This window comes from Lotus japonicus, chromosome 1 (genome assembly GCF_012489685.1).
Source record: "Lotus japonicus ecotype B-129 chromosome 1, LjGifu_v1.2".
Taxonomy (NCBI): Eukaryota; Viridiplantae; Streptophyta; class Magnoliopsida; order Fabales; family Fabaceae; genus Lotus; species Lotus japonicus.
Window position 1 is genome coordinate 48,525,193 of NC_080041.1, and position 72,089 is coordinate 48,597,281.

The 72,089-nt window shown below is 36.8% G+C and overlaps 3 protein-coding genes, 3 long non-coding RNA genes and 1 pseudogene across 7 annotated transcripts; 4 read left to right on the top strand and 3 right to left on the bottom strand.

Annotated features, from left to right (window-relative positions):
* Positions 1-3,387: 3,387 nt before the first annotated feature.
* LOC130731881 (uncharacterized) lies at positions 3,388-5,504 on the top strand. The gene is made up of 2 exons (XR_009016871.1): positions 3,388-3,889; positions 5,288-5,504. It is a non-coding gene; the product is annotated as an uncharacterized LOC130731881 (long non-coding RNA).
* A 3,773-nt stretch (positions 5,505-9,277) lies between these two features.
* Positions 9,278-11,121, top strand: LOC130731882 (uncharacterized). Its single transcript, XR_009016872.1, has 2 exons — positions 9,278-9,506; positions 10,905-11,121. It is a non-coding gene; the product is annotated as an uncharacterized LOC130731882 (long non-coding RNA).
* Positions 11,122-15,810: 4,689 nt separating this feature from the next.
* Positions 15,811-20,379, top strand: LOC130737392 (uncharacterized; annotated as a pseudogene).
* A 3,508-nt stretch (positions 20,380-23,887) lies between these two features.
* Positions 23,888-28,731, bottom strand: LOC130741594 (probable methyltransferase PMT2). 2 transcript variants are annotated; one of them, XM_057594421.1, is made up of 7 exons: positions 28,436-28,731; positions 27,663-28,348; positions 27,150-27,360; positions 26,411-26,699; positions 25,630-25,995; positions 24,788-24,865; positions 23,888-24,615 (listed from the first exon to the last, which is right to left on the bottom strand). In XM_057594421.1, exons 2-7 carry the CDS (start codon positions 28,308-28,310, stop codon positions 24,384-24,386), a joined length of 1,824 nt encoding a protein of 607 aa, XP_057450404.1. In that variant the 5' UTR covers positions 28,311-28,348; positions 28,436-28,731; the 3' UTR covers positions 23,888-24,383. The 2 variants fall into 2 exon arrangements, with proteins under 2 accessions (XP_057450404.1, XP_057450399.1); XM_057594416.1 differs by having other exon boundaries at positions 27,663-28,362.
* Positions 28,732-30,210: 1,479 nt separating this feature from the next.
* On the bottom strand, positions 30,211-32,703 carry LOC130737397 (uncharacterized). The gene is made up of 3 exons (XM_057589155.1): positions 31,089-32,703; positions 30,890-31,008; positions 30,211-30,783 (listed from the first exon to the last, which is right to left on the bottom strand). Exons 1-3 carry the CDS (start codon positions 32,701-32,703, stop codon positions 30,211-30,213), a joined length of 2,307 nt encoding a protein of 768 aa, XP_057445138.1.
* An 11,497-nt stretch (positions 32,704-44,200) lies between these two features.
* Positions 44,201-52,830, top strand: LOC130741855 (T-complex protein 1 subunit theta). The gene is made up of 14 exons (XM_057594428.1): positions 44,201-44,434; positions 44,633-44,806; positions 45,031-45,293; positions 45,758-45,904; positions 45,996-46,157; positions 47,465-47,542; positions 47,858-47,991; positions 48,143-48,215; positions 48,293-48,370; positions 48,510-48,632; positions 48,808-48,902; positions 49,912-50,121; positions 50,380-50,437; positions 52,396-52,830. The coding sequence occupies exons 2-14, from the start codon at positions 44,659-44,661 to the stop codon at positions 52,462-52,464; spliced, it is 1,638 nt and encodes a 545-aa protein (XP_057450411.1). The 5' UTR covers positions 44,201-44,434; positions 44,633-44,658; the 3' UTR covers positions 52,465-52,830.
* A 7,699-nt stretch (positions 52,831-60,529) lies between these two features.
* LOC130742013 (uncharacterized) lies at positions 60,530-61,026 on the bottom strand. Its single transcript, XR_009020931.1, has 2 exons — positions 60,912-61,026; positions 60,530-60,780 (listed from the first exon to the last, which is right to left on the bottom strand). It is a non-coding gene; the product is annotated as an uncharacterized LOC130742013 (long non-coding RNA).
* Positions 61,027-72,089: the final 11,063 nt, after the last annotated feature.

Here is a 72,089-nt window from a genome sequence, read left to right on the forward strand (position 1 = left end):
CTCATCCACCAGAAGTTCTGAAGATCCAGAAGTTCTGACAACCAAGAAACTCTGAAGGTTCAGATGTTCTGATGGTGTAGAAGACTCTGAAGATCCAGAAGCTGAACAGTGGAAACTCTGATGTCCAGAAGCAAGAAACTCTGAAGACCATGTACTTCCCTCTGAGTTCAGAATCAGAAGATACAACGGTCAGAGGATCTGTGCTTTCCCTCTGACTCTGATCAACCGGCTTCACAAGTTCCAACATGAAGCATTCCCCTGATCAGAAGTCTCCTAGGTTTAAAGGTCAAGTCGCTATCCAAGTACAAAAGCGAATGTACTTTCCTGACGACCTACCTAACGTTCTCAGCCACAGCAGAAGCTGGAATTTCCAGAACTGCCCTCCAACGGTAGCATTTCCATGCAACGTTCAACCCTAATCCTTGGAGTATAAATAGTGACTGAAGATTGAAAGAAGCGGCTAGAAGCATTCACACACGCGCAAGAAATATTCAAATCCTTCTAAGCTTTCTTTCATCCTGAATTTCATTGTGTTTACTATAAGCTTTTTAGAAGCACTTTCCTTGTAAACAAGAACTTCATATACAGTTGTATAGTTTTCCTTTAGGAGATCAAGGTTGATCGGATCCTAGAGAAGACTAAGAGAGTGAATCTTAGTGTAAGCTAAGTCAGTGTATTGTTAGTCACTTGTAGGTTTCAAGTGCAGTTGTAACACATACCTGATTAGTGGATTGCCTTCATTCTAAGAAGGAAGAAATCACCTTAACGGGTGGACTGGAGTAGCTTGAGTGATTTATCAAGTGAACCAGGATAAAATCCTTGTGTGTTTTTCTATCTCTCATCTTTAGCACTTAGTTCTCGAAAAGATTTGTTAAAATCTTTAAGGTGGAAGTTTTATCTTGAAAACGTTATTCAAACCCCACCTTTCTACCGTTTTTCATACCTTCACTCTCCACAGTAGAACGTCCGCTCTTACCCAGGCTCTGATCCGAAAGAAACTGCCATATCGACTCGCCTCCGACTTGTCCCATCCAATAAAACCAGCAAAAGAGTCACCCAAAGTCTTAGCCAACACCTCTGTGCGTCCCGCACGCGGTAGCTTATGAACCTTGATCCAGAATGGAATCCTTGTCAAGGGCACCACTGCGGATCTTCCTTCGTATCATACGCACTCAAGTCAATCATGTGACGATCAAAAAAACAAGGCCCTGAGAGAAGCACCAGGTCCCTATCTTTGTGTGTTGTGAACTTGAATGTGAAGAGGTTTGACCCAGCGTGCCTAACCTCCACACAGTTTTGCGATCTCCAGAGTTCCTCCATCATAGACTTGAAAGTGATGATACTGAAAAAATGATGAGCCAAAACTTTGCCCACAACCCATATATCATCCCTTGCATCAAGGTCCTCAGGTAAAGGTCCTATATTTAAGACCTCAATCTCATTTCCTACCAGATCAAAATCCTGATCCATAGTCTTGACCAGAAAGCACTCCAAGAGCAGAAAATTCTTCGAGAAAGTAGGTAAAAGGAACCCTCAAAAATAGAAACCAAGACTGGAAACCAACCAACGAACATGTGAACATGTGCGTGCACAAGTTGTAATAGAACTCAAAAACGTGGCAAACATGCAGCAGCCACACGTAATTTGCACTGATTCACAGGTGTAGACCCTAGGTCAGACGAAAAAGTTGCTAAAGGTTGACTCAGACAGGCACCAGAAAACTAGGTGGCGGCGGCATGTCGACAAACCCTAGCAGAGACCCTCCTGCCTTTCATGTTTGAAATTAGTTTTAAATGATTTACTCGTTACGGGGTACATGAATATTACCCCTTATCCTTAATTTCTTAAATCCTAATGTAAAAATACCTTAAAATCCTCATCCCCCCTCATGCCACCTTCTAAATCAAAATATAGAAGTAAGTAATTGTTCCAATCCTCAACATCATTGACGTGTTCATCAAAGTCGATCAAAAGTTATTTTTGTTGCTGTGTTAATCGGACTCCTGAGTTCTTTTAGTTGTCTTAAACCCTAAACACTATGAAGTTGTGTTTTTAAGGTTATGGCGACCTTTAGTATGGGGATAAAAGAGTACAAAATTCAGATTTATTTTATGAGTTTTCTTGTTGTTCCTTTGTTCATGATTGTCTGCATTTTAGCTAAGATATTTTATCTGTCAAGATGTGCGACCAAATGTTCCAACATCTGGTGCAACATTTGTCCCTGCGTAGCTGCTATGTGTTGCACGATTTTGTAGAAGCTTTGGATTTTTCACGGGATCAACAAGCTAGGGTTGTTGAAGAAGCTTCCGTGTTTTATCTGGAAATATATCAAGTGTAATCAAATCTGCTGAAGAAGATTTGATTTGGTTTAAATTGTAGAAGATTAAATCTTCTTGTGTTCAAATCTTATTTGATAAGATTTGTTACTGGTTTAAAAGATTGACAACCATATTTTCTCCATATTAAATATGTGGTGATTGTTTTACTATGTGAACAAATCTGTGAAGGAAGATTTGCTTCGGATTTTAGTTTGTGGAGAAAATATGTATGTGTTCAAATCTTTGACAAAATATTTGTTCCACATCTGTTTTGTGGACTCTATTTTCGTGCAAGCACATTGAAGATTAGAGGCTGCTGAAGAATTGTTATTTAAGAAGACCTAACCCTAGCTTCTCAAGGGTGAATTGTGCATTGTCTTGCTTAAGCAAGAGCGTGTGTTTTAGGGTTTGTTTCTCTGTGAGTCCACTGTTATTTTGTACACCAGTCTACTGCCTCCATTGATGATCATATGGCATAAAGTTGGTTTGTTTTAGTTGAGTTGTAATCTCTTCAAACATGTGTTGCTTATTGTAAGTTCAATCACTGTGGCAGTGATTGTGAGAGAAAGTGAGATGGGGTTCATATACTTAGGGGGAGACCTAAGTAATAAGCCATTGATAGGAATATGTAGAAAGGCTGTGAACAGGGGATGTTCAATTAAGACCCTTTTGTACTTGATTCTCTATAATAGTGAATTATTTTTCTCGGTCTGAAACCTTCCAGATGTAGGTGATGTTGCACCGAAATGAGTTACCAATTCTCTGTGTTCTTCTTTATTGTTTTGTTGGTTTAATACTGTGTGGAATTTGTGATTTATCTGCTGTACGTTGTGGACGATGTAAGGCCCTAAGTTCAATTTGGAACAATTTTATGGAAGTTCGAATAAAATTGAAGTTTTAGTTAATGTTTGATAGCTGGCAGATTAGAACTGTCAACTTGTGCGAATTTTTGGAGGGTCTTAACGACTTCATTTGGGAAAACTTCCTTCATGAGAGTTGTATCCCTTTAAGTCTAGAAAATTCTCGAAGTGGAATCCGGTCATTCCGACCTCTGTAGCTCGAGATATCATCGGTTTAGTGACGATGGTCCTGGCTGTACAGTACCAGCGGATTTAATTGATGTGTTTCCTTTCAATTCCGAGTGTGATCGTGATATTACTAAAAAGGACTGAGGTTTTTGATTAGTTTCAGTTCTGAGTAAGTTCTTAAGTGATGGGGTCAAGGGTTTTGACTTGGGTTGGGCTTGAAAGAAAACAAACCCTAGCCCAAGAGAGGGGACGCAGGCTATGAAGGGTCTTGGGAGGGAAAGGGTTTCTTTTCACACTATTCTGAAGAAAGAAACCTTGAACACTTCTGAAACACGTAAAACAGAGGAGAAAGAGTGAGAGAAACTTTCCCCTTGCACCCTAGCCGTCACCGTCCCAAGCCCTACCACCGTCGACGTGTTCGCGCAAGAGAGAGGAGGAGTTTGCGAGCGAGAGGGAGAGAGGAAGGGTTACGCGTGGGAGAAGAGGAGAGAAACCAGAACCTTGCTCTTCAATTTCATCTTTTCTTCAAGCCTAAGGACAAAGGTAAGGGCTGGTTCTAGGAATGGGTAGGTTCTTTAGGGAATATGCCATGAATTGCCATGAGAAACAACTTGAGTTTTGGACTGTTTTTGCATGATTTCCTGTACATGCTTGCTTGCTGGAATTTTTCTCTTGAAAAGCCATGAATATGATCCTCAAACGTTGTTTATGATCTGAATCTATGATTTTATGCGAGTTGCCATGGTATTTGTTAAGTTTTGTGCTATTTTACACTTGTTATAACATGATCCTTGCTAAATGTTTGGTTCTGAAATTTTGAGTAGATATTTGGGTTGTTGGGGCTGTACCAAGATTGCCATGATCAAAGGGGAAGGAAGGAAAATTATTTTTGAAAACCATAGAGCCATGGGAGTTTCGCTGCCAGTTTCCTGTACTGGACAGCGGACTTCAGAGCCCCTTTTTACCTGTTTATGGTCATCAAATGAAAAAGTGATTAAAATGAAAGTTGTAGATTTTCGAAATATCTTTCCAGACATATAGAAATCATAATTTTTGGTTTAGTAATGTGATCTGGGGGTCGTGTTTAGTAACTGTCACACCTGCTGTCTTCCTGTTCCGGACAGTTAGCTTTAAGGCCTAATATCACCTAATTCTGGGACTCAAATGAACAAGTGTGTAACTAGAGAGTTGTAGATATTTAAAATAGCTTTCTAGAAAGGTATCATACGTGATTTTTGGTTGAAAGATGCATTCTGTGGCTCTATTTTTGTGAAAGTTGTTTCTGCTGTCAATATGTTGAAGTTGCGATGATATATTATGCATGAGTGAATGTTCTTGCGTTCCTTTACGTGGATTATATTTATTTTCTGAGTTAATGGTTCAAGGGTCGCTCACCTAGCCGTAATTCCCTTGTAACCCGTGAATGTTGTGTTGTGAAGGTTGTTGTATAAAGAGTATGATAAGACTCTAGGATTGATTTTAGAGACTTAACAAAGAGAAAAGTGTAATAAACTCGCTTGCAAGTAAATGTGAATAATTGGACATAGGTCTGGTGAGGACTATGGACCATGAGAGCGATGGTACCTTGCACGCGAGGGTGTTTTGTGGGTTGTACGGTGAGTCCCCACGTGATTGGCTGACTGCGGTCGCCTTGTGATTCTGTGGACGGACGGTGAGTCTGGCGGACGGTGAGTCCCCCCACATGATTGAGGGTTGTACGGTGAGTCCCCTCCGAGATTTGTTCATCTGCGGATGATCGTGATTATGGCTATGGAAGTTTTGGTGGGTTGTGTGAAGTGAGATTCCGTTAGTAACTGACTCTTTCCCATAAAAGACATATAATGTACTTATATTATATATGTTGTTGTTGATTTTGTCATTATCATTCTTTTGTTGGACCTGACCCTGCTTGTTTGCTATGTGTTTGTTTGGGGGGGGTAGATGGTCGTGAAGATAATGGCGATGACACATTCTTGGGAGTTGATGCTACGTGACGTGCCAATACCGGAGGACGACTACACTTTAGAGGAAGAGGAAGAGGCTAAGGAATAGGGTTTGGGTTGAGAGTCTTTTGTTTTCTGTTGGGGTTGAGAGTTTCCGAAGTGTTGGTATCGAACAATTTTATTGCTTAAATTCGAATGAACAAGTTTTGATGTAATCTTTATTTTCATTCAGGCCTTTGTTTCGTACTCTTTACAGTTGGTTATTTAAAAAGTTTTACGAAGTTGGTTACTTCCGCGTGTTTTTTGGAAAGGTTATGTTTCAAGAGTTTTTGTAAAATGAAAGGTTTGTCATTAATTGAAGATTAATAAGTGAATCGACGAAAACTCTTTACGAAAATTGGTTAATTAGTTACTGTGTAACACTCGAGAAATCGGGGCGTTACATTGTGGTATCAGAGCTCCGGTTGAGAAACCAGAGCACTAAGGGTTTTGGGCTTACGAGTTTCCGAACTCGTTGATGTTTTGTTTTTTTTTGATAAAGATGTTTTTGGAGCTTCATGGTGAGATTGGGTAGACTTGTTTGCTAAGATGTTTGCTTGGCTGTGAGATTGTCTGTAGTTAGTATCATTGCCGTGATACTTGAGACTAAGTGTTTGATTATATTAAGATGTTTGAACTCTGAGATCGATTGATGGAATGTCAATCGAAGGAAGAGTGGGCTTTGGAATCCCTTTTGCGCCCCAAGGTGTACGCCTGTGTGCGTTTGTGTGCACCAGTGCTGTTGGTGAAGCAGGAGGATGGAAGGTCCAGACTATGTGTGGACTACCGACAATTCAACAAAGTGATCGTGAAGAATCGTTATCCGATGCCTCGGATAGACGACTTAATGGATCAACTTAGAGGAGCGGTGATCTTCTCGAAGATAGATCTTAAGTCAGGATACCATCAGATCCGAGTCAAGGAATCGGACATCCAGAAGACCGCATTCAGGACCCGATAAGGGCATTATGAATATCTTGTGATGCCGTTTGGGGTTACTAATGCACCCGCAGTGTTTATGGACTACATGAACAGAGTGTTCAGGCCATTCCTGGACAAGTTCGTGGTGGTGTTTATTGATGATATTTTGATTTACTCGAAGAGTAAAGAAGAACACGAAGAGCATTTGCGTCAAGTGCTAGGAGTATTGCGGGAGAAAGAGCTATATGCTAATGGCTCGAAGTGTGAATTCTGGATGGAAGAGGTGAAGTTCCTAGGTCATGTCATATCAAGTCAGGGTGTGGCTGTTGACCCCAGCAAGATTGAATCGATCATGTCATGGGAACAACCTAAGACAGCAAGCGACATCAGAAGTTTTGTTGGACTTGCTGGCTACTATAGACGCTTCGTGAAGGATTATGCAAAGTTGACTTCACCGTTGACTCAGTTGACAAAGAAGAACCAACCTTTTGCATGGACGGAGAAATGTGAAGAGAGTTTCCAGGAAATGAAGAAGCGACTGACTACTGCACCGATACTAGCTTTACCCAAGGAAGGAGAACCATATGACGTTTATTGTGACGCTTCACACAATGGGTTGGGTTGTGTAATGATGCAGGAGAAGAAAGTGATTGCTTATGCCTCGCGACAGCTGAAGATTCATGAGAAGAATTATCCTACGCATGATTTGGAGTTGGCTGCTATAGTATACGCTCTCAAGATTTGGAGACATTACCTGTATGGCAGTACGTTCACGATCTACAGTGATCACAAGAGTCTGAAGTATTTGTTTGATCAGAAGGATCTGAACATGAGGCAACGAAGGTGGATGGAATTTCTTCAGGATTACGAGTTTGACCTACAGTATCATCCGGGGAAAACTAATGTGGTAGCAGACGCTCTTAGTCGAAAGGTTATACATGTATCCTCGTTGATGGTCAAGGAGTTAGAATTATTGGAGGCGTTCCGAGATCTGAGTTTGGATGTGAAGATAGCTCCCGGGAAACTTAGTTTCGGGATGGTGACGGTGTCGAGTGGGCTCTTGGATGAGATCAAATCGAAGCAAGAGACTGATGAAGGATTACTTGAGTGGCGCAAACTAGTTACTCAAGGGAAGGCACCGGAGTTCGCTATCGGAAACGATAACATACTGCGTTGCAAGGGACGGGTTTGTGTACCCAATGACGCAGCTATGCGAAGATTAATCTTGGATGAAGGTCACAAGAGCAGGTTGAGCATTCACCCGGGGATGAACAAGATGTATCAAGACCTGAAAGTTCATTTCTGGTGGCCTGGAATGAAGAAACAAGTAGCTGAGTATGTGTCGACATGCTTGACTTGTCAGAAGGCTAAGGTGGAACATCAGAAGCCAGCAGGAAAACTACAGTCGTTGGATGTTCCGGAGTGGAAATGGGATAGCATCTCTATGGACTTCGTGACGGCGTTACCCCTAACACGAAGAAGATTTGATGCAATTTGGGTAGTGGTTGATCGACTGACAAAGACCGCTCACTTCGTGCCGATCAATCTGAACTACAAGGTGGAGAGACTAGCAGAAATCTACATCGCGGAGATTGTTCGTCTGCATGGTGTACCGTCTAGCATTGTGTCGGACAGAGACCCGAGGTTTACCTCACGTTTCTGGGGGGCTTTGCAACAAGCTTTGGGAACCAAGCTGAGATTGAGTTCCGCTTATCACCCACAGACGGATGGGCAAACTGAAAGGACTATTCAATCCTTGGAGGATTTGCTAAGAGCTTGTGTGCTAGATAATAAAGGAAGCTGGGATGAGTTGTTGCCGCTGATTGAGTTCACCTACAACAACAGCTTTCATGCGAGCATCGGGATGGCACCTTATGAAGCTTTGTATGGTCGGAGGTGTCGGACGCCTTTGTGCTGGCATCAAGATGGGGAGAACTTAGTGATTGGACCCGAGCTGGTTCAGCAAACCACCAAAGAAGTAAAGCGAATTCAAGAAAAGATGAGGATCTCGCAGAGTCGTCAGAAGAGTTACGCTGACAATCGAAGGAAAGAGCTGGAATTCCAAGCTGGAGATCATGTCTTCTTACGGGTTACCCCGATGACAGGTGTCGGAAGGGCGATCAAGTCTAAGAAGCTTACTCCAAAATTCATTGGACCGTACCAGATAACAGAACGAGTTGGGTCAGTGGCGTATAGGATTGCGTTGCCGCCTTTTCTATCCAACATCCATGACGTTCTTCATGTGTCGCAGTTGCGGAAGTACATGGCAGATGATTCGCATGTGATTACGCCAGACGATATACAGCTGAAGGATGATCTAACGATGGTGATGCCACCCATCAAGATCGTCGATCGAAGTGTAAAGCGCTTAAGAAACAACGAGGTACCTTTAGTGAAGGTCGTGTGGAACCAAGAGACTGGCGACGCGACCTGGGAGTTAGAAGATAAGATGCGGGAGTCACACCCCGATTTATTTGTAAACCCTTAAGTTTCGAGGGCGAAACTATTTTAAGGGGGGTGGTATTGTAAGGCCCTAAGTTCAATTTGGAACAATTTTATGGAAGTTCGAATAAAATTGAAGTTTTAGTTAATGTTTGATAGCTGGCAGATTAGAACTGTCAACTTGTGCGAATTTTTAGAGGGTCTTAACGACTTCATTTGGGAAAACTTCCTTCATGAGAGTTGTAGCCCTTTAAGTCTAGAAAATTCTCGAAGTGGAATCAGGTCATTCCGACCTCTGTAGCTCGAGATATCATCGGTTTAGTGACGATGGTCCTGGCTGTACAGTACCAGCGGATTTAATTGATGTGTTTCCTTTCAATTCCGAGTGTGATCGTGATATTACTAAAAAGGACTGAGGTTTTTGATTAGTTTCAGTTCTGAGTAAGTTCTTAAGTGATGGGGTCAAGGGTTTTGACTTGGGTTGGGCTTGAAAGAAAACAAACCCTAGCCCAAGAGAGGGGACGCAGGCTATGAAGGGTCTTGGGAGGGAAAGGGTTTCTTTTCACACTATTCTGAAGAAAGAAATCTTGAACACTTCTGAAACACGTAAAACAGAGGAGAAAGAGTGAGAGAAACTTTCCCCTTGCACCCTAGCCGTCACCGTCCCAAGCCCTACCACCGTCGACGTGTTCGCGCAAGAGAGAGGAGGAGTTTGCGAGCGAGAGGGAGAGAGGAAGGGTTACGCGTGGGAGAAGAGGAGAGAAACCAGAACCTTGCTCTTCAATTTCATCTTTTCTTCAAGCCTAAGGACAAAGGTAAGGGCTGGTTCTAGGAATGGGTAGGTTCTTTAGGGAATATGCCATGAATTGCCATGAGAAACAACTTGAGTTTTGGACTGTTTTTGCATGATTTCCTGTACATGCTTGCTTGCTGGAATTTTTCTCTTGAAAAGCCATGAATATGATCCTCAAACGTTGTTTATGATCTGAATCTATGATTTTATGCGAGTTGCCATGGTATTTGTTAAGTTTTGTGCTATTTTACACTTGTTATAACATGATCCTTGCTAAATGTTTGGTTCTGAAATTTTGAGTAGATATTTGGGTTGTTGGGGCTGTACCAAGATTGTCATGATCAAAGGGGAAGGAAGGAAAATTATTTTTGAAAACCATAGAGCCATGGGAGTTTCGCTGCCAGTTTCCTGTACTGGACAGCGGACTTCAGAGCCCCTTTTTACCTGTTTATGGTCATCAAATGAAAAAGTGATTTAAATGAAAGTTGTAGATTTTCGAAATATCTTTCCAGACATATAAAAATCATAATTTTTGGTTTAGTAATGTGATCTGGGGGTCGTGTTTAGTAACTGTCACACCTGCTGTCTTCCTGTTCCGGACAGTTAGCTTTAAGGCCTAATATCACCTAATTCTGGGACTCAAATGAACAAGTGTGTAACTAGAGAGTTGTAGATATTTAAAATAGCTTTCTAGAAAGGTATCATACGTGATTTTTGGTTGAAAGATGCATTCTGTGGCTCTATTTTTGTGAAAGTTGTTTCTGCTGTCAATATGTTGAAGTTGCGATGATATATTATGCATGAGTGAATGTTCTTGCGTTCCTTTACGTGGATTATATTTATTTTCTGAGTTAATGGTTCAAGGGTCGCTCACCTAGCCGTAATTCCCTTGTAACCCGTGAATGTTGTGTTGTGAAGGTTGTTGTATAAAGAGTATGATAAGACTCTAGGATTGATTTTAGAGACTTAACAAAGAGAAAAGTGTAATAAACTCGCTTGCAAGTAAATGTGAATAATTGGACATAGGTCTGGTGAGGACTATGGACCATGAGAACGGTGGTACCTTGCACGCGAGGGTGTTTTGTGGGTTGTACGGTGAGTCCCCACGTGATTGGGCTGACTGCGGTCGCCTTGTGATTCTGTGGACGGACGGTGAGTCTGGCGGACGGTGAGTCCCCCCACATGATTGAGGGTTGTACGGTGAGTCCCCTCCGAGATTTGTTCATCTGCGGATGATCGTGATTATGGCCATGGAAGTTTTGGTGGGTTGTGTGAAGTGAGATTCCGTTAGTAACTGACTCTTTCCCATAAAAGACATATAATGTACTTATATTATATATGTTGTTGTTGATTTTGTCATTATCATTCTTTTGTTGGACCTGACCCTGCTTGTTTGCTATGTGTTTGTTTGGGGGGGTAGATGGTCGTGAAGATAATGGCGATGACACATTCTTGGGAGTTGATGCTACGTGACGTGTCAATACCGGAGGACGACTACACTTTAGAGGAAGAGGAAGAGGCTAAGGAATAGGGTTTGGGTTGAGAGTCTTTTGTTTTCTGTTGGGGTTGAGAGTTTCCGAAGTGTTGGTATCGAACAATTTTATTGCTTAAATTCGAATGAACAAGTTTTGATGTAATCTTTATTTTCATTCAGGCCTTTGTTTCGTACTCTTTACAGTTGGTTATTTAAAAAGTTTTACGAAGTTGGTTACTTCCGCGTGTTTTTTGGAAAGGTTATGTTTCAAGAGTTTTTGTAAAATGAAAGGTTTGTCATTAATTGAAGATTAATAAGTGAATCGACGAAAACTCTTTACGAAAATTGGTTAATTAGTTACTGTGTAACACTCGAGAAATCGGGGCGTTACAGACGATGTCCTAGACATTTGGTATAATATATGTCCTGCAGTTGCCAGCATTTCATTTCTAATTAAATAGTTAGTTTGTAAGAGAATAAAATTGTTATAAAATAAACTATTATAACTGAGATGGTAAAGTAACAATTTCACCCTGTACAAATGTAATTTACCTCTGATCAAATAGGAGAGTTTCCATTTCAATTCATGTCACTTAGTTTTAATTCCATATGGTATCAGTTGGTTCACATTTTCTTTTCGCGCTTTGAAAAGTATTCTCTTCTGCTTCTTCTTAAAGCTTCTTCAAGATCTTCCTCTGGAAGATCCTGCAAAACGTTTTATCCTTCATCATTCGAATCGTCCTGGACTTGTTCTTGTCTCTCAGCTTCTCACTGACGATAGTTACAATTCTTGGAATCGGGCTCTCACAATTTCTCTTAGTGTAAAGAACAAGCTTGGCTTCATCATTGACATTTTCCTCAATCCCGCATATGGTGATCCAAATCATCAAGCTTGGATCCGCAATGACGATGTGGGTATGTCATGGCATCTGAGTTATGTGTCCAATGACATTGTATCTAGCATCATATATTGTCAATCTGTGAGGGAAATTTGGTAAGATCTCCATGATCGGTTCCATCAACCAAATGACACTCAAATTTTTCAGCTAAAGAAGGAATTGGTGACACTCAACCACAGATTTCTTTCCATCAGTTAATTCTATATGAGACTCAAATCAATTTGGGATGAGATTTATGACTATCTCCCTCCACAAAATTGCACTTGTGGTGGAAACCAGGCTCTTCTTGATTATTTGCATCATGAACATGTGATGCAACTTCTCACGAGATTGAATGATTCTTATAAGCACTTTAAGAGTCATATTTCACTCGTGATTCTATTTCCCCCAATTATTAGGGTGATCTCTATATTATTGCAAAAGGAGAAACATAGGGAAATTATTACTCCATCTTCTTACTCTTAAATAACATTCGTTGCTCAAGCATTGAACAAGGCAAAACATGTAAAGAAAAATCGCAATGAGTCTATTTGCAGCCGGTGCATTCGACTTGGGTACAATGTAAATCGTTGCTTCAAAAAAACACAATTATCCACCTCGTCTTAATTCCAAACCGAAATCTCAATTGGTTCATCATGTGGCTTCTAATGAATCATCTTGAAATCTAGTGGATCCCCCAATTTATTCGAGCCCATACCAGCAATTATAAGCCTTGTTGACTTCTCAAGTTTCCAATGCATTTTTTTCTGCTTCAGACGATCAACTTATTACTACTGAATAGTACTGATGTTACATGTCTCGTTCTATGTTCCTCAAAATCTTTTCTTGTTGACTATTCTTTTTGGATTGTTGATTCTGAAGGTATGAAAAACGATAGAAAGGGGGGTTTGAATAGCGTTTTCAGAATAAAAACTTCCCACTAAAATTTTATCAAATCTTTCAAAACACAAGTAAGGTGCTTAAGATAAGAGATGAGAAAAGCACACCAGGATTTTATCCTGGTTCACTTGATGAATCACTCAAGCTAGTCCAGTCCACCCGTGAAGGTGATTTCTTCCTTCTTAGAATGAAGGCAATTCACTAATCAGATATTTGTTACAACTGCACTTGAAACCTACAAGTGACTAACAATACACTGACTTAGCTCACACTAAGATTCACTCTCTTAGTCTTCTCTAGGATCCGATCAACCTTGATCTCCTAAAGGTAAACTAAACAACTGTTTAAATGATATTGTTTACAAACAAATTGCTTCTTAAAAGGTTGTAGTAAACACAATGAATTCGATGAAGAAAGATTGCTTAGAAGATTTGAATATAGCTTGCGCGTCTTGGTTTCTTCCAACCGCATCTTTCAGTCTTCAGCCTCTATATATATTCCAAGGATTAGAGTTTAAACATTGCATGGGAATGCTACCGTTGGAGGGCAGATCTGGGATTTCCAGCTTCTGCTGTGGCTGAGAATGTTAGGTTAGGTCGTCAGGATAGTACACTTGCTTTTGTACTTTGGATAGTGACGTGACCTTTAACCTTGTTGACTTCTGATCAGAGGAATGCTTTGTGTTGAAACTTGTGAAGCTTGTTGATCAGAGTCAGAGGGAAGCATGGATCCTCTGACCGTTGTACTTTCTGATTCTGAACTCAGAGGAGAAGTACTTGGTCTTTAGAGCCGTTTTGCTTCTGGACTTCAGAGTCTCCACTTTTCAGCTTCTAGATCTTCAGAGTCTTCTACACCATCAGAACTTCTGAGCCTTCAGAGTGTCTGGGTTATCAGAACGTCTGGATCTTCAGAACTTCAAGTGAGCTGAGTCCATATCAGAGCTTGATTAACTTCAGATCTTCTGAAGCTTTTCTACTGTTCAGATTGAACATAGAGATTACGAAAGCGTTGCTAGGGTCACTCTTTAAGCAAAATGCTTCTGATTTGTGTGAGATTATATTAAGGTCAGAGCCTGTTAAGAGCACACTCAGAAAACACGGTAGAGTACCATAATTGTTCATACTAAAATGTTAACTTATAATCATCAAAACATAGAGTTGTACTACACGATCAAAACTTAATCTTACAGATTCAAGTTCTAGTTTTCATGTATGCTATGATATGATTATCCATGTTTCATACTTACTCACTTGTGAAATCCTTTTCAATGTCATTTCCAGATTCAACTAAATTGAATGTTCTTTTTGTTGGCACTGTTATTTTAGCGAAATCCCCCACACTTTGTATTGTTTTCTATGTGTCATCTTTCAAAGTCAATCTTCTTTATGCTAGTTCCCTTCTTCATGACACTAATCTTTTTGTTATTTTATTTCCTCAATCATTTAAGAAAGCAATTTTATGATGATGGGTAGGCGTAATTTCCATAATGGTCTCTATTTCTTGAAAGGGCTTTCAAATTCTACTTGTTGTAATCTTGTTTCTGCTTTGTATGTAAATAAATTTCTTTTTAATGCTTGCACTACCTCTCTTCGGCATGCTGGGCTTGTGTAAAATACTCAATTTGTAGAGCTTTGCACTTAATTGTAAATTTTTATTTCTTAGTTCTGTTGAACCTTTTTGCCCCTTGGCTAAGCAAAAAAAAACTATCTGTTGTTTCCTCTCATCATTTTGGTTTTCATTCTTTTGATTTAATTAATTGTGATGTATGGAGGAGACCCTTTCATGTCCCTTCAGGCCACAAACATTTCTTAAACATTGTTAATGATCATTCGAGGTTCACATGGACATATTTGATCAAAACTAAAGTTGATGTACTGTAGTTATGACATTTTCTACTAAGGTACAAGCACAATTTGGGAAGGTTATAAAGGTCTTCATAACAGATAATTCTAAGGAAATCAATTTGGTAGATTTTCTTACCAAACTTAGTGTTTTAGATCAATTCTCATGTGTTGAGAGACCTTAGCAGAACTCTGTCGTTAAGATACACCATCAACATCTCTCGAATGTGGCCGGACCCTATATTTTCAGCCCAAGGTCCCTCTTTGCTTTTTGGGGAGATTACATGTCCACTGCCACTCGTTTAATAAACCTCACTCTTACACCAAACTTGCAAAATCAAGCGCTTTACACCATGTTATACAACAAAGAGCCAATGTATGATCATTTAAAAGTTTTTGGTTGTCTTTGTTTTCCTTCCACTTTGCCTTTATACCAGACACAAATTATCCATTTGAGTTATTCCTTGTATCTTTGTGGGCTATAAACAAGGATATAAGGGCTACAAATTGTACAAGAGCTTGCAGAACATTTTTTACTTCTAGGGATTATATTACCTTCCATGAAACTATGTTTCCTTTTCACCATAAAAATTTAGAAACTATTATTCTTGATCCTTTTTCTTATACTCCATTACCACTTTATACTATCACTCTACCTTCTTATGAAACTCTACTTCCTAACCCAAATCTAGAAACACTATTTGTTCCCCACTTTAGTTAAATCTAGTGCCCATGAGATTTACTAGAATTAGAAGACCACCTAGGAACCTGGTTGATACATGCGCCATACAAGGATCTCCTTATCCCGTCACAGTTTTTTCTCATTCAATAGGTTGACACCCGAGTATAAGGCTTTTGCAGTACAGTTGGGAAGTACTTATAAACCTACATTTTACAGTATAGAGTAGTAGAATTCTATGAAGGAAGAATTATCAACTATGGAGTTAAACAATACCTGAGATGTTGCCTAACGAGAAATATAAGATTGGATATGAGTCGGTTTACAAATAGAAACTTAAAGTTGATGGCATTATAGATAAGTATACAGTTAGGTTGAATGAGATTGAATATCTTAATACCTTCTCTCTAGTTGCAAATTAAGATCACAACCGTGAGGTTGTTACTTGCAAGATGCTATGTCTAATTGGGAAATTTTCCAATTAGATGTCAACAATGATTTTCTTGATCGATCAATGTTAGGATTTTCTTAGGAGGTTTGCATGATGGTTCCACATGGGTATACAGTCCAAGGGGTGAATTTGACTTTCAAGCTTAATAGGTCAACTTATGTTATGAAGAAAGCTTAACACCAATGGTTTGCTAAATTCTCCACAGTATTGTTAATCCATGGTTTTAAGCAATCTTTACATGATTGTTCATTGTTTACTAAAGGCAAGGGTATTAGCTTTATTGCTTTGCTTGAATATGCCAATGACAAAATTGTGACTTTGATGTCAAGGACATTGAGTATGTTAACCCTTTCGAAATCAGTTTTTAAGCTCAAGGATCTAGGAAAATTAAAAAAACTTATAGGTTTAGAAATAGCACATTCAGCCTAAGGTATTTCTTTGTTACAAATAGCTTCTACGATGACTTTCTTGTCAAATACAGGTTTCATGGATTGCAAGCCTACCACCTTACATATGGATCTTGATTTGAAGTTATCTTCTATTTTGAAGTTTTATTAGAAGATGATTATGAGTATCTGATGGAAAAGTTACTATGCCTCACAATTTTCAAGCCTGATATTACGTATATTGTAAAAAAATTCAACCAATTTGTGTAAAGCCTACTATTTCTCATCTAGGTGCCTTGCATCATCTTTTTCAATATCGTAAGTCTACTTTAGGCCGATGTTTACTATTTTCCATATCCTCAACACCTTCAATGTCGGCTTATTGCGATTTCGATTACGGTAATTATATAGATACTAGGAATAAGCACATTGACATTGATTTTCATTTCGTGAAAGAATTGGTTCAATTTGGCACACTAAAATTGATCAATGTTTGTTCCAGGTAGCAACTGATTATTTTGTTGACTAAATTCCTTCATGTTTCCTTATTTCAACCACTCTTGTTGATGATGAGTATAATTAACATCTACAATCCATCTTGAGGGAGAGTTTGGGATAATATAGAAGGAAATTCATTAGGAGAGAAGGTTATTTCCACAAGAAGACAAAGTACTGGAACTTATTATCCTTTAGAAAAAGGCTCTAAAAGATAAAAGTTTTCTTTGGTACAAATAATAAAGAAGAAAGTAGTTCATGTGCCACTATTCAAATATTAACGAATAGAGCAATGTAGAGACAAGAGCTTTTCAACCCTTTCATACAAGTCTACATCAATTTATGAGGATTACCAAAAATGCCCAAGCCAACTGGTTCATATCAATGAGAAGGAGTTTTTCAATAAGAAGATTTGTGCGAGTAGCAAAATTTTATGGGTATTTAAACCAACCTTTGAAGAATGAATAAACACACACGAGACTAAGATTCTTTTATTCATTTTTTTGTTTTTTTTTTTTGAAAGCATATTCATTTTTTTGTTGTGTACATATTTTAAAAAGTCTTAAGCTCATTCTTTTATTTTGTTGTTGCTGAAAGTTTTCAAGTGCTTATCTTACACATTATGATTAAGGAAACTTCGTAAAATTGTTCAGTGCTAAGTTTCAAAAAGAATTCTCATTTTTTGAGTAGTAAGCTTGAGTTGGTTCAAAACTTGTAGAAGTTCGTAGCTACACCACTTTTGATAAAGCCTTGGAGAAGCTATTAAAAAAATCACTCAAGCTTTGAAATGTAGCTCAAGGACCACTTAGACGACTTACAATGGGCTTGTTGAAAAAAACATTAAATAGTTGAAGTGTTGCAATTGAGTGTTGAAGGGGGTGTTGAAAGTGAGGTGGATTGTTGGAGGTTAAAAAAATTAAACCCGTTGAATGAGGAGGGAGTGAGACCACTTAAAACACTTAGCAAAATCTTATTGGTTGTTGTGATTTTCATATTTTTATCTCATCCTAACTATTTGGGGCCAATTATTTCATAATAAATTTATTTTATTTCATTTTTTTCACCAAAATTTATCTTCTTTTTTTTTTGTCTATAAATAGAGACTTGGTTAATTTGATTTGGACACAGAAAAAAAAAACGAATTTTTTTCCCTCTAGTTTTTCTATTTAGCTTCCAATAAACTCTTGTTTGTATCTCTGAAAAATAACCATTTTAACACCCAAAATTCTACTAATTACCCTTTCAACTACCCAAATCCCACAACTATAGAATTCAAAATGAATCTTCCAACCAACGAGGTTCCCAAAATATACCAAATTATGGATTTCCTCTAAATTTTATCATGTCGTCATCTAATCCAAATTGCAGTTCATATTATGGTTCAATGATGTCTTATTCATCTCAAGCACCCCCTTATTATTCTTTTACTCCAACGGAAAATGAAAATGTTTTGAATGTTGGACTTGATGAATTTCCTGAATTTTCTACACAAATGGCTCTTGGTGGCATGAGCGGTCGTCATGAAGAGACTCCAAATGCAAGGGATTCAACTCCTACTCGCCGGAAAAGCCCCAATTGGACCACTTATCAAAATTTGGTTCTAATTAGTGGGTGGATTAAATATGGAACAGACAGTGTTGTTGGGAGAAACCAAAAAAGTGAGGCATATTGGGGTAAAATTGTTGATTACTGTAATGAGCATTGCTCATTTGATCCTCCTCGTGATGGAGTTGTGTGCAGAAATCATTACAACTACATGAACAAAATACTTAATAAATGGATTGACGCTTATGATAACGCTAAGCTTATGCAACAAAGCGGGTGGTCGGATAATGATGTATTGGCAAAAGCGCATGGATTATATTCAAGTCATAAGAGTGGACATTTCAATTTAATGTCAGAATGGCTCGCTGTCCGTGATCAACCATGTTATGGTAGTCAAGTAGGAGAAAATATTGGCTTTGGAAGTAGTGGATCTAAGAGAGCCCACGGGAATGATGCAAGTGATTCCAACTCTGTATTATCTAGTGCTCGCCTAATGGGGAGGGATGCAGCTAAGAAAAAGGGTAAAAAGAAAAGCAAGGGCGCAGCCTTGGAATCGGTCAATGAAGAGTGGAATGAATTTAAAAAATATAAGGAGAAAGAGTTGGAACGATTGGACAAAATAGCCATGAGGCAAGAGGAGGCTAACCAATTGTTGAAAGAAAGTACTAGGGCTAAGAAGATGAAGATGTTTATGAAGCTAAGTTCAAAGGAGCATCTCGATGATCGGAGAAAAGAGTTGTTGAAAAAGTCTGACTGCGAGCTGTTTGGAAATTAAATGTTGTCAAGTCATTGTTTGTATTTCGACACTTTGTGCCTTATCTACTATTTAACTACATTGCATTATTTGTTTGGAGTTCATCCATTTCAACCAACTCAATTTCTTATTTAAATGGGGGGGTTAATTTTTCTATTGTTGTACCAATACTAAAAATCTCATATTACTAACAAAATATCAATGGATCCTTCAGAATTTCCTTTTGATATCGAAGCATACAAAAAGCAGTATGAAATCGAAGAGAGGTATATCGTCAACCGGTTCAGGGAGTAACGAAACCAAATAGAGGAAGGATATACACCTCGTGTCAAGAGAAAATATCCCAATTGAGATCATGCAGTGGCAAACCAAAGACTGATTGACAACTACTTTGCAGATCAACCTACATATGACGATGCAATGTTTCATCGGCGATTCCGGATGCGGAGACATGTGTTCCTTCGAATCATTGGGAACCTCTAGCAGTGACAAATACTTCACCCAAAGAGTTGACGCAGCCAAAAAAGAAGGTATATCTCCATTAGCAAAATGTACCACGACCATGCGAATGTTAGCATATGGTGTGGCGGCTGATGTGGTCGATAAATACATCAAAATAGGAGGTACTACAGCATTGGAGTGCTTGCGTAGATTATGTAAAGGAATCATGCAATTGTATGAGCCAGTGTATCACAGAGCCCCAACTCAAGATAACCTGTAAAGAATACTGCATGTGAAATGCGGGGGTTCCCGAGGATGATTGGGGGTATTGATTGCATGCATTGGAAATGAAAAAATTGTCCTACAGCATGGGAAGGTCAATTCACTCGGGAAGATAAGGGAACCACCACTGTTATTCTTGAAGCAGTTGCAACTTATGATTTATAGATTTCGCATGTTTTTTTGGATGTCCGGGTACATTGAATGATATAATTGTTCTAGACTGTTCACCCGTGTTCGATGATGTTGAACAGGGAAATACTCCAAGAGTGAACTTCTTTGTGAATCAACGTTCGTATAATATGACATACTATATCTTGTTGACTGTATCTACCCTTCTCATCCGACTTTCGTCAAATCAATTAGACTTCCTCAAAGTGAACTAGATGAGTTATTTGCAAAATATCAGGAGGGATGTCGGAAGGACATCGAACGTGCATTTGGGGTGTTTCATGCTCGATTTAAAATCATTCGCGAACCATCCCGTTTGTGGGACATAGCCGATTTGGCTCTCATCATGAGGTCATGTTTCATATTGCATAATATGATTGTTGAGGATGAACGAGATACATATGCTCAACATTGGACATATTATGATCAATCTATGGCAAGTGAGTCTAGTACACCAGCGCCATTTTCGACTGAGGTGCTACCTGCATTTTCGAATCATGTGCGTGCTAGATTAGTGATACGTGATTCAAATGTACATCACGAATTGCAAGCAGATCTAGTCAAACACATATGGGCAAAGTTCGGAATGTTTCGTGATTAAATAGTTTGCTTAGTGTATTGTATTGCATTTTAAATTTTTTGTAATTTTACTTGTTTTAACAATGACTATCCCTATATCTCGTCTTTATTACTTGCAAGAAAAACTTTAATTAAGAATATAAAATTAAAAAAATAAATTTCAAATAAATCATTAAATTAGAACAAAAATATTTAACTCTTAATTATTTTAATTTAATTTTAATCGATAATTGTTATTAATATATAATCACAAAAACAAAAACATAAAAGAAAATATGAATATGAAATAAAAGTGGTGGGGTAGCGTGTTGAATTTTATTAAACAAAATCATTATAGTGAGTAAAAGTTGAATGAATGTTGAATTATTAGATGGAAGAAAGAGAAGATGATGTGGAGTGTAAAAAATGAAAAATAAGAGTGTTGAGAAAGAGAATCATTGTACAATCTTATTGGTAAGGTTGTAGTGACAGAGTCAATACTTATATCTTTGCAAAGATAATGGAAGATCTCTTAAGGTGTAATGGTATTGGATGTAGCTCAGAATTAGGGTGAATAAGTATAAAATGCAATACAATACAGTATATGCAGTAGTTTGGGTTAATTCCTTTTTGCTCTTGTTCTTGTTGTTCTATAAGCTTTGGGCACTTACAGTTTGGTGTTAATTCCCAGCCTCTATGTAGTGACTATTTTTGGTTGTCGGCTTATGTTTGAGTACTCTTTTTTCCCCTTAGGGTTTTTCCCACTAGGTTTTTCTTAAGGAGGTTTTAATGAAGTTTTTCATAAGTTATCTTAAGCACCAAAATAGTACAAGGATTGGTATGGCTTATAGTTACTTTGGCTTGGGGTGTATGATTTTTCTTGTCATGCATTTGATCACTCAATTTATATGAGAATATTGTTCTCATGATTTTTTTTTGGGTTAATGGTCAAATTGGTCCCTGTGTTTGTAGTGAATTTTGATTTTAGTCCCTCTCCGGAAAAAACTAGCCGATATCTCCCTGTAGTTGCAAGCATTTTGGTTCTAGTCCTAACCGGAGGTCGGAGCTCCGGTGAGAGTGCTGAGTGGCAGGCCAGAGATGACATGGCATTATCCACATCATTTTCAATTTATTTATATTTCCACGTAAATAATTAATAACTAAATTAAATAAAATTATTAATTCATTCAAAAATAAAATCTAGAAAATATTGGGAAAAATTAAAATCAAAATTTTATAAACCCTAATCCCCCTGCATCTTCTCAATCAAGCCTCTCTTTCTCTTCCCCAACCGGTTCCCAATCTGAGCAGCAAAAATCACCACCATTCCATTCCAGGAATCAAAACCAACTCAAACCTCAGAACGGTGGTTTGACCTTCTCGCCTCACAACTCTCTTTCTCACCTTTGACCTTCCATAATCTTTTACGCGCTGGTGGTTTCAATGGAGGTGCCACCTAGAACGGTGGTCGTGGCTTGGTGCGGTGGGTCGTTCATCGTTGGAATGAGAGCTTAGGTCGACGGAAATAAAGGTTGTGGCAGACTAGCGGTGAAGGAGCAGAACCAGATCGAGACCCCACTCACCCAGATCGCGAATCCGGTTTCTTGCGAACTCAAAAAGCGAATCGCCCCTGGAATCGCCTTCACCACCCCATGTCGCCGCCGTTGTCGTCCTAAACAACCGAAGAGCCTTGATGGGGATACGTTCCAGTTGCTCAGTCATGTCGGTTTTCTGGGTTTTGATATGTGTGGGTTATGAATCTGGATTTTGTGGATTACATGGATCTGGGTTGTGTCATTGTGTGGGTTTTGAATTTGGGTTTTGAAAACGATTCAATTGATCTGGGTTATGTGGATTCTACGGATTTGGCCATTGAGTTTCTAACTAGAATTTGTGTTGTTTTCTGGGTTTTCAATGTTTGGCCATTTTGGACTTTTTTCGTTTTCTGGGTTTGATGATGAGTTTGAAGATGGAGATGATTAAAGAAGGATGAAGGGGAAGGGGAAGAAGATGAAGATGATTAAGACATTTGAGCTTTTGTATTTTTCACTTTAGTCAGGTCTGAAGTGTGGGCGTGGATGGTATTATGTCATGAAATATATGATGAGGAAATAACTGATATGTTGGGTGCTGCAGAAATTTTGTTAGGCGCACATAAGGTGGTCATGGTTGCTGAAATCGTGGATGTGGTTCTAAATCTACCTTGTTAGGCGTGGATATGGTTCTTAGTACTTTGAACAATTTTTGAATTAATTAATAATTTTATTTCATTTAGTTATTAATTATTTACGTGGAAATATAAATAAATAAAAAATGACGTGGATAATGCCATGTCATCTCTGGCCTGCCACTCAGCACTGGTGAGGACTAGAACCAAAATGCTTGTAACTGCAGGGAGATATCGGCTAGTTTTTTTCGGGGAGGGACTAAAATCAAAATTCACTACAAACACAGGGACCAATTTGACCATTATCCCTTTTTTTTTTTGGTTAATATAATCATTTTATTCTCAAAAAAGGTATAAAATTTGTTTTTCTAATGAGTTTTATCTCTTATCTCAGTCATTTAAAGAGTTTAATTTCTATGCACTGACAGTGTAAAGTTTTTTTACACCGTCAATCAACTAGATTTCAAGAATGTGAGAAAATATCTCTTTTTATTTGATCTCATTAATTGATATGACACATCCTTAAAATCTTATTGGTTAATGGTGTAAAAAAAAATTACACCGTCGGTGCACCATCCTTTTTCTCTTATCTAAAATTTGATAAGCCAGTTGGATGATGTATAGCTAAATAGTAAATACATTTTTTTGGGTACATATATAGCTAAAGACATTGATAGTTAATAACATAAAGCGAAATAATTTTAAAAATAAAATAGTAATGAATGATACAAAATAAACATTAAATTGTATAAATATAAAAATTAAACCTGAAAAAATCCTAGAATCAATCAGTTTGGTTCAGATTTGACGTAAAGAGAACCAATTAAGAAGATAAATTCGAATTTATTATATTGGTTTGGTTTCAATCGTGGGATTTATCTGTAAAAATGTTTTAATGACACCTCACACACATCCATCTTTAGAGAGAGAAAGAAATAAAAGAGAAGTGAGAGATATAATTAATGATGTGATGAGAAAATAAGAGAGAGAGATAAAGAGAGGAAGAAGGTGGAAATGAGATGAGAGAAGAAGGGGTGTGAGCATATCACAACTCATTGATCCAAACCAAAATTAACACTTCAACTCCAGTTGCTCCTCACAAACATTTCAGCAATGGGATGCTTTTTTCATACCCAAAAATATTAGTTATACATCCGATCTGTTTTTTTTTTTTAAATTGCTCTTTAAATAATAAAAGTATACACCGTAAAAACACTATTTACACACTATACCGGCATTTTTTTTTCCTAATTTTATCTTTTCAGAAGTCAACTGTTGGTGTAAGTGTGGAACACATACATTTCCGGAATACCCTTGTTTGGAAATGGAGTCTTAATTTTAAACATTAGCATATTTTGGATAAAAAAAAATTAGGATGTTGTCCTTCATCCGGTAACCAACCACAACTTTACTTAAAAATTGCCAGGAACCAGAGCTATTGGAACTGATAAAAGTTATAGAGTTAATAACACCTAAAATTAATTCATATAGCAGGAGAAAGTTGCCAACAAAAATGAAGCTAAAAATGTAAAAGCCAAAACCCTGCTCTACCATAACCTAAGTTTTAAGATCATAACATCAACTCGATGATGATCTCAAGAGAGTCCCGTCTTTTTCAGGAGAAGTAAAAGTGTGACTCGGAGAAGCTAAGCCAAGACTAATAGACTATGACTTATGAACCATAAAATATGTGACATGACATCTACATTAACTCTACATGTAAACAAATAATCATATGCCTACTGAGACACAAGACAATCTCATGACCCAAGCTTCTTACTCAGCCGAAAATACCATGAATCCAAATCACAAGGAGAATCATTTTGTCAACGGTCATTTTGGAACTATTCTTCCATTCAAATATTGCTTTTGGGCCATCATCACTCTGAGCTTGTGGAGTTATCACCTGCAACCCAGTACTGCTTGACAGCAAACAACACCTTCTCTGTAATCAGTGGACCATCCTCATGGTCCACCATTTTTGTATTCCATCTCATACCTTTTACAATTCTTTTCACCTGCATTAGCACATCTGCTTGTTCCCGAAATATTACTGCTCCTTCAGGTCGTAGGATCCGGTCCATCTCCAATAAAATGTCTTCTGCACTACACCTGTATTCATAATTTGAGTTAGGAAAAACCTTAACTAGTTTGCTTTACCAATTTGTAATCATCTTTCAGCTACGGAACTTTCATTTAGTCTATCCAAGTTCTTATGAAAAACTACAGTTCATCTGGGGTATAGGTACAAAAAAACAAAGGAAATGAAAAAGAAATGACTCACTTATCCTTGTATAGGCTGAAAACACCATTTGCATGGATAAGGTCATAGGTCCTTGGATATGTGGAGAAGGCTTCACACCTGGTAGTAAATAGATAGTTATTAAACAGAAGGCTATCTTCTACCAATTCCTTTTCTGTGTTTAACAGTATGAGTATGAGAAGATAACTACTGATAAACTAAACTCAAACATTGACAATCTATATCTTACTAAACAATGCTGCACTATTTTCAGATAAAAATATTTGTGAAGTAGATAAATGGAAGTCTACTGAAAGCAAATTTCACAGAATTTATTTCTTAAAAGAAGAATTTCAGAATGTGATAGTAGTAAAGAAAGATCAGCAGTACATATAATCTAAGACGAACTCCCAAGACTGGTTTCAACATTTCATTATTTTGTTTTCTTGTTTTTTAAGATTCAGAGTCTAGTATGCTACACAGAGGTGTTGTTGTTTTCTATTTTGTAACACATCAATTACCACATATCAATCAATATTATATTCCAGAGTTTGTTCTCCATTTTCTCCTCTGCCTCAATTAACAATTATTTCAGCAAAATTTTTCCTCTTTATCAAAATGGATGGATGATTCAAAATCCTGAAAAAACCACCAAAACCTTCCTATTTGATTGGTTTTTAAAATTTCAAAACATAAAATGCTATGTTATTTACACTTTTCTTCATCAAGTGGAAGGTCTAGGCTACCCGAATCATAATTTGACATCTTAATTTGTATATATAAGGACAAATTCAGAAAAATAGTATGAACTCAGTGACAAATTATTTGCAGCGGATATACCAGAAGATAAAAGAAAAAAAGGGAAACCATGTTTTAGAAGTTACCAGTCGTGGTAAATGCCAATCAATCCTCGCTCAAATATAACACCCAGGCTAGCTTTCTCCGCAATTGTAGGCACAACATTCATAACCCATAATTTGGGAGAATCCAAGGCAGCAGCAAAACCTCCTAGGCCAGCATTCATGTCCATTATGTTGCGATATCTACCTGAGTCAATGATTTTGTTGATCCGTTTGTATGCATTCACATGCTTCTTCCATAATCGGCTGTCGTTCTCAAATACCTCAGCGGAAACACCAGGAACGGATCCACTGGTAATTCTGGAAGGAACAGCATAGAGTCTCTCTGGGAATGGCTTCCATGAACCACTATGTTTAGAAGGAGAAACACAATTTTCCATCTTCTTGTACCTAGAAATTGTCAGACCTTCCAGATAAGTATTGAAAACCAGCAGTCCATAATCCAAAGATTAGGGACAACTCTAGGAAGTTTGCATCATAAAGGATAGAAAAAATCTGACCCCTAGAAAAATCATGTTTCTTAAGTACGCAATATCAAGCAAGACACCATTTTACCAAAGCCCTGAGTAATACTTACATAATGCATATAGAATACAATTCAAAGTTCTCGTATCCTTACAATTACAAAGGTTAGGGAAGAGTTAAGGATAAACCACTAGGAGTAGCTACTAAAGGCAAAAGGATTCTCAGTTTGAAGAAATTAAAGCAGTTACTTGAATAATAGGTATCTAACTACCTGAAAATAAATTTTTATTTAATAATTTAAACATTGATGGAAAGGGGAAAAAGAAGTGAAGCAATTTACCAAACATCATCCGAATTTGCGGATTCACATATTGTAGGTTGAGTATCTTGTTCATTGCACTCATCATTATTTAAACTTTTTCTCCAGATTGCAGTTTCACCTTTCTCATGTTTCTTTTCCCAACAAAGAAGTTTAGCAGTATCTTCAATCTGCCTCTGCTCCTCCTCAAGCTCTTCTTCAGGACGTTGCCATGCTTGGTAGCTAGTCTTCCAGTTGATGGGGGGGCCAGAAAGTATCCAGTAACCACCAGGTCTAAGAACTCGGTCAACTTCCTTCATGTACATTCCACCTGACAAACAATTACAGTTTAAAAATATTTCTTACAACCTAAAACCCAAAGTTCTGCTTTTGTTAACAAATCATCAAACAGTAAATAAAAAACAAGAAACACACTGAATTAAGAAAAAAAATCAGGTATTTTACAAGCAAGTGAGACTTTGGAAATCATTATAAATCAAGAGGCCATAGTTTTAGTACTTGAAATGAATCCAGGTTCTACAGCCAGTGTGAACTGTGAACAGATATAAGTAGTTAACAAGCTAAGGTTTAAAACTTATATTCAATAGAAGCCTTCAAGCTTAATAAGGCTTGGAATCATTATAATGCACGAATATATCATGGTCCTTTCTTTTTCATACATAGAAGCCCTACTGACCTAAATAGTTACGAATAAATTTTGTAGTTGATCCAAAAGATGTTTTTCTAATTGTCCTAGGCCAGAAATATCAGTTATTCTCACCATTTACGCCCCATGGAATCAAGCAGCGAGAACAATGTGCCATGTCAAAAGATCCAGAAGGAAAAGGTAGCATTATTGTTCCAAGAACACCAATGATTGCTGGAACACCTCTTTCCAAAGCAAATTGAACTTGTGCTTCATGAGAGTCTCTTGGTGCAATTGACATGGTAACGACATTTTTCTTAAATAGGTATGCACCCCAACTGGCAACCTAGCACCATCAATAATCAGAAAATGAGCTAGAATATAGAATAAACAGAAGATACACACAAATACAGGCTCAAAGTTTGATTAAAAAAACAGGAAAGAAACAATTATATTTCAATAAATGTGAACTTTTTGCAAGGATGAAGCATTAAGAAGTGGAAGATCCACTAGTAAAGCTTACAATCATTAGCCAGGATTGGAGTGTGTTATAAAGGACAATAATTTCTTCATGCACATATTATGTAGATTACCAGCAAAATAGATTACACCAAAACAAGGATGTTATTCTCTTTGGATTTGACTTACCCCACAGCCAGTATCTAATGCGGTTCTAACCATCCCATTGTCAAAGGGAATAACAGCTGCAAGTCCATCAATGTAAGCATCAGCACCATGGGGAAACTGCGTTCCTCCACCGGGAAACCTGAAGACACTTCCTTCGTACTGTATCCAATTCTGCACAGCCTTCTCAACCGTCAAACTCTTGTAAGGCGCGTTTGCGAAAGGCACATAATCGCGACTCTTGGGCCAAGGAAACGGCGTCGAGTACCCTCTAGGCGCAGGTATGAGACATGACAACTTCTCCTCCTCAGGAGGACAATGCCTCTCTCTATAATTCATACTCTCTCTGGGAAACGTCATCGCCCTCACTTGATCATGACAAGGCGTGTAATCAATGTAGCGATCCTCACACGGCTTGAACTCCTTGACCGGTTCATCAGAATCATCCGGCGTCCCCGCATCGCCGTCGCGGTGAGTCTCGTAATTAAGATCAGAGAGAACACTGCAATCTGTCTGTTTAGTAATCTCAACAGCTATGCTATCACCTTTTCCAAAACCACTCCTTTGCCACAAACCCAATATGTAGAAGAAACCACAAAAACCAACCACAATGAAAACAGACATTGTACTCCTATTGTTTCTATTGTCTCCTGGGTTCCCTTTGGTGGCCATGATGATGAATCTAAATCTTTATACAATTTCTACAAACCCTATACAATCAATCCTACATGGTTGAAATTAAATTAATACAATAAAGCATAATTTAGGGATTTTGATTAAATAAAACAGTTGCTTACTTGGTATATATGATGAAAATGATGGAAATCTTGGGAACTGGTGCATAGAATGAAGAAGAGGTTTGAAATTGAAAGAAAAGAAAGGAGTGGAATTGTGTTTCGCGTGGCCGTGTCTCGCTGCGAAAACACCGAGGGAATGGAAATGTGTCACTGCGAGTGGTTTCTTTGTTTCTTTTCTTCACACTTTCTTTGATTGGTTGGTTGGTTAGTTAACAACAACGAACGAACTTTACACTTGAAATTCGATCTATGGAATCCACCGGTTATTCTGTTACGGAGAAACCAAATCCATATGCACAACGTTATTATTGTCATTATGCTTTTGTAGTTACCATCAATTCACATGATTAGGATTATAATTATAATTATGTACAAATTTGTCGTGCACGTCGGTTATTCCGAGGCGATAAACAACTTCATTTTGGAGCTATCATTTCATCATTTCATTAACACTAAAAATCTAAAATAGTCCTCAACTATCTAGTCCAATGTTTGATTTTTTGCGGTAGGTATATATAGAGTGTGATTTGTTGGGAAAACCAACTCACTTAACGTAATATGTACTTCAAGAGATTAATCTCATTGCTGCCGGCGATTAGAGTACATTTTAAGAGTTTTTTTTCCAAAAATATAAGTTATTTATAATACCAATGAAACATTTATTTTTTTTTTCAAACTTACCCTCATTATATAATATTTATATAATGAAAGAAATAGTGTAATTTTGAAAAATTCTTAAATTGGATAGAGAAATTCATAGGTAATTTAGGAAAATTATGAAAACTTTTTACAAATTTATTGCAAATAAATATATTTTTTAATCTTAGAAAATTATGTAAAAGTGACTTATAATATAGGTGACGAAGGGATTATAAGTCATTTTATCTAATTCTCTTATATTAAGAAAAGTAGTTACTATCAATAAATTTGTAAAAAAAAAAATTATTAACTTTCATAGTTTACCCTTATCTAATTTCCTATAAATTTCTCCTTCCAAGTTCATATTCCAAAATCTTGCAATCTCTTTCATATTAAACATCAAGATGAATTTGGGAAAAAATTATTTAATGTTTCCAATATTTTAGAAAGGGACTTATATTTACTAACTTTTTCACAAAAAGGGACTATATATAATAAAGAACGGGGGGTAGTACATACACCACATTTTTATTTGGGTAAGCTATGTTTTCGGTCCATGTAAAATAGAGATTTGATTTTAGTCTCTCACGACGTTAGTCTAGAAAGCATCCATTCATTTTAAGAAAGAACTCAGTTTTAATCCTTGTCAGAAAATAACCTCCGACGACATTGCCATGTATACGCGACACCAGTGTTATTAATGACGGATAGCGGTCCATGGCGGAAAGCCAAAAAACTGTCATATAATTATGGCGGATGCCATGGCGGTGCCATGGCGGCCTTAATAAAATTTTTTATAAATATATATATCTATAATATATATATACAATTATACATAAACACATTAAAAAACCTGCATAATGCAATTATACAATACAACAAATAGAAATTATGCTTACTAATAACAACTTATATCATCAAATAGCATAAATATAATAGCAAAATGCAAATATCATAACAAAGGTTCAATATATATTAGATACTAGATAGGTATTAAGTCTCACACTCTCATTGAGAGCATATTACATACCAAATTACCAATTACCAAAACATCATGACAAATTCAAGACTCCAAGTTTTAATTGACATGAAAAAATAAAGTCTAAAGAGTAGAATTTAATCTAACTAACTAGTAACTAATCATCCAATCCTAATGTAGTGTAGTGAACTTGAGTGTCAATGCCATCTAGTGCAGCATATCCCTCTTCCTCTTCTCCTTCTGAATCTGAATCCTCATCCTCAAATCCATCTTCTTCAGCTTGCTCTTCCGCCACTTCAGCAAGAATCTCTTGCCATTCATTTTCATCATCTTCTTGACCAACATGCCTCTTTCCTCTTGCGGTTGCAGCCCTTGCGGATTGAGATGATGAAGTTGAAGATGTGCCACCTTTTTTAGAAGCTTTTGCTGCACTTGAATCACTTTTCTTTTTTTGCATACTTGTTCTCCGCCTAGTATATGTCATAGGTTCTCCAAGCCCCGAAGCCTCATAGACAGTTTTCCAAGATAGAGTATCATCTCCATCATGAACCATATCATCATCCATCATGTCTCCCACAAGCCACTCATTACAGTCATCAATATTGTTGAGAGTGATGGGGTCAATCTCATCTCTATAGTTATGTCTTTGCTTGAGCTTTTGGTTATATTTAACATAAACCAAATCATGCATTTTCTTATGCTCAAGCCTATTTCTCTTCTTGAAATGAATCTACAACACAAAAAATTTCAATTACTAGCTTACTCCTTAGGGACTACTATTTCAATTACTAGCTTACCATTTAAAATGTAAAAAATGGTGATAGGTAGTTAGGTACCTGCTCAAACACACTCCAATTGCGCTCACACCCGGATGCACTACATGTCAAACTCAATACTTTCATGGCAAGGCGCTGCAAATTTGGTGCTGAATGACCAAAGCTTCTCCACCATGTAGCTACAAAACCAAAGATTTTACTAAGAAACTGTAAATTTGAATTTCAATGTTAATTAAAAGGATCTCTCACTTTTTCTTACCTGGAGTAATGGTCTTCCTTTGGTCTATTGCTAATTTATGTCCAAACATACCATCTGCAGTCTTATAAATATGCATCTCTTCAGTGATCTTGTTATGAAGACTTTCATCTTTCACCAACCTCCCAACAACTTGATACACTCCCAACATAACGTCTCTCTCGAACTCCATACCAGGATTGTCATAGTAATATTCTGGATTGAAGAAGCGTCCAGCAATATGCAATGGCCTATTGAGTTGGCAAGACCACCTCTCATCAATGATCTTCATCACATCTTCGTATTTGCTTTCATCTTTGTCGAAGCTGTTTGCAATGGTTTCTTTAGCCCTACACATTGCCTCATAAATATACCCCATGGCAGGTTTCTTCTCACCATCAACCAAACGCAGCACTTCAACAAGAGGAGACATCACCTTAATAGTGTAAATCACATGTTTCCAGAAAGAAGGCTTAACCACAGTTTTTGTTGCTGCCTTCCCTTTAGCACTCTTAGACAACTTGTTCTCGTACCACTCTTCGGAAGCAAACATGATCTTAAGTCTTGGTCTCTCTTGCAAAATCCTTTCTAATGATAGGAAGGATGTAGCTAATCTTGTTACCCCATGCCTTACCAACTCCCTTTTGTTGGTGCAATGCCTCAACAAGCTCAAAGTGCTTGAATGACTATAAATAAACCCAACAAGAGATATGGCACTCCGAATTGTCTTCTTAACCGAAGGAATCTTCCCAATGTCTTCAAGAATTAAGTCCACGCAATGAGCAGCACAAGGAGTCCAGTAAAGGTTCTTCCTCTTCTCTTCCAACAACTTACCAGCCAAGACATAGTTGCTTTCGTTATCGGTAACAACTTGAACAACATTTTCCTCTCCTATCTCCTCCACAAGAGTATCAAGCATCTCAAACAACTTCTGCCCAGTCTTCACAAAATCAGATCCATCAATGGATTTCACAAACATAGTCCCAGCAGGAGAGTTAACCAAGAAGTTGATCAAGCATCTTTGCTTCCGATCGGTCCATGCATTTGACATAATAGAGCACCCATTCATGGCCCATTCCTCCTTGTGACCTTTCATAAGATTTTCAGTATAATCCACTTCCTTTTGCAAGAGTGGAACTCTGATTTCATGATAGCTAGGAACTCGCAAGTTTTTACCAAAGCAACCAATTGCTTGAACCATTTCGTCAAAGCTGCTCAACTTGATAACATTGAAGGACAAACCAGCTTGATACCAAAAGCGAGCTATGTATTGATGGACCCTAGCAGTGGCTTCTTTATCACATGAAGCCCTGATATTTTCTTGCCTCAAATTCTCCTTTTTTCTTTTTTTGATTGCATCTTCAGGATTTCTCACAAACAAGTCCATTGGCCCCTTTTTAGACTTAGTAATATTCTTTGTTCCAATATTAGTCTTCCTCCTAGCTTGTGCGGTTGAGGCCACAAGTTCATCTTCACTTTCACTTTCACCATATCCTAGGCTTGCAAGATCAAGATCAGTAGGAACTCGGGTTCGATCAACTACCTTCTTTTCTTTCTGACGATTGAAGTATTCCCATAGCTCCTTACTAACAGCCTCAGAAACCAAGGGGCATTTTTTCACATTACCAGTCCTTCCCATTAGGTGTTCTTTTGCCCTAGTAATCCCTCCTTGCATTTCTTTGGAACAAAGAGACAAATTGTTGTATTTGTATCATGATCATGCTTGGGTACCACATACTTCCAACCAGGATCAGGTCTATTAGTAGGAGGAGCTATACCAACAAGAGGAGCAGGAGCAGTTGGACCAGGTGGAGGAGGTTGTTCACTTCCACTTGCCATTTCAAAACAGAGGAATACCCACCAGCACTAAAAAAGGGAAGAAAACAGAGACTTAAGCAAACAGTAACAGGAGAAAGGAGAAGGAAATGAACAGAAGGTTGTAACAGAGGAGAAGAAACAAGCCTTTGGGAGATGAGATGAGAGAAAGGGAAGCTAAGAAAAAAGACGCAGAAACAGAGCAGAAAAATGTAAAAGTTGCAGAGATAACTCACATGAGAGCTTGGACGGAGGGTGGCCGGAGACCGGAGACCGGAGTGGTCGCCGGTGGCCGCGAGAGTGGTCGCCGGTGGTCGCGGCCGCAGGTGGTCGGGAATGGGCAGAGCAGGGTCGGAGGTGATTGGGGGGCAACATCTATGGGAAAGGGGAATATAGGGTTTCTATTCTGAATTAGGGGGTTTAGAAGCTGAAATTAGGGTTTTTATTCTGAATATGGGACTTGGGCCATTAAAATCCATGGGCCCTTTGCAAAGTTTTTATTTTTCCCAAACAAATTTGGGAATTCCCGATATTTCCCGTTATGCCCGCCATAGCGCCATGGACGTCACGGTCGCCATGTTCCCGCCACACCAAACCGCAACGCCACACACTTTATGTGGCGGCTTGTTAAAATCCCGATATGTAAAGACGCCATGGTGCCGCCATGGCCGATATTTAATAACACTACGCGACACTAACATGGCACGCCAAGTGTTTTAACGAGGGACCAAATTCAAATATTTTTTTCCACATAAATTTTATTATTTCATTAACAAACTAATTAAAACCAAAGTTAAATTCTAATTAAACACCCTCAAATCAGATTCATTATGTTCTTCATGTTCTTGGTGCATTTCCATAAAATCAATTTCAGTTTCTTTTCTGTAAAAAAATGAAATTTCAATTTTGAATCAAGACATAATTTAACCATAAATTAAAATTTCTTGGATCCAGAAAGACAACAACTATGGCAACCTCAACCCCCACCATGATTGCTTGAACATTTGGTTCAATTGAACAAACATAAAGAAAGCTTGGACAAAGAATAAAAAATAGCCTTTGCAGAATCACGATCGGTAATTTTCTCATATTCTTCATATGAGATAGTATTGAGTAAAATGGTTCTTGCTCTGTGATGATCTTTGTACATCTTCTTTTGATCTACATTCATCTTATCTCTTGGAATCTTCACACCATCTGCATCAACTGGACGTGTGTAGCCATCAACAACATGATCCTAGAGATCTTCATCAAAGCCAAGAAAGAAAATTTCAATTCTATCTTTCCAGTAATCAAATTTTTCTCCATCAAAGATAGGTGGTTTAGCACTGTAGTGGTCTTTCTGAGTTTCATTGGTGGAGGTTGTCATTTGAGATTATCACACCAGCCCGGATCTCTTAACACAAAGTGTGGTAATCAAAACTTACGCTCTGATACCAATTGAAGGTATGAAAACCACTAGAAAGGGGAGGGGAGGTTTGAATATGGTTTTACGTTTAAGAACTTTCCCTTAAGATTTTAGCAAATCTTCTCGGTTTTAAGAACACAAAGTGCAAGAGATAAAGAGAGAGAGAGAGAGAGAGAAAAGCACACAAGTATTTTATCCTGGTTCACTTGATAAATTCCTCAAGCTAATTCAGTCTATCCATTAAGGTGATTTCTTCCTTCGTAGAATGAAGGTAATCCACTATTCAAAGATTGTTACAACTACACTAGCACACCTTGCTCAGTGACTAACAAATCTAAGAACTAGCAACACTAAGACAAACACGTCTTAGTCCTCTCAAGAAATCTGACCTCCCTAGTCTCTCAAGGAACTACAAACAGATTGTAGAAGGTTTAGGTTTACAATGAGTTGCTTCTAAACAAGCAGGAGTAAACACAATAAGAATAATGAAGAAATATTGCTAAGGTATTCCCTTGTAGGTTTTCACTTGTATTGCACAATAGTTTCTTAGTCAATTTCTTCTCTCTTAAGCCTTTTTATACTCCAAGGTGAGGTGTTGTATTCGTTGAAAGAATCTATCTGTTGGAGGGCAATTCTGGAAATTCCAGAACCTGCTGTGGCTGAACCTCGTAGGTGAGGCGGTCAGAATAGTACACTGCTTTTGTACTATTGACAATGACATTGCCTTAGCCTAGTTGACTTCAGAACTTCTGCTTCTGGACCGTTCACTCTGAACATATGGTCTTCAGAATTAGAAGCGCTTTGGTCTTGAGAGCAAGCTTACTCTTGGACTTCAGAATCTTCAAGTCTCAGCTTCTGGACCGTTCACTCATAACTTCTGGTCTTCAACACTTGAATCTTCAGAGCCCACATCAGAGCTTTAAACTTCAGAACATCTGAAGCGTTTGCTACCGTTCAGAAGAACGTAGTGATTGCAGAAGCATTTCATTGGTCCTTAACTTTTGATGGATATTACTTTGGGTCAGAGTCATAACCTGTTAGTCAAACACTTAAAAGACAAACGTTAGAGTACCCTAATTGTTCATACACAAATATAAACTTGTTATCATCAAAACATAGAGTTGTACCACATGACCAAATCTTGGTCTTACAATATGTCTCAATTGATGAAGGCAACGGGCACATAATGGTAATTGCAATAGAGGACCATAAAGTTTACCACTTTGACTCGTATATGGAAGAAAAATGTTTATTCTATAGGCAATTGCATATGGAGAAAACGGTATGTCATGACCAACTAACATAATCGTGGAGCCCTTTATGCCAAAAAGGCAGCTGCCTAAGGCCCCAAAAAAATTTAGGCCCAATTTTTTTTTTTGTTAAAAAGGACCAACCGTATGAAATGCAAACAAATAAGGAATTGTCCAATGTTTTCCTCTTTCATCTTTGTAAACCTAGATCTGATTGTTTTAGATAGAAATAGAGTGGTTCAGAGGCTTTATCTTACCATTTATTGTTTCCATCTGCCACTCCTACCCGTGAATCTAGGAAAATGTCCCTTTACTTTATGTCTCATCGTGTTTAAGTGTCTTTCAACACTGTACCTGCAGGTAGGCCTATTGCGTTTGTTTTTTTTTTTTTGTTCTAATGAAGATCTTTCATTCATTTTTTTTTTTTGACATTAAAGATCTTTCGTTCATAAAAGATCAGTTGTATTGTTTTCTTTGGGCTTGGCCCTATTATCAATGAACTCAAACCTTTGTCCAAAAAATATACAAATTGCAAACTAATATATTATATATATTACTATAAATAGTAGTGAATCAAAGTATGAGTAGATTCATTGGAAATACCTACCAAAAATAAAGAAAGTATAAATCACATTATGAAAATTGAAGAAAAAAAAGAAAAGTTGAAAGGTTAATATAAAATTATATTTTATATAATATACTAATTATTTTTAATATTTATGTTAAAAAAATCCCCTAACACTTTTCGCCTGAGGCCCCAAAATGTTTGTACACGGCCCTGTTTGGTACTTGAACTAACACATAGTGCATTTGGGTAGTGCGAGATGATCCACAAAATTTTGAGAGACTCAAAATTTACCAATATGCTATGCCATGGGAATTGGATGCTCATAAATGGAATGTGGTAAAAGTTGAAGAAATTGTAGATCCTGGAGATATGTACATGTACAACTCACCTATTTGAGTAATTGACTGGCTTATCATGGGTGCTTCATTTAAGCCTATTGTAAAACCAGAAGTGAGTGCACTTACCTTTTTAATCATATTACTTAATTATGTTGTAATTCTTGACCAAAAGTGATAGCACTTACAATTTTTTCCACAATGCAGCTCCATGAAAACGTCTTGAGGATGAAGATTGGTGTAGAGTTAGTTGCAGGTCAACACAATGATTGTTTGATCTTAATGTAAAAGTGGAGAAATTCTAGGACATGATCAAGTCATGTGATGTGCAAAGATGAAAGAAAATGTACTTACCTACATCATGACATTGTCTATTTTGTTCTGGGTTTATTGGTGGTCACTATACAACCCTTTATGGTCTTCCTTTTTTGAAGGGCGGAAAACAATGAGTATACAATCCCTTATGATGTTTCTTTTTTGAAGGGATGTAATTATTTTGGTACTCTTAAACAACTCATATTGTATGCTTAATTTTTATCGTACTACATGTCTTATCATACAATTTTATGCATTTTTTCAAAAATCAGCAAGTCATATAAATGGACCTCTAAACTGGACACATAGCTTTCTAAAATTAATTGCAAGCGGCAACAATGTTTGTTTGTTAATAGAACAAATACCCATTTATGTTTTTCTAATAATCATAGCTTATCAAAAAAAAATTCTAATAAGCAATATATATTAATGCTCCAACCTAATATTAAATTTAAATAACATAATTACTTGTTCAGTCTTACTAATATATACAAAAGCATTTTTCTAAATTCAACAAGACATGTGGCAGCCAAGAAAGAGTTCTACGAACAAACATGCAACAAGCCGCTAAACACTTTCTAAGACACAAACACCCATTTATGTAATTAAATTTCACGTGTCTTAATTAAAACAAACACCCATTTACTTGCTAGCCAACCACAAATTGGTCTCATCTATGGCTTATAATTCAAGCCCTTTTACTACACAAATTAGTAACCACAAACAATTACAAATAAATACAAGCCCTTCAACTTCACAAATAGTATGTGCCTACATGTAGGGTACATGGTTTGCAGGGATTGATAACAAGGTGAAATTAACCATTACAACAATAACAATATTGTATCATCACAATAGCATAGAAGACATAATACTAGAGATAATGTCAAAGAGGTTACAAACTAGTCCACATATAAATATTAGTCTAAAACAACAAATACTACATAGGACCTTCAAATTCATACTTCATGTTCCAACTTCACTGCGAATTGCTCAATCACTACAAAAAGAAATACGAAACTTATCATTATACATATAACCATTAACATTGTTAACCAACTAAAAAAGGAAGTTTACTTACCTCGTCAACAACAAGGTCAACAGTAAATAAGTTAATCTCATCTTCACCACCTTCAAAGTCGCTCATTGTATGCCCTTGTTGAGAACAATAAGTACCAGTTAACTTGTTATGACCAGGTGTCTTAAATATCAAACAATTTATGACGTGTTTGACTGTCAACCCCAAAGATGATTTGTTCTTGGTACCACGACCTTTCCTTCTTAAACGTATAGGATCCTTCAAATTTAATATATTAGTTTGGCTCAAAGAGAGACTACCTTCCCTTTGACATGATTTCTTTGCCTTACTTTGTTCAATTAGTTCACTGGCCTTTTGTGTTGCATCATTGAAATCAGCCGCAGTATTAGAATTCAAATAACCAAGTGCCCTATATAGATCCATCAATGCACTACATCTACTACTCTTTTGAAAATCCCAAAAATCATTCTCAATATTCTTACCACTGTAAACACCATCCTTTGCTCCCTTGCTCCATCTTTTGAAGATGAAGCATTCAGATAGTTCTTCTATCCTTAAATGAGCTAACACATCAACTATGTGCTCACATGCTAAGCCACGCGACTCCATTTTCATACAAGAATATTTGAAGTCTTTGTTATCCGAAGAAACAGAAACATGCCACTCTTTGGCCAAAAAACTTAGCTTTGCCACAGTATAATTTAAGCATGTGACTGCATCTGTGCAGTCTAGAACTTTCATCAAAGGAGCATGTTGTAAAACAGGACGAAAAAGTAAGAAGACATTATTAGTGAAATGCTTTGTAGCTGACATTTCCAAGGATTCTAAATTGGTTTTCATCGCAGGCACACCATGTATAGAATGACAATCATCCTCAATTTCTCTAAAACGCATATGCTTCACACAATTTTGTAACTGTTGTAAAAAGTCTGTCAAGTTGTATCTTGAATGAACATGCTTGCCTAACTCAGACTGGAACCCCTCACATCTAGATGTCGTCCTACATCCTGCAAAAAATTTCCCCCGCAAATGAGCGGCAACCCATATGCTTCTCTTCTCATATGTTTCTTTTACCCAACAGTTGTCTTGCAAACCAAGGTTCAAAACCAATTCATCCCACTTTTTTCTAAACATGCAATTCTTAAATCCTTTAGTGAGCAATGGGTTACCAAGATTCTGGTTTGCATTCCGAAGTAGATGCCAAGCACACAAGTACTTTTCCCTTCATTGCAGCCGAAGTAGATGCCAGGCATTTGGAAAGACAATCTTAATTGCATTCCTCATCGACGGATGACCATCCGTGACTACAGCAACAAGTACTTTTCCCTTCATTGCAGCTGAAAATTGTTCCAACAACCAAAAATAGGTCTCCTCATTTTCATTGTAACCACACCAGTAGCAAAAATAGTTGTTCGGTTATGGTTATTTACTCCTGAAAAAACAACTACATGTAACAAGCACTTGTTTTTCCATACGTCACATCGAAAGCCAGCACATCACCGTATACTTGGTAACTCAACCGACCAACACCATCTCTCCAAAACAAATGCTGCAGACTATTGATTTGATCTGCAATGTGCTCACAAAAGTAATTATCATCCTTCGATGCCAACTCAACCATGAATTGCATTGTCATAACTGAATCATTTTTAAGCATTCGCCTCTGCCTATAAAATGCTTTTACTAATGTGTAATTACATGGTAAGCTAAAGAGAAACACAGGAAATGAACATTTAACATGAAAATCATTTCATATTTAAAATAATGTAGCAATATATTTTTTGTTGTTTGTATCATTAAGTTAAGTAGGTTGTTATTTTTTATCATTTAATAGGACTGTTTAAATATTTCTTAGGGTTAAATATGTTCGGGGTCCCTGAACTTTAGCGAGAAATTGGTTTTCGCCTTTGAACTAAATTTTCGTTTCTTTTCATCCCTTAACTTGTAAAACTGTTTGATCTTCATCATTTTACCGTTTTGACCAGTGATGTGTCATGCCAGCATGTAGGTAAAAGGTGACATGTTTTTTTCCCGGTTTTGAATGATTTTAATTACACGCGGAATATACAGAGGGACTAAAACAAAAAAAATTAAAATTCCATCCTAACTATCATCTTCATCTTCATAATGTTCATTATCTTCACATTGTTCTTCGGAAATCCATAAAATCAAACCATAAAACCTAAAAACAATAACTAAAACACACAAAATCAAGCTCCCTTATCATATTAATAAATATTAGCTACTGTACTTACAACGACAACAATAAACCCCCAATCTCCAACATTCTTCAGACTCAAATTCTCAATGGATTTTGTCCTCAAACTCATTGGATCAACCCAATACAAAATCTATAAAAAAAAGAACAAGAAGATAACTAACATTAGTCTATAATACTAAACCAGTATACCCTGTCATAAATAAGAACCAAGGGAAGCCATATTCACAACCACAACACTAGATCCACAAGCTCTTCACACGGCTGGCAAAGGAAGCATATCCAGACCCATGAATCACTCCTAGCCTCCTTGCATAATCAATCAACTTTGGCCACTTGAACAAGAACTCACCATTAGCCAGCATAACTAGAGCATTGGAGAGCCAAGCCCTAAGACCACTGCAACTAAACCCACACAGGAACCTCTCTGTCGTCATTGTGAACTTTGTCGTCGTTGTCGATCTGGTCTCCGAAGGCCCAATCGAACTAATGCTTAGGCATCAGAGGGCACCGTCGCACCGCTATTTGGATCACCTCGACCACCACGCTGCGCCGAACCACATCTGCGACAAACCTCCACAGCCACCATGGAACCCTCCTTGAGCGAGCCCAATCAATTGCTTCTTCGATCTACTCTGATTTGCTTCCATTTTCCCCGATTTGCACAATGGTTGTGTGAGAAGGAAGTGTGGTGGTGTGAGTGGTAGTAGTGGTGTTGCATGATTCTAGAAGGAGGTTGTGTTGAAGAGAGAGGAATAATGAATTTGATGATAGAAAAGAAAGAAACATGGGGGTGGTGAAATCATGAGTTTCAATTGAAGACACGATCTACCATTCAAACTACAATTCACCTTGTTGCTTGCATAGAAAAGAAGGGGCACAAACTTGAGATTGTTCTTCGTTAGAGATTGCAAAAATTTGAGATAGAAAGGGTGTAACACCCTCTAACCCCCGCATAAATATTATAGCTTAAATCAGAATAAAATGCATAACACAGAGGGTGTCACATTTATTCTCCAGAAACATAAATCAAAACACATGTCATGCTCATAATAAATATATAAATAAATTTTCAACTTTGTTGTCTCAACATTATATGCATAGCACACCAGATTTATTTTCAACTCTAAAATTAAACATAATCCAAGAATAAATAAAGAGAGTTCATAAAATATCTTCTAACATCCAAGTACAATACTAAACGTTGCCCCGGTGTTACATAACAGAGCATGACTCCCTTCACTAAAAGCATATCTAAATACTAGCTCCTCCGACTACTCGCGAGAAGCTCCACTATCCTCAGTACCTGAGCGATGTCGCATAGAACATCATTCAAACAGAAGGGTGAGAACTCATATCATATGGATAAGCATAATAATAAATAATGTAAAAGCTTATCTATGTTCTACATAAATTCTTCACACTTCACTAACAAATAATAAATTATGTAATTTAATATAATCAATCAATCTCACAGTTATGACAATACTCCATAATTCATAGTATCAAGTAAGAAAATATTATTGTCTCCAATTACCACAACATCAAATCTCAAAAAATATCACAATTATCATTAATTAGCATCAACAACTTCCTAACACATATGACTCAAGTGTGACTCCGTGCAAATGCCTTTGGTACCAAAGTTGTTATCCTTAGCGGTATCAGCGCGTCCACTCCAGACATATAACCATCAATAAAGCCCTTGCTCTAGGCTTTCAAAACCACTCTAGTTTTGGGACAAGTCACTAGCCTCCACGAGCTCTAGCAAACATTGCCTCTTGACAACTATGCAGTTTATTGTGCAAAACTCAACTAACATATGCATATTCAGACCATCTCCAAGTCTTAATTATTTTAGCATATTCATCACCAGCTCAACAATTCAAATCATCTCCAATTTCACAAAACACACACTTACATGTTATCAATCACGCAACTTGCAATCACATTATATTATCAACTTAACACATAACATCAATTTAGAAATAACATCATATAATGAACTATTAAACAGATGTAAATTAAATATAGTTCATATATAACAGGTTCTGCAACTATCATACAAAAACTGGATTCTTCCTAATTTTCCCCCAAAACTCGTCATCTCCCTGCACCATCCCCCTCATGGGCGCGCTACCGCGCGCACCACTACCTACATGCGCCACCTCCCTCGCGCGCAACCCTTGCCATGGTCGCGCGCCACCGCGCCTTGCGCATCACTACGCGCGCCACAACTTTTTTCGAAAACAACATTTGCACCTAAAATGACTCATTTTATTCAAAACGGTTATAAACTGTACAACAACCTAGGTGAATTTTTAAATACCTCAAATACACTTAGAAAAATCTAATATTTTTATCATGGTTCCCGATACAAGTTTTGTAAATCCCTGTAAAGTTTCAAGTCAAAATTCAAAGTAAAGAATTCAGGAAAAATCTAACACTAACAGTAGTTCGTGAGAAACGAGACAACTTAACCTATCCTCACTAAAACGCATATAACTCAAGCTACAGATGTCGGAATGACGTGAAACCAGCGGCAAAAGTTTTATAACAGAAAGGGTTACAACTGTTATGAAGACTACTTCTTCAAATTCAGTCATTAAACACAGCTCGAAACAGGGTTCAAGAGCTCGTAAATTTATGCAGCCTCATGCGTGGCGCGCTACCCCCTTTCTTCCACCCACAATTCATAACCCTAAATTCAATTATCCACCTTCAGTTTAGAAAAAAATTGCATCCTAGGGTTCCTAAATCAGACTTTCTATCATTATCCACTATCATACCAATCCAGAGAACATGAATTCAAACCCTTACCTCTTGAAGATCAAATTCTAGGTTTTCTTCTCTTTTCTCCCTTCTCTCTTTCACGCTTTTTTTCTTCTCCTCTGCTAACTTCTCCAATTCTCAAATTCTGATTTCTCTCTTTCTATTTCACCCCTAACCCTAAAATAGTCTTATAATGGGCCCTACTCCCAACTACTCACTTAATTATCTAATAAAATCACTTAATCACTTTATTATATAATAAAATCTCATAATCACCTTATTGTATAGTAAAATCACCTATTTTTTCAAATCACTATATAACCTAATAATAATTAAAATAAATTAATAAATATTCTACTAATCGGAAAATGAGGTGTTACAAAGGGAAAAATAAAAAAAGGAAAATGTTTTTTTGAAAATGTTATATGGAAAAAAATAAATGTAAAATGGAAAAACTGACATGTCATCAATTGACCTGCAAGTTGGCATGCCAAGTAAGTAGGAAACCGGTAAAGGGATGAAAGCCAAACGATTTTACAACTTAAATGATGAAAATCAACGAAAATTTAGTTGAGGGACGGAAATCAATTTCTCGCTATAGTTCAGGGACCTCTAAAATATTTAACCCTATTTCTTAATTATTCATTATTATTGAGAGTGATTTTAAGAGTTTATATATATAAAAGTATGAAAGTCTGATACTAAAATTATGTTGTGTGGGGTTTAAAAAATATTGATATTTATATATAACATACTTTTATTTGTATATATATAGTGAAAAGAGGAATGGTTACCTAAAAGTAACTCGACTCAAGTAGCCCGAAAAACCATATAACATATTACATGTTACTTTTACTTTTTTTCCTTTTATATTATTATTTAATTCATTCGTGTAGGGGACGGGTAGGAATACTAATGATTCAAGGATGGGCACGAATGTAAAAAAATCCGACACGTATATGATACATGATGGTGAATTTTATGTATCAGACACCCATATGATTGTTTAAATATTGTTGGTTGTTTTGCATGGATTCAGAATTCAGATACAAGAGTAAATTGATTGATTTTTTTTAAAAATGGGATTCCCTTTTCTTGTTTTTTTAAGGTGGAAGATGATTCTGGAAATTAGTGGTTGTTGCTGAGGTTAAGGAGGAGGAGGAGTGATGGTTGAGGGTTAGAGACTAAAATTGCAACGAGCGAAAGCCTCGTTCAATTAAAACAAATCAACTTTTTAATTAAAATATCATTAAGAAATACCTCGTCAGCAAACATAGATTTTCGTCAGGTACGCGAAGTGCAATTAATTTTTGTCGGAGATCAAACTCATGAAAATAGTATAAATGAAGACTAAATGTGCAATTAAACCCATTTTAATTTTATTTTCGTAAAAGCTTATAAATCCCTCCGATTAAAAGCCCTAGTCCCCCTCTCCCTCCCAATAACCAAAACAGAAGCCCTAGTTCGAAACTCATCACCCGCACCACACGTCCATTTTCATCGCCCACTCCCACCGCTGCAGGGAAGAATCGTCGCCGTCGTAATATTGCAGGGACCGTCGCCTTCGCCGCCGCACTGCTGGAACCACCACTCTGTCCCACTGCTGCTACCACCCTTTTCGGCGCCGCACTGCTTGATTTCGATCAACAGGTAAATCTTCTTCATTGCCGTTTAGGGTTTCTCAGCTTTTAAGCATTGATCTGTGAATTCCTCCATTTTCAAACCCGAAATCACTTCGGGTTTCTCTTCAATTAGTTGAAGCTTGATGACGAACAATGTGAGTTAGTAATGAGTTATAGTTATATGCATTCAGGGTTTGATTGGTTTTTCTTGTTGTTGTTTTCCCAGGCGCAGTCACCCATTTCAAAGAAAAAATGGGGTTCAATATGCAGTCATACGGGATCCAATCGATGCTGAAGGAAGGCCACAAACATCTCTCTGGTCTTGATGAAGCCGTTATAAAAAACATCGATGCCTGCAAACAACTTTCCACTATCACCCGAACCTCGCTCGGTCCTAATGGTAACCCTCAACATTCTCATTTTAATATTTATTCAATGATGAAAACTGATTTCTAACTGAAAATAGACTTTGTGACTAACACATCAACTAATGTGACTAATCTGTTAAATGCTGTAACAGAAGTGTAAAGGAAATAAATTGTTGAGAGTCGGTGAAGTGAACCGGTTTCAATAGATTTAGAAATTTGTTATTGTTTGTATGATGTGTTGTTTTGTGAACTTCAGGCATGAATAAGATGGTTATTAATCATTTGGACAAGCTTTTTGTCACGAATGACGCCGCTACAATTGTGAATGAGCTTGAAGTTCAGCATCCTGCTGCCAAGATTTTGGTTTTGGCTGGGAAGGCTCAACAGGAGGAAATTGGGGACGGGGCGAATTTGACTATTTCATTTGCCGGGGAGTTGCTGCAGGGCGCTGAGGAGCTTATCAGGATGGGTTTGCACCCGAGCGAGATCATCAGTGGATATACCAAAGCTATCGCTAAGGTTTGTTCGTTCCTTAGCAAGAGCCTTAGGTTACGTTTGGATTGGTAGAAAAGCATGAACGACATTAGGTTTCATCTTTTGGATTGTTTAAAATAGGATAGAGAATAAAACATTAATTCATTTCATTCCATCCAATACTTTTCTTTTCTGTCCCATCTAATTGGGGATATGGGATGGACCTAGCTTTCTTCAATTCCATCATTGATATATTCAAACAAGAAACCATATCTTCAGTTCAGTTTTTCTCATTTTGTTCCGTCTGATTTCATTTTATGACACTCACCGTTAGATATCTAAACATTTTGGATAGTGAGGTTTGGAGGGGAAAAGACGATGAATTTTCCGGTTTTAGATTGAGAGTATTATAAAACGCTAATAAAACTATGGGATTATCAAGAGTTTATATGATAATCTCTGTCTCTTGAAATGCCATAATGTTTCTCTAAGTCTTTATCATATTTCAGACTATTGAAATATTGGACGAGCTTGTGGAGAAAGGTTCAGAGAGTATGGATGTCCGTGATAAGGTTCAAGTTATTTCTCGAATGAGAGCTGCTGTTGCTAGCAAACAATTTGGTCAAGAAGATACCATATGCTCCCTTGTTGCTGATGTGAGTAGTTCTCCATTGCCCAGTTTTACTATGGTAATAACACTTTGTTAGTGTAACACTGAATTCACTGACTTTTGTTTGCAAAATATAGGCATGCATCCAAGTGTGCCCAAAAAACCCTGCAAACTTTAATGTGGACAATGTTCGTGTTGCGAAGCTCTTGGGAGGAGGATTGCATAACAGCACAGTTGTTAGGGGAATGGTTTTGAAAAGTGATGCTGTTGGTTCTATAAAGAGAATAGAAAAGGCAAAGGTTAGCTTTCCATATATTTGGGACTTTCAGGGTTTCATTGGAGACTGCTATTTTATTTATTTTTGAGATTCTTCACTACTTTTCATTTTTCTTTAATGCTAGATTACTACAAGTTATGTGATCTCAGGACTTCTTGTGCTTTTCAGATCATTTTTATGATTAGAATGAAGGCTAGACTTTTAGTTTTTGGCTTTTTGCCTGATGTTTTTGAGTAATAACAAGGATGTACTCCTAGTTTTGATATTTTATTTGCTTAACACATTCTCTCTTCTAATGATGCATGGCTATAAACAAATAATTAATAAATGGCCTATAATAAGCAACTGATATAAATAGCCAATCTTAGAAGATGGAACAACTGATGGATTGAGTTACACTTCAATGTTTATTGCTTTATTAAAAAACAGAATCAGGATGTGTGATATACTGACATTTTCTAAAATTGATTTGATGGGTGTTTTCAGCTCACTATTGTATGTGATTGTTTCCAATATAGATGGACTATCTCACCCTAAATTTTTTAAAATGTTTGTTTTTCGTTGAGTGTTGGGTCCTGTAGGAGAAATTGCGATAACTATGCATTATCATAATCATCATCATCATCATTGTTGTCATCATTATTATTATACCCGACATGATTTATCACAGACTTTAATTAGATTATGATTTCGTCTTGGTTCATTATTTCCAAGGGGTACATACCCCCTCTGCAAGGGTTGAATAACAAAACTAAGGAATGATTTGTTTCGACTTGCATCCAGCTCACGTTTGCCTACTGATTCTACCTAGCTGATTGTTTCCTTGCATGTTGACATATTGTAATTCAACTTTGAAGCTGAGTTAACTTCTTGTTTCTCTCAGTTTTGGTTGAAAATCGTATAATTTCCTATCATCAAGGAGTATGATCTGTTGCTAATTGCTTATTTCTTTTAATATGATACTACCTCCATACCTCATTAACTGTCCAGTTAGAGAGATTTTAAGTCTGTTTATTTATATTTGTTCACTTAGAATTTCAAGAGAGCATTAATTGACGTTTTTCCAAATAATGCCCTTGAGAGAAGAGTAAATGAGAAGAGAAAAAATATGTTTTAAGGGGTTAAATAGGAAAATAAATAATAGTTTTCTGATAGTTAACAACATTTATTGCATTTCTTAATAAGTGTGCTTCTCTTTCTGGATAGTTAAATAGGAACGGAGGTAGTAAGAAACTTAATCCTTTAGTTTTTCCTCACTATGATCCACTATTATCATATCTTTTTACTAACTACTACTAATGTCTTTTGTCAATGGCAATGGTGTTTTAGGTTGCTGTTTTTGTTAGTGGTGTTGATACATCTGCAACTGATACTAAAGGAACTGTCCTCATTCACTCAGCTGAGCAGGTATATCAAAATGACTGATTTTGTTACAATCGTTTATCTTCTCTGTTTTATATAATGGGATTGTATTGTAATATTTATTCATTGATTAAATGTAGAGGTCTATTCATTTGTGTATAGAATATTCTGTACTAATGGAGATTTTATGATCTGATGGACCAAGATTTTCTTTTCATAGTTTATGGAGTATGTTATATTTACATACATGCCTAGCATACATACATGTTTGTGTGTTTACACACACACACACTTATACTTGTTTGTACGATGTGCTTGATGTTTTTGCTTTTAACTTTATTTTATTTTATTTCCTTTCAGCTAGAAAATTATTCAAAAACTGAAGAGGCTAAAGTAGAGGAGCTCATCAAGGCAGTGGCTGATTCTGGTGCCAAAGTGATTGTAAGTGGAGGAGCAGTAGGAGAGATGGCTTTGCATTTTTGTGAGCGTTACAAGTGCGTGAATTCTTATCTCCTCTTTTTTATGTTTTAATTATCTCTTGCTATTACACATCAAAGGTCTAATATTAGCATTGTCATTGTATCAATTTGATGTTATGCTTTGTGAGATTCTAATTGTTCTCAACTCCCAAATTCCTGCTTGTAGGCTTATGGTTCTGAAAATCAGTTCTAAGTTTGAACTGCGACGATTTTGCCGGACAACTGGTGCTGTGGCTGTGGTGTGTTTTGCTTCTTTGGCTTCGTAGAGAATCTTCTATTTTCTTCCTTCTAATCCATTTTTTCTTTCCTGCTATAGCTGAAACTTAGCCAACCAAACCCAGATGATCTTGGATATGTTGATTCTGTTTCAGTTGAGGAAGTTGGTGGTGTAACGGTATGTTGAAGCGATTGTTTGGGTTCTGTTATTATTTGTGGTTCACTGTTTATTTGTGTGTTTGTAAATGGAGTTCATCTTCATCCTTTAGCGTTTTCCTCATTTGTACAAATGTCATTTGTTTTTCCATAATATGCAGGTGACCATTGTGAAAAATGAAGAAGGTGGAAATTCTGTGTCCACTGTTGTCTTACGGGGAAGTACTGATAGTATACTGGATGATCTTGAAAGGGCAGTTGATGATGGAGTGAACACATACAAGGTAATTTCCAATGTTTCTCCTCCCCCTCCACCTTTCTTCCCCAAAAGAAAAAAAACTTGTTAGAAGCATGGCCTTTAAAACATACTACATCTGTTTTGGTAACACTTTTTGATATACTTGCATCTAATCATAGTTTGGAACACTGATTAGACTTATTTTGCACGACTGTTATTAGGCCATGTGCAAGGATAGCCGAACTGTGCCTGGAGCTGCAGCAACCGAAATTGAACTAGCAAAGAGGGTGAAAGACTTTTCCTTCAAGGAGACAGGGTACCTTGTATTTCCATGTTTTTTTTTAAAAAGGATATGAGTCTGCTTTTGTGGGGATACATTTTATTCAATATTTAGATGTGCTGTTTTTTCTCTTCTAATTACATAACAAATCTAGTTTGTTATATATGATGTCTTATTGTGTCCAATTTTGTGCTATGTATTCTATCTATGGAGTGTGGGTAATAACATATTGGGATATTTGCAGCGTATGACACTCACTAGTTGGTCGTGTTGTGTATAGTTAGTTACTCATAAGTCTTGACTGTTATCTTCTATTTTCTTTCTATCTTTTTGCCTTGTGTTTTGGATCAACCCTAACAAGTAACATCCTATTAGCCTATCAGAAAAAAACAAGTTCCATATGTAGTTTTAGCATCTAAGTGAATGTTTGGATTTACTTAATTTTTAAGGAAAATTTCCCATCCCTCATTTTTTCTTCAGAAGCTCAGGGAGACTAAATTTTCAGTTATTAAGTTATTTTGAAATTTGAACACATATTAAGCTTTTCCAAAGATACAACAACTTTTGCATTGTAAAGATCTTCATTTGCCTAAGTCCATGTGAAGCACTTTACAATATTTGCAATATTAAAGAGTTGCTCTGTGTGGGTAAATGATAGACTTGACCTTGACCTAAAATCCTGTGCTTCTAATAATTCGATTCCCATCTTTGAGTAGCAAACATAAGAAGTTATGAGACTTGTTCAACAACTTTCTAGTTTCTACACAAGCTGGCCACTTCCTTATGTTGGGTCAGTATCTTTTCTCACTAGAGTTGTTGAGGGTAACAAAACTGCTCTAATAAAATCAACACTTGATTACAAGTTAGAAGATTCCATTATTTACATTTTTGATTTTTAGTTTTTTACCATGCAATATATTTTGCTGACTACTTTAGAAACTAGTACAATATCTTCATGTTCCAGTATTTGATTCGACTTGTTAAATGCTTCTCTGGCAATTGAGACATTAATGGGAAGTACTAAAGATTTGCATTGGCTCTGCAGATTGGATCAGTATGCCATAGCCAAATTTGCTGAAAGTTTTGAAATGATTCCTAGAACATTGGCTGAGAATGCTGGGCTAAATGCAATGGAAATTATATCTTCTCTGTATGCTGAACATGCCTCAGGAAATACTAAAGTTGGCATTGATTTGGAAGAGGGTGTTTGTAAGGATGTCACGACCACACATGTTTGGGATCTCCATGTGACTAAGTATACTACTATCTTTCTAATGCATGCGTCCTTTTTATAGTGGAAGCCTCTTAACTTATGCAAATAATGAATGTGGTTTCATTATTGCAAGTGTAGGTTTCTCTAGCTTTACACATAGAAGTTTGAATACAATTATAGGGCACTTGTGACTAATGGAGCCTTCTGTCAACTGCTTAGATTTGAAAAAAATTGCATTTTGAATTAAAATTTACCTCACTATGGGGTACACTGGTTTAATCCTTGCTTTTATCTGCTCAGGTTCTTTGCTCTTAAATATGCTGCTGATGCTGTATGCACCGTACTACGGGTGGACCAGGTAATCAACTGGAAGTAAATAGTATTCAATTGTTCTCTGTTGATTCCATTTTCCTGCTTATAAAGTACCTCGAACCACATTTTTCTTTTGGGCAAAGAAGCTCAGAAACAGAAAATGGTTAATGATAATTGATATACTATAAAAGAATTTTCAACTTTCAACTCTGGGCAAGAAGTGTTGATTTTTTTATTTTATCTTGGACTGTGTTTTTCTTTTTCCTTATTTTCAACATTGGAAATTTGCAACTTGTAGTATAGATTAATTTTAATAATCACAGCTTATGGCTTGTTGAACAGCAATTAACTGAAGAATATAGGTACATGATACTTACCATATGGGATCTAAGAGTTAACATTTTTTGAGCAGTTGGCCTGATTTCATCTTCCTTCTTTTGTTCTACCATAAGTAGCGTGTTCAAATCCCCTGTAGCCATGATTCTTTCGCTCTAATTTCCTCTTTTAACCCGTTCATGAATGCCCCCCTCATGAGCTCCTCATTAGCAAAAAGTTTAGAAATTGAAACTTCATTCAACATCCCTAATTCCCAAAGCCTTCCCAGTGCAGGACATACCCAGGATAGGTAACAGAATTAGAAAGAATGTGAAATGCTGGGAGAATCTGAGTAGCTTAGCGCCTCAGCCTACTCCTTCATTGCCCAACTGAAAAACAGAATTCTCTATCCTCTAATTGTCCTAATTATAATGCGGGGCCTAACTAACTAATTTGTCAAAGTTGGTTAATTACCCATGGTTAAGACCCTTATTTTATTTCTCCTCTCAGACACTTCATTAGTGGATGGTCTATCCCCATCAGACCCCCTCTGTTTCAGGCCTATCGAGTCATCTTAAGGATTCTCATAACAAGAGAGATGGAATTTGCCAACCAAGCTTGATGAAAAATTGGCCAACTCACTGTCGCCATCCTCGGTTCCCACCATTGAAAAACATACCCCTACTATGTTGTCAACCTTCTCCACCCTTTGGAATTTGATTAATCTCAAAAGTAGCTCTCCTCTGGTACACCCATGTATGTGATCTTCACCCCTAAAGTACGACACCTCTACTCTACCTGGTTCTCCCTTCTTCACTCCTCTCAGTCATATGTCTAAGTTCCGACCATCTCTTTTGCTGTCTTTCTCCTCTGTTCCACCCCTCAGATTTGCCTTGCTGCCTCCCGTTGGTCTGTCACAGTCTTTATCATCTCCATCAGTTGTCTTAATCCAACACTCTAGCCTGCTCTCCATCCGGAGGCTCTGGGTATTGGGAGCCCTTATCCCAGATTAACAGGAACTGAGTTTATCATAGAACTGATAATGGAATTTCATCGAACACCTCTGATTACAAAGGGATATCACAGCCAAAGTATAATGAGAAAGAAAAGTGATGAGAGAAGCCTCCTTCTCCTTTATATTGACGCCCCTCCCTCACTGATTCCAGCATCTAATCCCCCCACTTCCTTGCTGCCACGTGTCAGGTCCGTTAGGATTCAGTATAACAGTATTTCTTTCTGGGCAACTGACTTCCACTACTTTGCCCATCATTTCCCATTCTACCCGTACTGAACTTCCTTATGTGAACCTCATTGGAGAGGCCCATTAGTGGATCCATCAGTAGCTTATGATATTCATTTCCTTAAGTTGCTTCGGGTTCTAGAATCACTGAAGCAGTGTGGCCTTATTATATCTTGTTATTTCTTATACGCTCACACTATTAGTAATGGCATTGTGGTTCATGTCTAATATATAGTCAAATTAATGGACATGCATTATTGTTGTCACTCCAGTGATGACAGTTTCTTGTTGCCTAATGCAATTGGTTGGGGTAATAAACCTGTTTAATTGGTTGTTTTAGCCATGACTATATTTGTCATTGCATATTCATTTTATGTGAAATTGGATGCAAGATTTTGATCCATTTTTCTTATGTATAAATTTATTAAGATCATATTTGGATGTTCCAGATTATAATGTCTAAACCAGCTGGGGGCCCCAGGAGAGGAGACAAACCTGCTGGCATGGATGAAGATTAGTTATGTGAGAGTTGACTGTTGCTTTGGTCATGTTTGTTTCTCAACATGATGTCCTAAACTTTGCTACCTGGCTTAGGTATCTTGTTTTGTTTCAGTAATGGGATCCTACATTTTATGTTTTAATTGTTGATTTTAACTGGGTTACAAAGAGACGTGATCTGTAAATTTTGTTAGTACGCTTTCGAGACTGGTGGTTTTCATGTGTGAGTGAGCATTATTGCTGCTCTAAGCCCTTTTGCGGGTTTTTCTTTTCTTTTTTTAATTTTGTTGGGTTTATTATTTCTTCAATGTTTTGACTAACTTATCTTGTATGCCATGAACTGTAGTGTTATAACTTGATTATGAAAGCCGCTAGAATTGTTATAACTTGATTATGTAAACCTCTATCAAGCATTTGCTTTCTCTATTTGGTCGTAAGCAGGATTATCATTTGTCAAGCATAGTAAATATTTTATTTTTCCTAATTTACCATTTTGTTTTTTTGTTAATTAACAAAAAGGACGTTACTGATGTTGCAAAAGATTTTAGTCGAATAAATTTTAACTACATAAAAACTTGAATAAATTTAGTGTTCTTTTATGATCGTATATGTATATTTGGGAGCAGCACTGATCACACCGTTTCTCCCCTCAACACCGCCTGGTGACCTCCACCGCCATCTCACCGTCCACAACGCATATGAGCCTCCACAACCATCTCGTCTTCAAAATATATTAGCCGGTCATAGCCAATTTTGCGACCAATACCAAATCTATGACCACCCACCTACCCACCTATTTTTCTTTTAACAAATTTGTCCGCCTCTCGTCACTATTTGCTGCCTCAACTCAAAAGCCAATGACCAAGGACCGTATGTGATTGGCATCCACCAACACTCACCTCTGCTCCTCCCAGTTCAAGCTCCAGTAATGCCTCGTGCAATGGTTATCTTCACCACCTCCATTCCATTGTGGATGCTTTTGTTTGCCTAGTTAACTACAACTAAGGCATGTATGAAATTTGCAGAAATCTTTATCTTACCCAGGTCCCCATAGATTTTTATTTGACCGCATCAGTGTCTTCATGTTCAAGATAGACTTCCTTTTTTGTCGCACTGTTTACAACTCTGACAAAGGCAGTTGAGTTGTTTTTATATGTGAGCATTGTTCAAGATGTTTTTCTCTCTCGCTTAGAAGTCATTTAGTGATTATGTCAATTGGCTCGTGCATGCTTATTCTTTTCATTTAGTCATTTATTTGGGCATTGTAGTTGCACTTTTCGAGATTTATTATCGCATGATTGTAGGTGTCGTTTGTCAACCCTTTTTTTTACATCGGAAAGATAAATTGCACCGTCCAAGGTTTGATCCCTGAACCTCCCTCATCTAACCCACATGTCCCCCCAGCTCTTACTACTTGAGCTATCATTCGAGGACCTTTGAGTTTTATTCTATACATTTGTGAAGAAAAAAAACTAAACACAACCTCCTTCTGACACGTAGTACGTATGACAACATAAAAACAACTATCATATTCAAGAAGTACATCTGTCATTAGCATACTTTTTCCCATCTACATATTTGCTGATCGCTTCCTATCTTCTTACCTTCTATCTTTCTAGCTTCTATCCTTCCACAATTAAATATAGTGAAGAGTAGATAATTTATTGGGATTGTGCTCAATGTGACTATGTGAGGGTGCAATTGTGGAGAAATATTCAAGAAAGGGATCGGAGGGATGGAAGCTTATGCAAGGACATGCACCACTCAGGACACCAACCTACTATGGCTGGGCCCAGCCTCATTCGGTTAGTTAGGTTCATGGTCAGGAACCCACATAAAAAAAGAACAAAAGAAAACACAGCTAGTTTTTAACATTTAGACATCAAAATAGTTGTTATAAATCTCAACGTGTTCTTTATTTTTCACTTCTTATCTCGTTACATTATAGATTATATTCATTATATTAATTATTTTTCTACTTTTTATGTACACTATACATGAGCGTATTTATGATTTTTCTGTTGGAGGCCAAAATAAATAAAAAAATTAGTCAGTGAATACTATTTTTTAATAAACAGTAGTATAGATATACTTAAAATAAGCAAAAGAATATTTTAATTTTCAATTTTCAATTCTTTTATAGTATAAAAATTATTTATTACTGTATCAACATTGGACTTTTAAATAATTTTCCTCTCAATATATACAACTTAATAAATTTCTAAGACGGATCATCTTCCATCTTGTTATAAACTTGAGTCTTAACAATTTTCATTACAGAAAAATCTTGTTTCGTAGATGTTGTTGAAACAAAAATTGTTAAAAAAAGGCATACCAATCTATCAAAAAATTGAAATATTATTATTTTTCAATCAACTAAGAACTAACTCTTGATAAATTAAACTTAGATAAACTGAATATTTTTCATAAATTAAGATCTTGAAAATTATCTGAATATTAATGTCTTAGTTGAAAAGATAAATTCTTTTTGGTAAATTTTGTGGTACCTTGATTTTTTTGGGTGTGGTACCCGCATTAAATAATTTAATAGATTATTATCAACTTATTCAAGGTAAATACTACATTTTTAGATTTTACTTTACTTGTCAATTAACTTTATTTCATGCAATTTATTTTTTAATGAAGAATGGACGAATGGTGGAAATGAATGATGGTGATGGGGGGATCCACGTAAAAATTAATGGATAAACAAAACTCATAAAACACAACTCGCAAATATCACGACTCTAAGAATATAACGCTGCATTACTACGATAGAACAAAATCAAAATTTTAACTAGTACATGAGTCTTTATTATTGAACCAACTCATTTTGGGTACCACACCTTAATCCGGCTTAAAGTACCACAGTAAGCACCAATTATTTTTCTCTAGTTCGAAAAAATCATCTAAAATTTATAAAAAAGCTTAGATATTTTTTCATGATCAAATGATTTAAAATTTATTTTAGGATATAAATTTGAAACTAAGTATATCCATTACCACTATAAGAAAACAATGTATTATAGACGAATAAAAACCGTCGGTATGCACGAAAAATTGTCGGTAAAGGGGTTTTACTGACGGCCAACCGAGGGAAACGAGCCTTCAGTATATGGCTCGTCGATAATTGATTCTAACAATGTTTAGCCATCGATAATTACCAACATATTAATTGTCGGTAATTAACTTCAGTTATTACCGACGACCATTTCCGTGAAAACTACGAGCAGGTTGAGCTGTTGGTAATCAATATAGTTTTTGTTAGTTCATGTTCATTTTCATTTTCGGCTAATCGCCTTTCTCTTCGTCGTCGTTCCCCTCTTCCTGTTCATTGTCCTTTTGTGCCTTACAAAATAGTAAAAACTTAGCTCTTAAACTGACAATTTATGACTGTTGTTGCCCGCTCGAATTTCATGGAACAAAAGTGGGCGGCACAAAATATTATGCACAAATAGAATATAATACATGTTAAAATAAAATAATCTTATAATATTAAATTGAATAATACTCGTACTTACATAAGTGTTTGCAGATTGCACATCTATTAATGATTTCTGATTTTTCTGTTTCATACTGGTACATCTAGGAGGACTGCTGGAAGAAAATAGCTTAATTTTAAAGATCAATCATATAGAACAATATAATACGCAAATTAATGTAATATACTACTAAAAAATTAAATGATAAAGTTTGGTGACAAATCTCTTAATATAAGAAAACAATTAATAAACGCACAATGCAAACCTAACATACAACACACTAAAAAAAAATACAAATTACAAACTACAAACTTTATCAAATACAAAAAAGGAAGTAAATACTTACTTGTATATGTTGGAGAAAAGGAGATCGGTATAAACTAAGAGAGAGCCTATATATAGGTTACCGACGACATAAGTGATCAGTAATTACTGACGGCTTTGCAACGGTATTTTCCCGCCCAATCAAATTCTCAAATTTCATTAAAAACATTAAGAAAAGTCGGTATTGGTGCGCAAAACTAACTTGCCAAATTATATGTTTAATTTATTTCCCCAAAATTCCTTTATGGCGGCTTAGTCATCCGTAGTCAAGGTCTTTATCAACAGTTTTTTGGCCGTCAATAATAAATCATCAACAAATCACCATATTCTTGTAGTGTACTTCATGAAATCTTCTATTTAAATCAGATAGTTTCAAATTAATTACATAATAAAATATATTTATTCTTTAATGAGACAAACCTCATGCTCATCATTGCCATTAGTAGATGAAGATAATTATGAATGTGCGAATGAGTCTAAAATGAGTGGATAATTCTTTGAAATAGAACAAAAAGATGTGCCTTCATGACTTTGTGAATTTTAACTATCATATTTTTTTAAAAAAAAAACCGGTTTGAATTTGATATTCACTTAAACTCAAATAAGCAAAATCTATTTTCATTGAATTAATCAGAGTACGACATTTGAGTAAGAAAAATAATGCATTTTGTTAGAGCTTGACATGCCAAGATTGATACGCATATAGGTGTGGGGCTTAAGTTCCGGCCGTATTCTAAGCCCAATGGCCTAAAAGCTTCTCATCCGACCAAATAAGCTTGCACTTGAGCAAATGCCAAAATGACAGATTGAATCACTTGGTTAAATGAAATTCATGTCCCAACTAGTGTCCAAGAAGCCACATGAAGGCTGAGATACGACGAGCAAAGCAAGGTGACCCAAAGCTGACCATGCGCTCGGAAGCTCCACTTACAGGACTTCCCCTGCATATGCGGAGACAACCACCATAGACCACAAGTCTGTAAACATAGGAATGACCGTTCATCTACATAATATGCTATTCGTTCTAGTATTTCTTAGAGTTTTTTTTAAGACTTTGGAATTCTTTCATCGTTCTCAAACTGACTTGAGTGTCAGAGTGTCTTCTGCAGATACTTTTTCTCTCGCTAAGGACCAGCAACACCTCTCCACGCACTCACAATCACCCTTGATCATACCCCGCCACAGAGACTTAGGAGAACTCTTAGATTTTAGTCTGAAAAGAATAAAAGTACAATAATTTAAATTTAAATCTATAATAGATTTAATTGCAAAATAAGATAACTATTTTCTTTCTCAAAATTATATATTTTATTTGGTCAAATTTTTATGATAATAGTCTAAAATAATTAAGGGAATGAGACTAAGAATACAAAAAATTCTATGTAGAAATACAACAAAGAATTAAAATTCTTGAAAAACCGTGGCCTCTACAAGCCCGAACACTCTCAACACAAATCAAATAACCATGAATGAATATAGTTTTTTAAATATTTTATGGGTAGTCTTGGGCCATTCCTATGAAGTATGAACCCTTTGGCTGTATGCCAAGTTTCACACAATGACGCAACCAAACTTTAATTTTGTGATCTTCATGGTTCCCGAGGCGACATCACAGTCACAGGTGTCACTCTTGTATTAAAGAGAAGATCTCATTGGTTCACATATTCACCGTATGTAGATGCCTGGTGGGGTCCATTGTCCGACAACAGGTTCAATGTGGCGTACTCGATGCTACGTGCTTACCCCACGACTCATTCCCACTTCCCATCGATTTCTTTCAAATTCAACCTTTTCATTATTAATATCGCCTCATTATAGTACTCCCTCCGTCCCCGATCACTTTTACTCAATTTTCTAGGATTAAGAAAAATTATTAAGAGCAATAAATTTGTAGTTTTTTAAAGACACTTTCCAAAATCACTCTCATATTAAATTCTCTCTCTATATTAACATTACACTATCTTTAAACTATAAGGGTCTTGGAAATCAAGCAAAATTTTGAGAACATCCAAATTATTTAAATGTGGAGTATTAAATATGAGGGTAAACATGAAAAAATATAATTAATGCTCCATAGATAATGTAAAGTGACTTATATTATGAGACAATAAAAACTCAAAAAGAGTGACTTATAATAGGGGACGGAGAGAGTATTAAATTCGTGTAGTTTTTAGTAGGACAGCTAATAAATAGTTTTAATTCAAAATTTAGAAATACTTAAATTAAGAAAATAAAATATAGTTGATTTTTTCAATTTATGCATTAAATGTGTGTACTAATAATTATAATTCAAATCATGAGTTATATAGATGAATCTGTGGGCCGGGCTATTCCAAACAATGTGATGAGTTATTGCTTTAAAACTCCAAGTGGTATCTATGACAAGATTGAAGGTTCTACAGTCAATTTCTGGTGGGGACAAAAAACGAATTAATAGAAGTTGCATCGGATAAAGCGATAAGCCCAAGTGTAAGGAAGGACTCAGTTTTAGAGACTTGGAGGATTTTAATTTACGCGCTTTTAGCACAGTAAGTATGTAGGCTTCGATTATTAGAGAACTTTCTTCTCGATAATGTTTGTAATGCAAAGTACTTCCCCATCAAACATTGGTTTGAAGCTAGTGTGGGGTTAAACCTAATTATGCTCGGAGGAGTATTTGGGGGACAATCCACACCGTTAAGGAGGGGGTGAAGTAACGTGTTGACAATGGGCAAGACATAAGTATTTGGAAGGGTCCTTGGTTTCCTGAACAAGGTCGGTGATAGTATAGTGCTTTCACTCCTTTCTCCACGATTGGAGGATACCAGTGTGGACGACTTACAACTTAATAATCGAAGAGTATAGAACTCCCAACTTATTGATCAACTTTTCTGCCTAGAGGAAGTTCTTAGAATCAAATCCATTGCGCTAAGTTGGGAGGAAATACAACACTTCCTGTATTGGAAATGGAGCAGGAACAAGGAGTTCTCAATTCAATCTTTGTACCCCCCCCCCCCACCTACAGGTTGTGAGGGAAAGTGCTACTGTAGGTAGCTCGATGGGTTTATCCTTTCCAAGGAAAAATATGTGGCCCGTAAATGTGCTAACAAAATTAAATATTTCACTAATAAAGTTATGACCAAAACATTACCATGTTAGGCTAACTTAGCAAGGAGAGGGGTCCAGGTCGAAACTAAATGTATCCTTTGTAAACAACAGGTTGAGGAAACTCAGGCCTCTCTTTTCCTGCGTTGTAATTGATCATGAGTTGTCTGGCATCCTCTCTGACACAATTCAAGCAAAATTCAGCCTCTGGTTACCAAATTTCTTTTGAGCCAAGGAAAGAGAACAACTAGCTTCAATTTTACAAGATGTTAGAGCAACGACACGATTACAGATGAAGAGTAGAGAGAAACACACAAAAACTTTATTCACGCAGTTCAGCCAAATTGCCTACATCTCCGACTATAGAGCAACTATAATTCTGTTTATTGATTCGTTCTGAAATACAATAATTAGGATTTCAATGTTACAAGCATATATAGGGATACTAATGATCCATATTACAATAATGCCAATGAACCGTTGGCACTACACCAAAATATGACTTTTACAGCGGTTTTTTTTTTGCCTTTTACAGCGGTTTTCAGCGGTCCAGAACCGCTGTAGATCTCGCCGCTGTAAAAGCTTTAACAGCGATTCTAACCGCTGTAAAAGACTCATTATTTACAGCGGTTGATTTAATAAAACCGCTGTAAATACATACCTACAACAGCTGTTCTCTAAAATAACCGCTGTACTTGAGTCTTCTTTTACAGCGGTTTCAGACGGTAACCGCTGTATTTGATAATATATATTACAGCGGTTCCACCACAGAACCGCTGTAATTTGTTTTTTTTTTGGTTGAATTAATTACCACACCTGTTCAGCCAAAAGATCAACATTTTTTTTTCTGAAAAGAAGATATATTGATCATAATTTAACCGAAAGGGTACACATTTCAAAAGCTATGAAAGTTTACTGCAAAATCAATACACATCACCAAACTAAAACAAGGTATAACACAGTAACATAAGCTAAAACAAGGTATAGCATATAAGCACAGTAACATCTCATGTAAACAGAACCTTTGTTCTTATAGCAAGCATATGGACAGTAATTTCATGACAGCAAAAAAAAAAAAACTCCCATAAATGAGTTTTTGCAATAGAAATGTGCCTTGAGTCTCCAAATCATAAGGACCCTCTCCCCATTTGAGTCTTCCAAACAAAAAAGATCAACATTTTCTAAACACAGGATATCAACTCAGCCATAAAATAAACATTTTCTAAAGCATCAATAGGTTTTACAGATAACTAGGATATTTTCAAATAATGATAATAATTCTAAACTGATCAAAGCATTTAGGAGAGTGTCTACATCTTAAAAAGGGTGGAAATTCAGCAATTCCTCTTTTCTTTTGCTCGCTTCCGGGAACTCCCGCCTTTAATCTTCCAATTTTCATTCCCAGCTGGTTTGTTTTGTTCTTCGATTTCTCGAACCTTCCGCTTCCTAGAAAAAAGTTGATAAACAACGAGTAAGTAGCCTGACGAGCATAGGAAAGTGCATGAACAAGTTTCTATTTTCATTGAGAGGCATTGTCTATTTAAGCAGACAATTATATACTTCACTGCCTATCTTACCTATAGGCTACAAGGTTTTGATCAGCAAGCAGCTCATCTGCTAATGATGCTCTCCTCTCCTTCTTTGTTAATCTTCATGAGAAGAAGTCCAATGGAGAATCTACAACTGTTCCCATCTGATGATATTCCAATGATCCAAAAATTAAAGCTAACCATATTTGATGTAGCAAATCTATATTGAAGCATATGCTTGTCAATGATCAACATAGTAGTAGTATACAAAAATGAACTTGCCTGGAAATACTTGGGAAGTGTCTTTGATTTTGAATCACCCTTCTTGTAGTGACGCTTGGGATCAATGGCACCCCTCAACTGTTTCAAGATAAGAGCGGTGTACCAAAACAAGATTAGATAGCATGACACAAATTGACAGGATACATTCAAGTTTGTGTGTCTGAAAGGGAAGCTAAAAGTATGGAATAAAGAAGTTTTTGAAGACTTGAGGAGCAGGAGGAATGAGGTTGTGCAAAAACTAAATGAGTTGGACCGCAAGGAAGAGGAGGAGGGGTTGTCGGAGGAGGAAAATAATGAGAGAAAGTGGTTGCTGGATGAGTTTTGGACAGTGCTAAGACTCCATGAATAACTTCTATACCAGAAATCCAGGTCTAAGTGGCTCAAAGAAGGGGATCAGAATACAAAGTATTTCCATTCCCTTATTAATTGGAGGAAGCGTACAAATTCAATTATGGGGCTGATGATTGATGGTAACTGGGTGGAGGATCCACAAGCAATTAAAACAGAGGTTCAAAATTATTTTGAGCAGTGCTTCACAAATTCTCTTGGGACTCTAGTGCGATTGGACGAGATTTCATTTAAATCAATTTCAGATGCCGATAATGAATTGCTAACAGGGCGGTTTGGGATGGAAGAAGTAAAGGGAGCTGTGTGGGAGTGTGGAGGAGACAAAAGCCCAGAACCAGATGAATTTAATTTCAAATTCATTCAGAAGTTTTGGGACCTGCTGAAGGATGATTTCCATAGAGTGCTTGAGGACTTTTGGAATAGAGGGTGTGGCCTAAAGGATGTTACACTTCGCTGATGATACCATCTTTATTGGTAGGGCAACCGGACAAGATGATACCTGAAGTCCTGAACTACCAAGATGGCAGTCCATTACTTGCACACACACAATAAGAATAAGCGCTTACTTGCACAAGTGCACTAAAGATGCATCATTAGTATCAAAAGAAACTAGAATGGTGTAACCTTGCTGATCATGAAAGATGAACAGAACACTATGAGCAATTAACAAAGGAAACTAGAATAAAATCACCATGGATGAAAAGACATTCAAGCACTTTTGAATGCAAGCCAGTTTCAAGAAAAGAACTCCATCCATGATGGAAACAAGACAAGGCAACAAGGAAAATTGCTAAAACCACTAAGTGACATCAAAATTTAAACTCAATAAATACACCACCTAAAGTTCTGAGACCCAATCTTATATAGGCTGCTAAACTAATACCACAAAGAACAATTATGAGAAATAATGTAAGCAATCAATCAAGGAATGCAAAATCTTGCAGTGAATTCACTCGTTGGAGAAAAACAAAATCATAAAGGAAAGTAGGTAGGTCTCACCTTAGCAAAAAGAATGATGAATAAAATTAGTCCAATTCCAAATTCTGAATTTTAAGGACTGGGATCTACCAAGCCCCCATTAGTCAATCTCTCTTGTTTTGGCTTACTAAAAGAGCATACACAAACCTTTCACATAACATTAAAAAGAGAATTGCATTGCCAGAAACAAGATTGTTTTGGCTTACAATAATACTCCAGCCAGTAGTGAGCAAATGTCGCCTTGGCTGACCTTAAAAAATTACCACATGGACTTCCTGTATCACTTATAGTCATTATATGAACCAAAACCTTTCATATAACATTTCAAAATGATAGGATAGGACTCCAGATTCTTTACTTGTCTATTTTCAAAGAAGAAACTCAAACCAAAATTAACTAAAGATGCATCAAAATAGAAATAACTAAACAAAATGAAAAACCAACCTCCTTCATCAAAATTAACTAAAGATGTTGCTCCTTCATTCTTCTCTCTAACGTCAAGTTTCCACAAAATGTCCTCATCAATTTATATCTAAACATACCAAGCATGAAGCATAAATCTTGTCTAACCAAACACCAATTTTATTTTAGCAACAAATACATCATAACAAAATTTATTGAAGTAGTAGCTATGTTATGAGCTAATCAAAATAGACCAATTACAAGTGAGAAATCAATTGCTGGAAACATATTATGATACTCCGCGATGCTTCTTCTCTTATCACAACTCACAAGGATGCACCCTTGAATTACCAAAAACAAACATAGAAATGATATATAGCTATTTCAAGCATCAGAACTCCGTAGCATCAGATCAAAGTATTACCTTATGAGGAAGAGGAAAATTGCTTGTGGAGAGGATTGAGGAACAATGGAAGGTTGATAATGAGAACATGGCAACAACCGTGCAGGAAGCGACCCAAAACAAGAGAGGCAGCGGCGCAACAGGGACGGAGGCAGAGGCGGCGGCGGCGGAAGGGATGGAGGCGGCGACGGCAAGGACGGCGGAGGCAGGAGGTGGCGAGGGCTTTGAGAGAAGTAGCAGGTCGAGATTATGTCGTGAGGTTGCAGAGTGGTGAGATGTAACTGGAAAAATAAGGGTTTGCAGTTACAGATGTAATTTTACAAAATCAATAAAGAAAATAATACTTATATATACGAATCCCACACAGAACATTTTTTGAACCAATTATTAAAGAAATCAACTAAATCTTATATTAATACTCTAAATTGTACAAATCTACCATAAAGTGAATCTAGCCTAGTGGAAAGACTATTGCCTTTTATTAAGGGGACCTGGGTTCGATCCATGGAACCTGAATTCTTAATTTTTATTATTTACGTTACTTTTACAGCGGTTAGTTTAATAAACGCTGTAAATAGTGGAACCTATGTTTTACAGCGGTCAGTATATAAACCGCTATAAAAGCCTATTACCGCTCCGTGTTTTTGTGTTTACAGCGCCTTCTAAGAGAACCGCTGTTAAAAGGTAATGCTTTTACATCAGTTAGTTTAATAAAACGCTGTAATAGCCCATCAACCGCTCCGTGTTTGTGTTGTTACAGCAGCTGCCACCTAAACCGCTGTAAAAGGGGCGCTGTAAAAGCCCTTTTCTGGTGTAGTGTGGAGCTAGATAGTTTGATTGTGGAGGCTGGTTCATACCTTGTAATTAGGGGCATGACATCTTTAGTGTCCACCTGAGATAGAAATTGTTCTCTCCTTACAAATTTTTAGCTTTAAGTTTTCAAGTTATTTCGTTTAGTCATGTTGGGTTGGGTTGAATGATTCCAGACTAATCAGGACCCGAACCGATCAATTGAGCTGCCTAATTTATTTCCAGCCCTATACGGGGCTACCTTTATCACTTGTGAATTGTGATTTGTTGATCTCTGTGAACCAGCATTTGTTTCTATTTAATTTCAGAAGCTGTCAGCAGTAATTATAAGCTAATTTTCGGTGCATGATTCAAAATAAACATCAGCATTAATGTCCTATTTTATACTAGGGCAAATCTTAGATACAGTACCTTATGTACTGTTACTACTGTTGTCCAACCAAATTATTACACTTGGACACTTTTTTCCATGTCATCATCATCAACCATCTTTCCCCTTTCCCTTAACCTATGCGCCCCCTTTTCCCCTTAACTTCTGCGCACTGGAATTTTTAATTGATGGAGAAAAAACCATTTCTATGGAATTGGTTATGCAATTTCACCATTTACGGTGACAATTGCCAATCAAAGGTTCCACCCTCTATGTCCGGCTACTGCAAAGCCAATTTTATTTTCATGGAGCTGGACTTTTTATGTGCACCGGCAAAGTAAATACCTAATTTTGTTGCCATGTGCCTTCTCCTCACTGTTCTGGATCTCCAAGTCTCCAACGTCTCATTACTTGTCATGTATGGGTGTGGGTGTTGAGTAGTTTTCAGAACCATGAATGGAGGTTGGGTGCAGAGTTTTGTCCAATTTAATCTTCAATTTCATGATTAAAAATCCCAAAAGTAGCGAAAAGTGTCATAGGGGAAGAAAGTCGAGTGTATATCCTGGAAAAACAGATTTAATCGCTTCACAGGTAGTCTTGAACGCTGCTCCAGAAGTATTTTTCTGGTGCAACAAAATGCGTCCTAATTGAAGATGGTTGGTAGTGGTGATGATGTGGAAAAAGAATCCATGTGTCATTTTTTTATTTGAAAACCGTAAATACAGTAGGTATGGAACTGTAGGTAAGTTTTGCCCTTTATACTATACCCAAAAAATAGCCTACTATGATGATTAACTATGTCAAAATAAAAGACTATCAATTTTTGTGTGTGGTTACAATGAGGGAAAAGCACCGATAAAAGACTATCAATGATTGCCGGCTTTATTTTACGTAAAAAAAAAACTGCATGTAGAAAAACATGTCGATTATTTATTTTCTTTTATACGCAAGCTCTTGTATTTTTTTTAAAGTGTAAACTCTTGTATTTACTAACTTAGAAATGTGTAGTTAAAAAAAGCCTTAAATTTTCTTATGTATTGAAAAAAAAACCTTAGAAAAGTGTATATTTTTGGTGTTATATAATCATAGTATTAAAATTATTAATTATTCTTCAATATTAATATTATTTAACTACTACCGGTTAGATCATAGTTTAACTACAATTTGACCATTAAACCTTAAGTTAGTAGTTTGACCGCTTCAATGACCTATTTGATTTTCTAAACACGGGTGCAATAATTCATCTAGTAATATTATTCATGAAATTTTTGTAGACTAATCTTTATTATTTAAATATAGGAAATTTTTATTCGAACCCACTACATCTCTTCCTAACCCCATAAATGTGCAAAATGTCACAAATACCCTTAATAAAAATTGAAAATAACCCACCTACACCTTATCCTCACATTCTCTCTCCTCTTTCTTCTTAAAACCCCCCGCCCCATACTCACACATTCTCTTTCTCTTCTTTCTTCTTCAACATCCATACCCATAAAAAAAACTTCCTCCCTCAACTTCTCGCTCCTCTCGGTCCCCGGCCACCGCCATCACCACCGTCGCCGTTGAACGTGGAAGGCACCGCCGTCACCGCCGATTGTCGTCCTAGGTCTCTCTTGGAACAACATCTCCCACCATAAGGTACTGCACTCAAATTTTCCGATTGGATTTTCTCGCACGCTTAAAGTGCGTTAACATCGCACTATGTACGTGTGTTACTGACGCACTCTTAAAGTGCGCTAAACGTGCACTTACAGAGTGCGTAACTGCCTTTGCACTTTGAAAGTGTGTTTCTGTCGAACATTACAAGTGCGATGTTAACACACTTTAAGCGTGCGTAAAATTGCAATTCTGTTACAGATACAAGTTTTCAAAACAGTTCGCTTACAATTTGTTTGTTTGTTTTGACCCATGGTAGAATGAGTGTCCCTAAATCATATGAAGTTGACATGCCTAAACCAAAGAAGGAAGAAAGACAGTTAGCCAATGTTTTAGACGTGGCAAATATGCCAGTTTCTGTGGACTACACTTAGAACATTACCACATATAAGGTAGTTCCTTTTACCTTCACTTATCAAAAATTGAGAACCGTACTGGATTTATATCTGATGCCAATATGTGTGAATCCGTGTAAGTTTTTTCAAATCTAAAAGTGGTTTTGGATTGAGTTCGGAATGCGGGAAAGGAATTAGGCTTTGTCATTATTATAAAAAGGTCTGAAAGCTGGGGAAAGGGCAATGGGACCAATAAAAGTAGACAGTTACTGATATTGGGGTGCGAGCGAGGTGACACCTACATTTCGTACAAGCATCCATTAAAGCAGTAGGGCACCAAAACCAAAAAGTGTTATTGTCCATTCAGGCTAAAAGCAAGACCAAGGGAAGAAGATGAAGGGTTTTGGGAGGGTCATTGTCGTACAAAGATACCACAACCATGAGCCATCAGAGACGTTGCTTGGTCATGCATTTGTCGGTCGCTTTTCAAGTAAAGAAAAGGCCATGCTGGGTGAAATGGTTGACAACAAAGTTAAGCCAAGAAACATGTTGCTAACATTGAAGAATGTCAATCCTCAAAATCTGACGACCATCAAGCAAGTGTACAATGAACGGATGACATACATTAAGTCCAAGAGGGGGGCTCTAACTGAAATTCAACACTTGGTGAGGTTGTTGAAGGAAGACAAGTACACGTACTAGTCCAGATCTGGATAGGGTTCCACTGTGGTTCGATCTCTATTATAGGCACATCCAATTTATATCCATTTGTTTAACCAATTCTTTACTGCTGTGTTGATTGATAGCACGTACAAAACCAACAAGTATAAAATACCCTTGTTGGAGATGGTTGGTATGACATCAACTGGGTACAGTTACACTATAGCTTTTGGATACATGTGCAATGAGCGCAAACTAGAAGTGACTTGGGCGCTTGAAAATTTGAGAGGGTTGATACTTAGAGAGGAGGATATGTCAAAGGTCATTGTAACTGATAAAGATAATGTTTTGGTAAACGCAGTTGCAGCCACATTCCCTACATCTACTCATTTGCTATGCCAATTCCATATTGCTAAGAATATGAAGGCAAAGTACAAACTTACTATCAAACCCAAGGAGTTGTAGGATGAAATTGGGTACGCATTGAGTAATGTCATGTATACGGCATCCTTCGCGAAGTTTAGTGCTAATATGGACTTCTTGCGTTCACTTTGTGGGGATCAATCGAAGTTCATGCAGTACATAAACACTTCTTGGTTGTCGTATAATAATAAGTTTGTGAAGTATGTCATTGACAATTAGATGCATATATGGGGAGCACAACAACAAACATGTACTTTCTTATCCACTCACATTTGATTCAACCAAATTTTTTCTTTATATTAATGTTAGTCATTTGCACAGGTTGAAAGTGCACATGCAAAACTCAAAGCATGCATCACAAATAGCAAAAGTGACTTGTGCACGACTTGGAGTGCTATGTATAGGTGCAGACTCCTCCAAAATACCAAAATTAGTTATTCTTTTGAGGGCAATATATCATCAGGGAGCATAGATTCAAGAGGAAGTTGTTCGACAACTTGCGAGGTCTAGTTTCAAGGCACGCACTTCAGTTGATTGCAAAGGAGAGAATGTGGGTTGGTAAATGCAGCTATTCCATCAAGAGGACGCACAACGTCCCTTGTTCATGTGAGATTTCCGATGAAAGCTAACAAGAAAGGTAAGATGATGACTGACCCGCCTCAGCTCCCCCACGGTCCCGGCTACCCAAAGTTTTCTCGGCCAACTACATTCATGAAGTGTCCGCATTCCTCCATGATTATGTAATGAACATTGTGAATGTTGATGATGATGATGGGAGTTGTGGGTATAGGAGTATTGCTTCCTTGTTGGGCATGGGAGAAAACAAGTGGCCTGACGTGCGGCAAACAATGATAAATGAGCTTACATCACATAATAATACATCACATAATACTACTCATCATCTTGTAGGCGCACATGTCAAGTGAATTTTCTATGCCAACTACTAATCCACAATGGCGCTATCATTGTACTCATAACGCTCTTGGTTGAGAGCGACCATACCTGGAACACATGGTTAGATTCGTGTAAATTCTTATGGAGCAAAACGCACCAAGGAGCGAGGAAATCGTAGATCATACAAATGACTAGCTTGTTGATTATGTTAATGTTGTAATAGTGTAATGTAACCTTGTAATATTATAATATTGTAATCTTGTGATTGTGATTTTTAGCTATTTTTATCAAATGTTGTATGATTGTCTCAACATTCTTTCTTGTGTGGGTATTATTTTGTAATGCTTATGTTTTCTGGTTTTGGTATGTTTTGCATCATATCGCACTTTGAAGTGCGTGACTAACGCACTTTCAAAGTGCGCAAGTGACGCAATTTTAAAGTGCGTTTATAACGCAGTTTGCAAGAGCGTGGCTAATGCAATTTACAATTGCGTAAGTTACGCAATTTCAAAGTGCGAGCTAAACACGAACATGAGTGTTTTTGAGTTTCATAACTTACTAACGGTACGAATAGATGTGGGGGATCCGAATAACAATTCCCTTAAATATATTATGAGCTTCCCTTAAAAATCATAGTAGATAATAAAGTAATTAATTACATTTAAAGTATACGTTAATACTTTTTGGTAAGATTGTTTATTAATTAAATCATTAGATATAACTTATAATGTTTTACAATTTTATGCATTCTTTAGCTAAAAAATCAAGACAAATATCAGTGAAATTATATTAATAATATTAATTTGATAAATTTTTTAAAGTCACAATAAAAATCATGGCATGATGGTCTAAAAACTAAAAAGTGAAATTAGAGAAATTCGCCACTAACATTCATTTTACTACTTTATTTACTGCTTGCTAACAATATAGGGTAAATGATGAAATTGGTCATTGAAAGTGACACACGCTGAAAAGTTAGTCCTTAAATGATCAAAATGGCTCTCGCGGTCACCGAAAGTGGTAAATATCAATCAAGTTACAGAGGCAACATGAAATTGGAAAATGAAAGATTAGTTCCTCCGTCAGTTTTAGTCAACTTACTGAGGCAACATGACTGATAAATGCTGACATGACAAACGTTACTCAAGTTAGTTGACTAAAACAGAAAGAGAGACTAATTTAAAAGGAAAGATTAGTCTCTCCGTCAGTTTTAGTCAACTTACGGAGGCAACATGACTGATAAATGCTGACATGACAAACGTTAGTCAAGTTAGTTGACTAAAACAGACAGAGAGACTAATTTAATCAATATTTACCACTTTCAGAAACCACGTGAGCCATTTTCATCATTCAAGAACAAACTTATCCGCACGTGTCACTTTCAAGGATTAAATTCATCATTTACCCAAAAAAAAATTGATCCCAAAAAATATCAACCACAAGATTTGCTATTAGCTATTGAAAGGGATGAAATTTATTATAGGTACTTGTTAGCTTCGGTTTAGGCTAAATTTTTCTATTTTACACACTGATCCTTGACTCTAAAGCTAGCTATCCTTCATTTTTCTTGCCCCGTCTCTTCAACTGTTTAAGTCTTCGTATTTATCCATTTGCCAATTCATATTCTCCATTTCTCTAATAAACCATGCGTTATTTCATTCAACGAATTGGAAAAGGAAAGATTTGTATCTTGTCTAGGAAACACACTTGTCACTTTCCCACAACAATGCAACTTCTATCATTGGATCATATCCCACTTCCTAATTGACATTGCTACATTTAGATAATCATCCTACATCAATATTATGATGATGAACGCAGAGCGTTAGAGCATCTCAATGATAGTTTTTGAGGTGAGTTGTTAAGTTAAGAATTAAGAATCAAATTCTTAAGCATTGGAGATAGCTGAAGTTGAGTTCTTAATTCTTAAAATTAAGAACTAGTTTCTTATATAAACAACTTTTCTTTGAGTTCTTAGCATAATTTTTTTTTCTCTCATCTAAATTACTTTATTATTTTATGAGTTTTGTTTTAATGATTTATGAAAATAAAAAGTATAAATAACGTGATATGGTATGACCAGATAAATAGTGCTAAGAATTATAAGTTAGGAATTTGTGATTGGAGCGAAATATATAAAAATTGCTTAAGAGTTGCTTAAAGCACATGTGGCAGTACGAGCCCATGTGAATAGTGCTAATAATTAAAAATTAAGAACTAGCATTGGAGATGCTCTTAGCTAAAAATCTCCTTTGGTAATTCATATCGGGATAAAAACAAAGAATGCCTTTTAGAGAAGTAACAATGATTGAAGGTCTCACGCTGAGACAGCGGTGGCTCAGCTCAATGAGACTAAGGTCTCACGCTGAGACGACGGTGACTCAGCTCAATGAGACTAAGGTCGGCGGTTCTTACCTATCGGTGACGGTGGCGAGATTCCCACTGACGAATGGCTCGACCTTGCAAAATAAAGGCTCAAAGTCCTTGGCTCCCATTTGGAGTGGAGCTACCTTTGGTTCGTAGAAGAGGGGTGGTAAGGAAGATGGGTCAGTTCCTTCTAATGGCTCGTGGCATGATGTGGTTTTAGGTAAGCTTAGAGTGCATCGGGAGCGTGTTCTATCGGTGACAGAAGACTACATGTTTTTTGCATCTTGGAGGTGTTGTGAGGAGGTTGCTAGGTGATGACAGGAATTTATGTGGTCTTTTTCCCTTTATTTTCTTGTCTTTTTCTTAGGTTTTGTTATCTTTTTAGTTGTTTTATTAGAGTCTTTAGTTGTATTTAGTACTTTTACTATCTTTAGAGTCATCATTTTCATATTAGTCCCTTTTGAGGCTTTTATTGCATTTTAGTCCATAATAATTAAGTCTTTTTGCATTTAAGACCTTGGTCTAGATTGTTAGAGGAATTAGGGGCATTGTTGGAAGGAATCTTTGTAACTTATAATCTGAACTTTCATGGCATAATGTGGATTAGATTAGGAGGTTAAGGTTACAAAGAAATGATTAATGTGTGTTCAATGTGCAACCCTTAGTAAAGTCACAAAATGTGGAATTCCCTTGTCCATGGAATCTCTTTGACAAAGAATAAACATGATTTGATGAAAATTTAGAGCAAAGAGGTTTCAGAAGTGAGCAATGAAGGCCAAAATAGCTGTTGGAGAGGAGTTACAAAGCTCATAAAGGCCCTTAAGTGCATTAATGACTAGAACTTGAGCTGATGAAGTTGAAGAGTTGTGTATTGCGTGACATGTTTCTCATAGCTCAGATATTTGCTTGAAGATCCGACTAGTCATATTGAAGATCTATGTGTTGTGAATAACATATCAAAATTTCAGCTCAATCCGACGGTTAACGAAGCCACACAAGCCGTTTTACTAAAAGAGGTCGGAGTTGTCAACGTATTCACGCATCTGCATGCACCAGGCTGCACGCACATGCATGCAAGGTTAGAAACTTGGAATTTTGAGGAGAAGGCACGCATGTGCGTACACCTTCTTGCACGCACATGCATACATGCAATTTTTTGCTATAAATACCCTATTTTGTAATCTTAGTTGGCACGATACCTTAGAATCTTAAGTTTTTCTGAAGTTTTAGCTTGTTTAAGGAGTAAGGAACTCTTCCAAGGTTCCTCTTCAGGTTAGAAACATGTTGACCTTCGC

Excerpts from the sequence above, each read along its gene's own strand:
- LOC130737397 (XM_057589155.1), bottom strand. The coding sequence starts at position 32,703 with ATGGGAAGGACTGGTAATGTGAAAAAATGCCCCTTGGTTTCTGAGGCT. Across the intron at positions 31,009-31,088 it reads AAGGAAGACCATTACTCCAG|CTACATGGTGGAGAAGCTTT; the intron begins GTAAGAAAAAGT and ends TTGGTTTTGTAG. Across the intron at positions 30,784-30,889 it reads ATTGGAGTGTGTTTGAGCAG|ATTCATTTCAAGAAGAGAAA; the intron begins GTACCTAACTAC and ends TTTGTGTTGTAG.
- LOC130741594 (XM_057594421.1), bottom strand. The coding sequence starts at position 28,310 with ATGGCCACCAAAGGGAACCCAGGAGACAATAGAAACAATAGGAGTACA. Across the intron at positions 27,361-27,662 it reads CATTAGATACTGGCTGTGGG|GTTGCCAGTTGGGGTGCATA; the intron begins GTAAGTCAAATC and ends TGATGGTGCTAG. Across the intron at positions 26,700-27,149 it reads GATTCCATGGGGCGTAAATG|GTGGAATGTACATGAAGGAA; the intron begins GTGAGAATAACT and ends ATTGTTTGTCAG.
- LOC130741855 (XM_057594428.1), top strand. The coding sequence starts at position 44,659 with ATGGGGTTCAATATGCAGTCATACGGGATCCAATCGATGCTGAAGGAA. Across the intron at positions 48,633-48,807 it reads ATGGAGTGAACACATACAAG|GCCATGTGCAAGGATAGCCG; the intron begins GTAATTTCCAAT and ends GACTGTTATTAG. Across the intron at positions 50,438-52,395 it reads CCGTACTACGGGTGGACCAG|ATTATAATGTCTAAACCAGC; the intron begins GTAATCAACTGG and ends TGGATGTTCCAG.